Here is a 72,089-nt window from a genome sequence, read left to right as displayed (position 1 = left end):
GAAACATACAGAAACAGGTTAAGGAACTTATTGAAGAAATTCAACAAACCTAGAGATGGTTTCATTATTAAGGTTCCATTTAAAGTTCTGATTTCACTGCAGGGAACAAGGGAGAGATGGCACTTTAGATGTTCTGATTCACAGCAAAGGAATGTCTGTGTTTGCCGATTCCTTTTTCTGTGCCACAGTCAGTTTTAGAGGATTACATAACATTTGGGGGGGAAATAACTGATGCCTGTCATTTTAAGACAGTTTTTGCAAGTTCAGCCTTTCTGATTTTAGTTTTCTTAAACATGATTGGCAGCTGAAAGTGAAGTCCTACCAACTAATACATTCTAGAAATAATCTAACTCCAAATATTTCCCAAGATGGATGAGCTTATGCCTACTGTATGCAAAAGATGATTAAACAGAAGATGCTACTGCACATTTTCTGACCACTAGATTTCCAGTAATTGTGCCCTGAACAACAGGACACAGGAGCCGATGGGCAATGAAGACATAGTCTAATTAATATCAGTCTTTAAGAACAGTCCTCATAGAAAGGTAGAATATGTGCATCTTTGTGTTTGGCACTTGAAGGAGGGACCAGACTGGTAACATATATGTGATATCCCCAATTTAGAGGAAATAAATGTGATTCAACAAGATCCTCAAGTCCTTAATTCCAAGTAGGTAAAGTGGGAAGGTAAGATGGCCAAAGAATAATCTGAACATAAAAAGACAAAATCTAAAGTATTCAACCATAACAATTGTTAAGACATACCATATTATTAGATAAAAACAATTAATATTATAGAGATTATTCTTAAGTTAATAAATTCAATGGATTAGCAAAAATTTCATCATATTGTTTTCTGGAGCTTAGGAAAGTTAATTATAACATTTATTTGGGATAACAAGCAATTAAGAATAGCCATAAAAATCTTTAAAAAGAAGAGTAGGGGTTGAGGAAGATGTGACTAGTTATAGGTATTAAAATTAACTACAAAAATTTTATTTTTGCCACTATCTTCATTGCTTCCACCATAGATTGGACTCATGTCAAACAATAGGGAGGGAACACAGACCCACCCATCAACAGAAAACTGGATTAACAATTTACTCTGCATGCCCCTCACCCCATCAGAACAAACCCAGGGGAAACCCAGTTTCCCCCTCAGTCAGTCTCTCCCATCAGGAAGCTTCCATAAGCCTCTTATCCTTATCCATCAGAGGGCAGACAGACTGAAAACCAGAATCAGAGAAAACTAATCAAACTGATACATGGACCACAGCCTTGTCTAACTCAATGAAACTATGAGCCATGCCGTGTAGCGTGACTCAAGACCGACAGATCATGGTGGAGAGGTCTGACAAAACGTGGTCCACTGGAGAAGGGAAGGCAAACCACTTGAGTATTCTTCCCTTGAGAACCCCATGAACAGTATAAAAAGGCAAAAAGATAGGACACTGAAAGATGAACACCCTAGGTCGGTAGGTGCCCAACATGCTACTGGAGATGGGTGGACAAATAACTCCAGAAAGAATGAAGAGACAGAACCAAAGCAAAAACAACACCCAGCTGTGGATGTGACTGGTGATGGAAGTAAAGTCCGATGCTGTAAAGAGCAATACTGCATAGGAACCTGGAATGTTGGATCCATGAATCAAGGCAAATTGGAAGTGATCAAACACGAGATGGCAAGAGTGAACATTGATATTTTAGGGCTCAGTGAACTAGAATGGACTGGAATGGGTGAATTTAACTCAGGTGACCATTATATGTACTACTGTGGGCAGGAATCCCTTAGAAGATATGGAGTAGCCATCATAGTCAACAAGAGTTCGAAATATAGTACTTGGATGCAATCTCAAAAATGACAGAATGATCTCTGTTTGTTTCCAAGGCAAACCATTCACCATCACAGTAATCCAAGTCTATGCCCCGACCAGTAATGCTGAAGAAGCTGAAGTTGAACAGTTCTATGAAGACTTACCAGACCTGCTAGAACTAACACCCAAAAAAGATGTCCTTTTCACTATAGGGATTCAGTTCAGTTCAGTTCTCTCATTCAGTCATGTCCAAATCTTTGCAAACCCATGGACTGCAGCATGCCAGGTTTTCCTGCCCATCACCAACTCCCAGAGTTTACTCAAACTCAAGTGCAATGAGTCGGTGATTGCCATCCAACCATTTCATCCTCTGTTATCCCCTTCTCCTCCTGCCCTCAATCTTTCCCAGTATCGGGGTCTTTTCCAATGTGTAAGTTCTTCCCATTAGGTGGCCAAAGTATTGGAGTTTCAACTTCAGCATTAGTCCTTCCAATGAATATTCAGGACTGACTTTCTTTACAATGGACTGGTTGGATCTACTTGCCGTCCAAGGAACTTCAAGAGTCTTCTCCAACACCACAGTGCAAAAGCATCAATTCTTTGACTCTCAGCCTTCTTTATAGTCCAACTCTCACATCCATACAAGACAACTGGAAAAACCATAGCTTTGACTAGATGGACCTTTGTTGGCAAAGCCATGTCTCTGCTTTTTAATATGCTATCTAGGTTGGTCATAACTTTTCTTCCCAGGAGCAAGCGTATCTTAATTTCATGGCTGCACTCACCATCTGCAGTGATTTTGGAGCCCCAAAAAATAAAGTCTGTCACTATTCCCAGTGTTTCCCCATCTATTTGCCACGAAGTGGGCTATTTCAAATTCCAGTTGAGCTATTTCAAATCCTAAAAGATGATGTTGTTAAAGTGCTGCACTCAGTATGCCAGCAAATTTGAAAAACTCAGCTGTGGCCACTGGACTGGAAAAGGTCAGTTTTCATTCAAGTCATAAGAAAGGCAATGCCAAAGACTGCTCAAACTATTGCACAGTTGCACTCATTTCACACGCTAGCAAAGTAATGCTCAAAATTATCCAAGCCAGGGTTCAACAGTACATGAACCATGAACTTCCAGATGTTCAAGCTGGATTTAGAAAAGGCAGAGGAACCAGAGATCAAATTGCCAACATCCGTTGGATCCTCGAAAAAAAGAAAAAGTTCCAGATAATCATCTACTTCTGCTTTTTTTTTTACTATGCCATAGCCTTTGACTGCGTGGATCACAAACAACTGTGGAAAATTCTTGAAGAGATGGGAATACCAGACCACCTGACCTGCCTCCTGAGAAATCTGTATGCAGGTCAGGAAGCAACAGTTAGAACTGGACATGGAACAAGACTGGTTCCAAATCGGGACAGGAGTACCTCAAGGCTGTATATTGTCACCCTGCTTATTTAACAGAGTACATCATGCGAAATGCTGGGCTGGATGAAGCATAAGCTGGATTCAAGATTGCCAGGAGAAATATCAATAACCTCAGATATTCAGATGATACCACCCTATGGCAGAAAGCAAAGAAGAACTAAAGAGACTCTTGAGGAAAGTGAAAGAGCAGAGTGAAAAAGTTGGCCTAAAACTCAACATTCAGAAAACTAAGATCATGACATCCGGTCCCATCACTTTTTGGCAAATAGATGGGGAAACAATCAAAATAGTGAGAGACTTTATTTTGGGGGGCTCCAAAATCACTGCAGATGGTGACTGCAGCCATGAAATTAAAAGACACTTGCTTGCTCCTTGGAAGGAAAGCTATGTTCAACCTAGACAGCACATTAAAAAGCATAGACATAACTTTGCCAACAAAGGTCCTTCTAGTCAAAGCTATGGTTTTTCCAGTAGTCATGTATGGATGTGAGAGTTGGACTATAAAGAAATCTGAGTGCCAAAAAATTGATGCTTTTAAACTGTGGTGTTGGAGAAGACTCTAGGAGTCCCGTGGACTGCAAGGAGATCAAAGCATTCCATCTTAAAGGAAATCAGTACTGAATATTCATTGGAAGGACTGACACTAAAGCTGAAACTCCAATACCTTGACCATCTGATGCAAGGAACTGAGTCACTAGAGAAGGCCCTGATGTTGGGAAAGATTGAAGGCAGGAGGAGAAGGGGCTGACAGAGGATGAGATGTTTGGATTTCATCACTGACTCGATGGACATGAGTTTGAGTATGCTCCAGGAGTTGGTGTTGGATAGGGATGCCTGGTGTGCTGTGGTCCATGAAGTCGCAAAGAGTCATACACGACTGAGTGACCGAACTGAACAAAAATTTTATATATAATTTTAAAAGTATGGCTTTGATGTAGTAAATTAACACACAGAGAAGTGAAAAATAGAAAATCCAGAAATAACTCTAATTCTATATGGAAATTTAGTATAAAAGAAAGGCAGTATCTCAAATCAGTAGGGTAAAAATCAATAAATGCTACTAAGATAAGTGGATAACCACATAATTAAGATTGAATCTATTCTTCATATCATGCTCAAATATATATTCCAAGTGGATCAGGTATTTAAATGTGAAAAATTAAATTAAATCTATAGGTACTTCAAAATGGATGAATTCTTCCTTAATCTAGGGTTAGGGAAACCTTTTGTAACTATGACTTAAAACCCAAATGCAATAAGGAAAGGGATTTATATACTTAACATTAAAGTGAAAATAAACTCAAGAGCAAAAACAACCATAAGAAATTTCCAGATTGAATGCCAAAATGAAAAAATATCTTGAATTTTATCACAAATGGTTACTATTTCTAATATGTAAAGACATAAAAATATAGGGAAAAGACCAAGAAAAGATGTCAAAGAAAAATGACAGAGGACTCAAAGAGTAAGTTCAAAGAAAAAAAATGTTCCTTAAGCCTATGAGAGCTGCACGATAAAAAAGGCTGAGCACTGAAGAACCGATGCCTTTGAACTATGGTGTTGGAGAAGACTCTTGAGAGTCCCTTGGACAGCAAGGAGATCAAACCAGTCAATCCTAAAGGAAATCAACCCTAAATATTCATTGGAAGGACTGACGCTGAAGCTGAAGCTCCAATACTTTGGCCACCTGATGCAAAGAGCAGACTCATTGGAAAAGACTCTGATGCTGGGAAAGACTGAAGGCAGGAGGAGAAGGGGATGACAGAAGATGAGCTGACTGGATGGCATCACCAACTCAATGGACATGGGTTTGAGCAAACTCTGGGAGATGGTGAAGGACAGGGAAGCCTGGCACGCTTCAGTCCACACGGTCAAAAAGAGTCGGGCGCAACTGTGTGACTAAACAACAACAAAGCATATGAAAAGATGTTCAACCTTACCTATAATAAGAGACATGAAAATTAAAACTACACATATATTTTTCAATCAGACTGACAGAATTTCAAAAAAAATTGATAACATACTCTTGAAAAGTCTATGGGAAATATGCATCCTTATAAATTTTTCATAGAAATATCAAACCATAAGAGACCAATGTGGAGAGTACTCTGGCAATACCTAGCAAAATTTCATTCTCTTTTACCATTCCTGTTGGCAATGTGACTTCCAGGAGTCTATCTAGATAATATACTAGAAAAATAAAAAAAAAACTGCATAAGTTAGCTGCAGAAATATCTGATCAACAAAAAAGTAGAAATTACCCAAATGTCCATTAACAGGAAAGCGAATGAATCAACTATGGTGTATCCGCACAATGAAGAACCATGAAGCCCAATAAAGGAATTGAGGATATTTCCATATACTGATATGGACTGATCTCCAGGATATATTACTGTCTGAAAAAGGCACTGTGGAGAAAATTATTTATAGCATGCTACCATTTATCGAAAAGGGAGTGTGATACAGATGCATAACTATTTGCTTTTATTTTTAATGGAAAGATAAATAAACAAAAATTACTGGCTACCTATAGACTGAGTAAAGAAACAGAAAGGCAGGGGTGAGAGAAACTATATTTCTCGGATCTGTAGCTTCGATTTTGGAATTCTATAAAAATTTTATGTAATTATATAACAAAATTAAAGTTAAAATTTTCTAAAGATAAAAAGAATAAAACAAAGGAACACAAAAATATGGTGGCATGCCACTACAGTGGGATAACACAAAAAGAACATATGTTTGGTGACTTTAAAAGCAAATTAATTTGAACAGATTCAAAATAAACACAGTGTTATAAAAATCCTGTGGTCTTGAATTTGAATGGAAATATTACTATAAGCCCAGAATGATTTTGACTTTAAAATATTTCTCAACTTAAAAAAAAAAAGTCTTAGAAATAAAGATCAACCCAATGGCAATGAACACCTTTAGAGCCAGATTATTGTCTCTAAATCCTACTTCTACTAAAAGGAACCAGGAATCCTTGATTCTAGGTCTAGGGAAAGAAATGTAGAAGATGTGCTGAACATCTGTTCATATTTGAGACCAAAGAATATTTTAACAATTGAGGGCTTTCCTAAAAGATTGAGAAGTCATCTTGAAAAAATTCCCTCTGTCCAAAAATGGTACAATTTGAGCCTTAAAAGGATAGTAATAAAAGGCACTGAAACACTTCAGATATTCATAAGTATTTTAGTTAAAGTATACTGAAGAAAAATTATCTCACTGGCCAATTTTGGAGATTTCTAAGTACTAACTTATTATTTTGAAAACTGGTAAATAAAGGGAAATGCCCAAACATTTATTCTGTCTTTCCTTTACAAAATATATCTTTAGGTAAGAAAACAGTTGGTGAGGGAAGTTTCTTTCATAGAAATGTTCTAGCTAGTAAATTAAGAAGAATTACATAATTATAAAAACAAAATCCTAATGAAATGATAGATTTAGGTAAAGGCTGTTAATAGCTGTTAACATCATAAAAAGAGGGTCAATTTCATGTTATATGCCAATTGACAAAAATATACATTACCACTTTTTAATTAGTCTTGTCAAAAAATCAAAACTGAGTCTGATCAAACCTCTAGGTCTAAGTACAAATTTCCAAGAAACACAGGAGACAGAGGATCATCCAGATTTGTTCCACAGAACAAATTGTATAGTTCCATCAACAAATTAACTGCATAGATAAACAGGATAAAAGGAGCACCAACAGATTTAAATAAGGGTCAGCCAACTACTGTATATAGGCCCAATCTGGTCACCACACTGTCTTGCAAATAAAACTTTATTAAAACACTATCATGTCCACTTACTTACGAATTGTGATTTCATCCTACAGTACAAGAGTTGAGTAGTTGTCATATAGATCACAGGCCCCCAAAGACTAAAATATCTACTATCTGGCCTTTTACAGAAAAAGTTCATGAATCCCTGGATTTAAAAACATTTAAAAGACGTATCAAACCATTATAACATATGGACATTATTTTGATCATGACTCAAACAAAAAGTTTGAATAATAAAAGCAAGCAAAGAAAAAGTAATTAGAAAAGGATAGTTGAGAGAGTTTGACCAGTAGGAAAGGTAAAGGAGTACTGAGCACAGGGCAAGAGACTTTATTAACAGATGAGGGAGCATGTGTTCACAGCATGAACTGCTACTGAGAAGCCAAAAGGAAACAGACCTAAAAAAAGTCTGTAGACATCATGAGTCACCTCATGGGAGCAACGTCAGATAAACAATAGAAGTTGTTATTGTTGTTCAGTTGCTCAGTCATGCCCAACTCTTTGCAACCCCATGGACTGCAGCAGGCCAGGCCTCCCTATCCTTTACTATCTCCTGGAGCCTGTTCAAACTCATATCCATTGAGTCAGTGATGCCATCCAACCATCTCATCCTCTGTCGTCCTCTTCTCCTCCTGTCTTCAATCTTTCCCAGCATCAGGGCTTTTTCTAACAATAGAAACAGAGCCCAGTATATATCCAAAGGAAATTAAATCATCTTGAAGCAATATTTGCCACCCTCCCATGTTTATTTCTTTGCCAACAAAGGTCTGTCTAGTCAAAGCTATGGTTTCTCCAGTAGTCATGTATGGATGTTAGTGTTGGACTATAAAGAAAGCTGAGTGCAGAAGAATTGATGCTTTTGAACTGCGGTGTTAGAGAAGACTCTTGAGAGTCCCTAGGACTGCAAGGGAGAGTTTGAGCAAGCTCTGGGAGTTGGTGATGGACAGGGAAGCCTGGTGTGCTGCAGTTCATGGGGTCACAAAGTGTCAGACATGACTGAGTGACTGAGCAGCTGAACTGAACTGAACATGTTTATTTCAGTAGTATTTACAATAGCCAAGATATGGAACAACATAAAGTGTCCACTGATGGGAAGAATAAAGAAATTGTGGCATATATATATGTGTGTGTGTGTGTGTGTGTGTGTGCGCACGCGCGAGCATGTGTATATATATATTTATATCAAAAAGGAAGGAAACCCTGACATTTGTGATAACATAGATGAATTTTGAGGTCATTATGCTAAGTGAAGTATGTTGGACAGAAAAAGACAAATACTCTATGGTGTCATTCACACACAGAATCTACAAAATCCAAACTCAGAGATATAAAGAACAGATTGGTGGTTGCCAAAGGTGGGGGTGGTGTGGGGAAAACTGATGAAGGTGGTTAAAGGCACAGATTTTCCGCTTTAAAATAAATAAGTTCTAGGGATGCATTTAGTTGGCAATACTGCTATTGTACATTTGAAAGTTACTAAGATAGCAGATCTTAAAATTTCTCACCACAAGAAAAAATATAACTTTGAGTTAATGGGTGTTGACTTACTGTGGTGATCATTTTGCAATATATACATATATCAAATGATTATGTTTTATACCCTAAACAAGTACAATATTGTATGTTAATTATATTGCAAGAAAGTTGGGAGAAAAAAGTAGAATCCCAAGTGTATGAGTACTACCTGTAAAAGAACATACACTGGAAGGGAAGAAACAGACCTAACTCTTGTCACCAACTGAACAAAAAGAGGAGGCTCTGACAAATAGAGGAAGAAGCCAACCAAGAATGCTGAGATTAGAAAGAAATTGAGAGTGAGTATTATAGACCCTGAAGCAGGACATTGCTTATTTCATGTCATGCCAAAGTCGTCATCAATTAAAAAATATATACTTTAGGATTTAAATTTTTTGAATCACTTTGGGTATCAAACACAGACCCTATTGAAGTATCTGAGATGAACAAAGGCAGCCAAAACCTAGCACAGAAGCTTACATATAGCACATAGGTGAATTTGAATTAGAAAACCTAAGAAGCTAAGGACTTCTGCCCACCTCAGAGAATAAATGTTCTATGTGTCACCATTAGGACAAAAACCTCATACCACGAGACAGCCTTAATTAACTCTCTGTAGACTTCAAAATCACTGAGAGGGGTGACAGCTAGCTCCTTTTCTCCGAGCTGGGGTGGGGGGGCGGCGGGGGGGGAGTGGAGTCATGTTGCAGACCACCAAGATCCCAGAACACTCTCTGCCCTACAAAGCTGAAATAGAGAGCAATTTGCAACTGAATGGCTCTGCTTTGATGATCTGAGATTCCCCCCTTAACTATTGCCTTTGATGGGCTTCTTCCTGTCAGCAGTTTCAGCATCACTTTCTTTAATTAACTCTGATGTTGCCTTTGAGTTTTTTTTTTTTTTTTCTGAGAAGAAAAATCATGTTTAATTTAGAAGGGCTAGCATTACTTCAATGAATGGAAAACAACTCTAGCAACAGGCTTTGAGAGAAGCGATAAAATAAAAATGATTATATCCCGCTGGCTTGGCCCTGTGTTCAAGTCCTTCTCTAGGTATTCCTCTGAATCAGGGGTAGAAGAATTGGGGTAGGATGCATGAAGCAGGAAAGCAAAGATTAATGAAGCCAGCAGCTTCTAGACCAAGGTTTGGTCTGAGCTATAGGGCCAATGAAAGAGTATTGTTTTCCTCTGGAGAAAAGCGGTGATCCTGAGCCTCATTCAAAGCCAGACTCTAGCCAAATAACTGCACACAAGCTTTGAACCTTGCTGGCCCCTCCAACTCCCTCTCCACAGTCCCCACCAAAGGACTGTTTTAAGAAGATATTGATAAATGACCTAGTTTGTGCAAGACACTTGCCACCTAACAGGAGCACAATTAATACTATCTACTGTTCTCTGAATAAAGAAGTCTTCCCAAACAAGACCTGTTGAGCCATCCTTAGCATACACATACCGTGACAACTCATTCAAGCGTTACACTCAGTTCAAGTTGAGTGTAAATAAAATCCATGCCATATTTATGAATTTTCCCAATTTTAACCATCCATGGAGGGGTCAGGAGCATAGACAATCTCAAAATCAGATCACTAAAAAACATCTGCATTTTGCTTTAAAAACTGGATGCAAAGAACCTTTTTTTACTCCATAATTCCTGGGCCCATCTCTTAGGCAAGAACTGTAGTCTATTGGAATAGTCTGAATTTGCTGAGTGTCCAGTAGAGACAGGCCAGCTGCCACTGGAGGAGCCACAGATGACACAGGGAGTGTTTAACCAACATACTGTTATATTTGAAATTTCTTCACTTTGGTGTGTTCAAGGTCTGTGTAGTAAAATCAAATTTTGTTATTTTATTCACCAGGCCAAAAATACCATAGAAAAAGTTTTGATGGCATTGGGGGTGTAATTTGATTTTCCAAATCAGATTCCCGCCAGCATTTCCTTGGGCCTGGGTCAGGCCTGAATCCAAACCAGTGTGCAGGGTTTGGCATACACATCCAGAAGTGCAGAGTATGTCTAGTCCCTTAGGGAGATAGTACCTTTGCTCTTAGAATATGTTGTCATCAAAAATGTATGAAGGTATGGAAATTTAAAAATACAGTTGACATGCACAGGTTCACTTACAGGTGTGTTTTTTTTAATATGTAAATATGTATTTTTTTCATATGTAAATATGTACTGTGGTGCTAAACATGATCCATGATTGGTTGTGACTGAACCAAAGATATGAAGGGTGCAAAGTACTGTTAAACTGAACTGCTGGGCCCCTATGCTCCCAAGGGTCAACTTTAAATCTTCTCTTTTTAATATCTGTTCTTCCATGACCATTTTTACTGCTAACCCCATTGTAACCTTAGTACTGCCAGCTCCAAAATCCTGGGCTCAGATATGATTTTGCCAGTTCAGAATAAAGTGAGACTTTCCCCTCTCTATTCCTATATTCTTTATTTTTCTTCTTGGGATAAAATCAGTTCTTAAGTAGCCCCTTCAAATATTTAACCTGTAATGAGCTGCAATTGGCCTCAAGTTATTTCCCGTGAAGTTCAGACAAGCAGGTCCTCTCACATTATGTACTTGAAAGATTGCCTGCCAAGATTTAACACTATAAAAGTGCTTATTTAATTTTTCCATTGATTAACATTCAATCTCATTTGATATATTGTGTGAGAGGTTCTCAACAAGGCACTATTTTTCTCTATTTTTTTTCCTTGAAACACTTTGAGATAAGCAGTATCCTGTGATACAAATAAGAAAATCAAGACTCAATTCTAGCCATTCTTTCTGCCATATCATTCTCTGGTTTATTCTATAGTCATGTAAGTATGAACTCAAGTTTCTCAGTAAGAACTGTATAAAGCAGCCTATTACTATTTCACTATAGAATTCCAGAAGACTTCCACAGAGGACATAGCCCATTTCACTCAATTCATTTTTCCCCCATGGCTGTGTGGTGATTCTTGTTGGTAGCCAGTTGACTGTGGTCCAAGTCAGATATTCTTCCAGTACTTTTATTCTGTGACTTTTCCATTTTGAGTTAATTTTACTTCATCTTTAAATTGGCTGGAGTGAGCCCTCAAGAATTTTTTCATGAAATTACATGTTCATAGAAGGTGTGTTTGTTTTTTTTTAAATATTTTATGCCTGAAAATACGTTTCTGCTGTGTTCCCTACTGACAGAGAACTTAGTTTGGTTTGAAATTATTGGGTAAAAAACTTTCTTCCTTCAATACTTATACAAATTGCTCCATTGTTTATCATTTTATATTGAGGTTTAGGAGATTCATGGTAGCCTGAGCTTTGCGTCTTTGTGGGAACCTAAGTGATTTTTTGGCTAGATACTAACAGGACTTTTTTCCCTCTAGTAAAAGTGCCTAAATTTATTTTCTTCCACTGAGTATCCATTTTATAAAACTTTTTATTTTATATTGGAGTATAGCCAATACAGTAACCATTTATTGTTTTTCACTGTCTTCTTTCAAGAATTTAATGATTTTTTAACCATAATTTTGGGGTTTTTTTTTCCTTTTTCTTCTTTTGAGAAACTCCAGGACACTTTTTTCTATGACACCTTTGATTATCACTACTATTGCTTTGCTTCTCTTGGGAGTAAATTATCTGACTGATTACTCATTTTCTGATCACTTTATGTAGGGTTGTTGTATGCCAAAAGATAGCATATGTGGATAGCCTTTGGCATGTTTTCTGCTCACTTAAGCAATGATAAATCTATTCCCTTGAACTTCAATTTAGGGCCAGGTTAATGAATACAGCCTTATTTCAGTTCTTTAGTTCTCATGTGCCAAGAGCCACTCGTCTATTATAGATATATTTTATTATATAGATTTATTCTAGTTTTTCAGATAATTTAAATAACACAATGCCAGGCTCTTTGCCTTCCAGGATGTATAATGTTACTGTGGACATCCCCATCATTACTTTCTACACAACTGTACTCAAGCATTTACTTTCACTGAGTGACTAAGGAATAGAACTCACATAAGCCATGGATGAGTTTTGTTTTACCTTTCTGAGCCTTATAGAAATGGATAGTATGGTTGAGATGTGACTACTACCCAAGTGGTCTACAGATTCAACACAATTCCTTTCAAAAATCTCAAAGATTTTTTTTTTTTTTTCAGAAAAACAAATCCATCCTAAAATTCACATGGTATCCCAAAGGGCCTCAAATAGCCAAAATAATCTTGAAATAAAGTTGAAATTATCATACTTCCTGATTTAAAAACTTGCTACAAAGCTATGGTAATCAAAACAGTGTAGTATTGGCATACAAACAGCCATATAATAAAACGGGGTAGAGAGCACAGACATAAACCCTTGCATATATGGTCAAATAATTTTCAACAAGAGTGCCAAACCACTCAATGAGGAAAGGTTAGTTTTTTTCAACAAGTGGTGATGGGAAAACTGAGTATCTACATGCAAAAGAATGAAACTGGACCTTACCTTACACAATACACAAAAATTAACTCAAAATCAAAGACCTAAGAAAAAGGACTAAAATTATAAAACTTTTCAAAGAAAATATAGAAGGAAAGCTTCATGACATTGGATTTGGCAATGATTTCTTAGTATGACACCAAAAACACAAGCAACAAAAGAAAATGGAGATTAATTGGACTTTGTGAAAATTTAAAACTATTGTGCATCAGAGGACACTATCAACAGTTTGAAAAGGCAACCCTTTTCAAGGGGAGGATGGGAAAAAATATTTGTAAACTCTGTATCTCATAGAAGATTGGTATCTAGAATATATAAAGAAGTCCTACAACTCAACAACTAAAAACAAGCAAGTCAGTTTTAAAATGAGCAAAGGATTTAAGCCATTTCTCCAAAATATACAGATGGTAAATAATCATATAAAGAGATGTTCAACATCACTGATCATTAGGGAAGTTCAAATCAAACCACAATTATATAATACTTCACATTCATTTGGATGGCTATTAGGGCAGTGCAAATAAAACCACAATTATATAACATTTCAATTCACTTGGATGGCTATTATCAAGAAAGAAAACAGAAAATAAATGTTAGTGGGGATGTGGAGAGGCTGGAACCCTTGTGTTTAGTTTGTGGAAATGTTAAATGGAGTAGCCACTGTGGAAAACAATATGGTAGATCCTCAAAAAATTAAACATAGAATTACCACATCACATGATCCAGAAACTCCACTTCTGGGTATATACCCAAAAGAATTATAGTAGGGACATGAGAAAACATTTGTATACTAATGTTCATAGCAACATGATTTACAGCAGCCAAAAAGTGAAAACAATTCAAATATCCATCAACAGGTGAATGGATATACAAAATATAGTATATACATGCAGTGCGATATTATTCAGCCTTTAAAAAGAAATGAGATTCTGATACCTACTACAATATGGATGAGCTCTGAAGACATCATACTAAGTAAAATAAGTCAGTCACACAAAGACAAATACTGTATGAGTCCACTTATCTGAGAAATCCAGAACCATCTAACACACAGAAACAGAAAGTAGAATGGTGGTTGTCAGGGACTGAGGGTAAGGGGTAATAAGAAGTTGTTATTTAATAGGGATAGAGTTTCTGTTTTGCAAAATGAAAAAGGTCTGGAGATTGGTTGTACAACAATGTGAATATACTTTATACTATTGAACCATAAACTTACAAATTGTTAGGACAGTAAATTTTATATGTATTTTACAACAAAAAAATTTAAATAATTTTAAAAAGGAATTAAATTCTGACATATGCTACAGAATGGATAATTGAAGACATCGTGATAAGTGAAGTAAGTCAGATACAAAAGTATTCTATGACTACATTTATATGTGCTTTCTAGAGCAGTCAAATTCATAGAGACAAAAGGTAAAATAGTGGATGCCAAGGGCTAGAGGAAAGGGGAAAATGGAAATTATCATTCAATAGGTAGAGTTTTAGCTAGAGAGTGAAAAAATTTCCTGATGGATGGTGGGGATGGTTGAACCACAGTGTGAATGTACTCAGTATCACTGAACTGTACACTTGAAAATAGTTTAAATGGTAAATTTTATGTTATGTATATTTTGCCAAAAGAAGAAAAGAAAAAACAGAAAAGGAGATTGAATATATTGCTAACATTCCCAATCAAGATATTTAACATAAACTAAAAGAAGAGATTATCTAATAAGAGTGTGGTGGTGATGATGGTGGTGGTTTAATTGCTCAGTTGCATCCAACTCTTTGAAACCCCATGGACAGTAGTCCATCAGGCTCCTCTGTCCATGATGGGGCTTCCCAGGCAGGAACACTGGAGTGGGTAGTCACGGCCTTCTCCAGGGGATCTTCCCAATCCAGGGATTGAACCTGTGTTCTCCTACATTGCAGGTGGATTCTTTACCACTGAGCCACCAGGGAAGCCCTAATAAGAGTGTACCCATATTCAAAGATGGTGACAACTGGAAATGAGTGGTTGCCAGGCTTGGCAAGGATCATGAGGTTTTTTTAGCATCTTCAGCACCTGCAGTTCCGACATCCCCAACCCCTTAAACTTCAATCAACATATTGCTCACTTGGATCCTGGCCCCATCAGAGTTTATGACCCCCAGTATACAGAAATGTAAGAAAGATGTCATAATCTTTTACTCTTAGGCCACATGATTTCAACCATCTTATAAGAAATTGACAGTGACTGCTAAGATGTTTCCAACTTTTGTCAAACTCTGGATAAGAGTGAGGAGCAAACAGCGGAGGCAGTATAAAGAATCCTCTTATATTTCAACAAGCATTCACATCCTGAGGTCAAACTTCATTAGCTGTTTTTCAAAATATTAGGGTTTTTTAATGAATGAAAATGAACACACAACAACCCAAAACCGATGGGACACTGTAAAAGCAGTGCTAAGGGGAAGGTTCATAGCATTACAGGCTTACCTCAAGAAACAAGAAAAAAGTCAAATAAATAACCTAACTCTACACCTAAAGCAACTAGAGAAGGAAGAAATGAAGAACCCCAGGGTTAGTAGAAGGAAAGAAATCTTAAAAATTAGGGCAGAAATAGATGCAAAAAAAACAAAAGAGACCATAGCAAAAGTCAACAAAGCTAAAAGCTGGTTTTTTGAAAAGGTAAATAAAATTGACAAACCATTACCAGACTCAACAAGAAACAAAGGGAGAAGAACCAAATCAACAAAATTAGAAATGAAAATGGAGAGATCACAACAGACAACACTGAAATACAAAGGATCATAAGAGACTACTACCAGCAGCTATATGCCAATAAAATGGACAACTTGGAAGAAATGGACAAATTCCTAGAAAAGTATAACTTTCCAAAACTGAACCAGGAAGAAATAGAAGATCTTAACAGACCCATCACAAGCAAGGAAATCGAAACTGTAATCAGACATCTTCCAGCAAACAAAAGCCCAGGACCAGATGGTTTCACAGCTGAATTCTACCAAAAATTTAGAGAAGAGCTAACACCTATCCTACTCAAACTCTTCCAGAAAACTGCAGAAGAAGCCAAACTTCCAAACTCATTCTATGAGGCCACCATCACCCTAATTCCAAAACCAGACAAAGATGCCACAAAAAAAAAAGAAAACTACAGGCCAATATCACTGATGAACATAGATGCAAAAATCCTTAACAAAATTCTAGCAAACAGAATCCAACAACATATTAAAAAGATCATACATCATGACCAAGTGGGCTTTATTCCAGGGATACAAGAATTCTTTAATATCCACAAATCAATCAATGTAATACACCACATTAACAAATTGAAAGATAAAAACCATATGACTATCTCAATAGATGCAGAGAAAGCCTTTGACAAAATTCAACACTCATTTATGATTAAAACTCTCCAGAAAGCAGGACTAGAAGGAACATACCTCAACATAATAAAAGCTATATATGACAAACTCACAGCACACATTATCCTCAATGGTGAAAAATTGAAAGCATTTCCCCTGAAATCAGGAACAAGACAAGGGTGCCCACTCTCACCACTACTATTCAACATAGTTTGGAAGTGTTGGCCACAGCAATCAGAGCAGAAAAAGAAGTAAAAGGAATCCAGATAGGAAAAGAAGAAATGAAACTCTCACTGTTTGCAGATGACATGATCCTCTACATAGAAAACCCTAAAGACTCTACCAGAAAATTACTAGAGCTAATCAATGAATACAGTAATGTTGCAGGATATAAAATTAACACATAGAAATCCCTTGCAATCCTATACACTAACAATGAGAAAACAGAAAGAGAAATGAAAGAAACAATACCATTCATCATTGCAACGAAAAGAATAAAATACTTAGAAGTATATCTACTTAAAGAAACAAAAGACCTATACATAGAAAACTACAAAACACTGATGAAAGAAATCAAAGATGACACAAACAGATGGAGAAATAGACCGTGTTCATGGGTTGGAAGAATCAATACAGTGAAAATGAGTATACTACCCAAAGCAATCTACAGATTCAATGCAATCCCTATCAAGATACCAACAGTATTTTTCACAGAACTAGAACAATTAATTTCACAATTTGTATGGAAATACAAAAAACCTTGAATAGACAAAGCAATCTTGAGAAAGAAGAATGGAATTGGAGGAATCAACCTGCCTGACTTCAGGCTCTGCTACAAAGCCACAGTCATCAAGACAGTATGGTACTGGCACAAAGACAGAAATATAGATCAATGGAACAGAAGAGAAAGCCCAGAGATAAATCCACGAACTTATGGACACCTTATCTTTGACAAAGGAGGCAAGGATATACAATGGAAAAAAGACAACCTCTTTAACAAGTGGTGCTGGGAAAACTGGTCAAACACTTGTAAAAGGATGAAACTAGAACACTTTCTAATACCATACATAAAAATAAACTCAAAATGGATTAAAGATCTAAATGTAAGACCAGAAACTATAAAACTCCTAGAGGAGAACATAGGCAAAACACTCTTTGACATAAATCACAGCAGGATCCTCTATGACCCACCTCCCAGAATATTGGAAATAAAAGCAAAACTAAACAAATGGGACCTAATGAAACTTAAAAGCTTTTGCATAACAAAGGAAACTATAAGCAAGGTGAAAAGACAGCCTTCAGAATGGGAGAAAATTATAGCAAATGAAGAAACAGACAAAGGATTAATCTCAAAAGTATACAAGCAACTCCTGAAGCTCAATTCCAGAAAAATAAATGACCCAATCAAAAAATGGGCCAAAGAACTAAACAGACATTTCTCCAAAGAAGACATACAGATGGCTAACAAACACATGAAAAGATGCTCAACATCACTCATTATCAGAGAAATGCAAATCAAAACCACAATGAGGTACCATTACACGCCAGTCAGGATAGCTGCTATCCAAAAGTCTACAAGCAATAAATGCTGGAGAGGGTGTGGAGAAAAGGGAACCCTCTTACACTGTTGGTGGGAATGCAAACTAGTACAGCCACTATGGAAAACAGTGTGGAGATTTCTTAAAAAAGTGGAAATAGAACTGCCATCTCACCCAGCAATCTCACTGCTGGGCATACACACCGAGGAAACCAGATCTGAAAGAGACACGTGTACCCCAATGTTCATCACAGCACTGTTTATAATAGCCAGGACAAGGAAGCAACCTAGATGCCCATCAGCAGATGAATGGATAAGGAAGCTGTGGTACATATACACCATGGAATATTACTCAGCCATTAAAAAGAATTCATTTGAATCAGTTCTAATGAGATGGATGAAACTGGGGCCCATTATACAGAGTGAAGTAAGCCAGAAAGATAAAGACCAATACAGTATACTAACGCATATATATGGAATTTAGAAAGATGGTAACGATAACCCTATATGCAAAACAGAAAAAGAGACACAGATGTACAGAACAGACTTTTGGACTCTGTGGGAGAAGGCGAGGGTGGGATGTTCTGAGAGAACAGCATTGAAACAAGTATACTGTCAAGGGTGAAACAGATCACCAGCCCAGGTTGGATGCATGAGACAAGTGCTCAGGACTGGTCGACTGGGAAGACCCAGAGGGATGGGATGCAGAGGGAGGTGGGAGGGGGGATCGGGATGGGGAACACATGTAAATCCATGGCTGATTCATGTCAATGTATGGCAAAAACCACTACAATATTGTAAAGTAATTAGCCTCCAACTAATAAAAATAAATAAACTTAAAAAAAATTAGGGTTTTTTTTTGGCTTTGTAGTTAGTAGATATTTCCATCATATTCTGCCATCCTATTACAAGTTATGTCTCTATGTATATGTCTGTGAGTATGTACAATAGATGTTTTGAAATTATTTTTTCTTGCACATTTCAGTCCATTATTACTGTCAAACTTCCCTGTATATATAAATATGTGTGTGCATGCACATATCTATGTATACACACACACACACACAATTGAATGAATATTCTTTGATCACCAGGGATGACATAACTAAGCACAGTCTTGGCCCATTCTTATTTCTCCAAATTGGCTATAAAGACCATGTCAAATGGTCCCATTTGTCTACTGTATTTCTCTGATTTACCAGTGTAGCATTCCTATCAAAGACAAAATTGTTTAAAAAGTAATAATCCACAATACTCCTTCTATAACCACTCCATAGTGAGTAACTCTGAAAATAGGGGGGAAAAAATGCTTGAGCAATAGTTTATGAAGTTTATGAAGTTTAGGGGTTAAGTGTATAGAGTTTAAACTTGAGTAGGGAAAGAAAAAGGATTGAGCCAGGAAATAAAAATGTTATTCATTTACCTTGTTTTAAGGCTAAGAAATATGTCTTGTTAATAATAAAGTATTTTAAAAGTCTCCAACATTTTTCTCAAATGTTAAAAAATGAGCAATTTTGGATCTATAAGTAACTATGAATGATACTTTTAACTGAAGCACTAGAGTAGCTTCTGGGTAGGCGCAGGGTTTATCAACAACAGCATCCCACTACCACCAAATACTATTAGAGTTAAAGCTTTGGTTTTTCCAGTATTCATGTACAGATGTGAAAGTTGGACCATAGAGAAAGCTGAGTGCTGAAGAATTGATGCTTTCAAATTGTGGTGTTGGGGAAGACTCTTGAGAGTCCCTTGGACTGCAAGGAGATCAAACCAGCCAATCCTAAGGGAAATCAATCCTGAATATTCATTGGAAGGACTGACGCTGTAGATAAAGATCCAATACTTCTGCCACCTGATGCAAAGAGCTGCCTCATTGGAAAAGACTGATGCCAGGAAAGATCAGAGGCAAAAGGAGAAAGGGGCAAGAGAGTGAGATGGTTAGACAGCATCACCACGTTAATGGACATGAATTTGAGCAAACTCTGGAAGACAGTGAAGGACAGGGAACCATGGTGTGCTGCAGTCCATGGGGTCACAAAGGGTTGGACACGACTTAATGACTGAACAACAGCAACAACAACTGCCATCTATTCAAGGAAGCCATCTAGCCCACTATGCAGGCAGCTTTGCAATTCCCTCTCTGTTGCCGCCACAGACGTCCATGGCTCTGCAGAGCTAGCAGCTGTGAGCAAAGCCTTTGCTCCTTGAGCTGGCAGGGAAGCAGAGAGAAAGGAGGCGGGGCTGGCAGAAGTGTCGTAGCTGAAGAAGTAACTGACATCTCATTGCTCGAGCGTCTGTGACTCATAACGTCAGTGTTGTCCCCACACCAGGGAAACTGAAAAGACTAGGACCTTCTGTAAAACAGCAAATGGGAGATGTAACTGGAGAGCAGAGTCACAACCCTCCACAGGAGTGACAGTGGCCGGCAGTCTTCTGGAACACCACTGGGCTGGCTGGTGGCTACCAGGTGGCCTCAGTTGAGGTCTCAGTGGTTCCCACAAGGGGGATAAAAGTGACCATGTGACTCATGTGTGTGTGTGCGTACATGTTCTGACAGATTGAGTGTGGATTTTAGTCACCACAATATTGACCATTTAGGGAGACTGCATCGGCTCAACTCTGGCAGGAATAGATGGTATCAAAATAATTCACAGACTGTTTAATAAAGGGATTACTGACAAGGGGGTATGAAGGATGTAGGAAAATGACTAAGGGAAATCTGAAACTTTAGTAAGTGGAGTTATGTGCTTTAGGCCCAAAGGAGCAAGGGGATGGAGTAATGATAGCAACCCAGAGAGAGAAATTATGCCATGTAGACAGCCTGTGGTCAGAGTTGAGACCTGTGGACACCGACAAGGCCCATGTGGCAGCCCTGCAGGGAGGGAACGGAGAAGACATGCCCCCCTCACTCCTGCCAGTGTCCATATCAGCCCAGAGGTGTGATCCATATAGTATCCCTGCTCAAGAGCAAGGTGAACAACAGCAAAGGAAGGGTCAGGGGGGCAAAGAAAGCTATCACAGAGAGGGAGAACTTTTCCTTTCCCAGGAAAACAAAAAGAAACAAAGGAAGTGAGCTGGTGCCCCCAGGGTATGTCTAGATTCCAAACATTGTAATGTCAGTTTTACATAATCCCTAGCAATCCCATTTCTTTTTTTGTGCCAGATACTCCCTTAGATACTGTGCACATTTTGTTTCTCTTAATCTTCACAAACATGACATAAATATTACTACTGGCACACTACAAATGAGGAAACTAAAACTCAGAGATGCAAAGAAAGGAAGTAGGGAAAACTGAATTTAAACCCAAGTCTCTCAGATTCCAAGGTCTGTCTGCTGAGCCATGTGGTAGGCCACCAACAGAAAAGAACATAAGTAATGTCAAAAGTGGCCATCAAAAGTAAGGCACACCTGGCCTCTTTTAAGAAAATGGAGACCACGAGCTCTCTGTCCAGAGGCAGAAAGGCAACCTGGCTCCAGTGAGCTGGTTCTCATTGGCAATTCTGGTTGGAAGGGTGGCAGCAGGAGTTTGAAGATGTATTAATAAATGGTTTGGTAGCTGGGAGGCTGGAAGTGGTGTGTTTTTCGAGGCACTGATTACAGAACAAACTTTTCTAAGCTGTTTTCCATCCCTAAGAGATATTTTATGCCACCTTCATCCTTCATCTTTAGAAAATCGAGTGCATTGTCATATATCATAAGATTCCCTTGCATCTTGGCCTATTTTTTGCTAAATTCATCCTGAACAATCAGCATGTGGATGGCTGAAAGCTGGACAGCTCTCATAGCTTTAGTAAAAACATTTATTGAACACCTACTATGTGCAAGATACTATTACCAATGATTCTGAAGATATAGTGGTTTAAAGACAGAATCATCTCCCACAGAGAAGTCAGAGTTTGGCTATTAAGCTAGTCAAAATTTTGTCAAATTATTACTACGAAGGCAATAAACAGTATGAAACAACAGACAGCAACTGGAAAGCAAAGTGGCTACTTTACTCCAATAATAAGGAAAGACCTCTGTGTAGAGGTTCTGTGTAGAAGAATGTTTCAGCTAATATCTGAAAGATGGTCAGAAGTCAGAGGCAGACAAGCCTGGTCGCATTGGCAGAGCATCCTAGGCTGATGTACCCAGAGAGCAACAAACTGGAAAGAGAACAATATGAGATCAGATGGAGAGAGAAGTAGGGTCCAGGCCATGTAGGCTCTTCAAGGCCATTTTGGTTCTGTTAATAAAATCCAAAGGATTGTTTTTACATTGGGGATTGACATAATACAATTTCTTTTTTTAAAGATTGCTTATGGTCCTAAGATGGCAGGGTAATAGGATGGGGAAACCACTTTCTCCCCCAAAATTTCATCGAGGGTCATTTGAACACTGAGCAAATTCCACAAAACAACTTCTGAACACTGGCAGAGGACACAAGGCACCCAGAAAGGCAGCCCATTGTCTTCAAAGGAAGGTAATACAAAATATAAAAGATAAAAAGAGAGACAAAATAGTCAGGAATGGAGACCCATTCCAGGGAGGGAGTTGTAAAAGGGAAGTTTCCAAACACCAGGAAACCCTCTCACTGGTGGGTCTGTGGGGAGTTTTGGAATCTCAGAGGGCAACATAACTGGGAGGAAAAATAAATAAATAAATAAATAAAACCCACAGATTATGTGCCTAACGGCAACTCCCAGTGGAGAAGTTGCCCAGACACTCGCATCCACCACCAGTAAGCGGGGGCTGAACAGGGAGGTGCAGGCTGAACAGGGAGGTGCAGGCTGCAATGCTTAGGGTAGGGACCAGGCCTGAATGCCCTGAGGACAATCTGAGGGAGCTAACGTGAGACAGCAACACAAACTGTGGGATAGCCAGAGAGAGAGAGAACTTTCCCACGAGAAGGTCTAACCTAAGGCACTGCTAGACCACTCACAGAACAAGGACTGAGCAAATACCAGAAGAGAGCTAGCCGGCTGCAGACCAGCCAATCCCCTGCTGGAGGCAGGGAGGCAGGCGGGTGACAGCCAGAGCCAGAAAGGGGCAATCTCGGCTCCAGAGATGGCATCCTCTACCAAATTGCAAGCAGGCTCCCAGTTGCTAACCAAGTCTTCCTGGGATCCTGGATAGTTGACATCCACTGGGAGGGTCGCAACCAGAGATCAGCTCCCCAGAGGAGACACACAGCACACCTGAGACAGCGCTCCCACTGTGCACCCAGGAAACCAAGCGGCTAGGACAGGGGAGGAGATGCGATGCACCACACAACTGGGGAGAGTGCACTCGCCAAGTACCTGGTCGCCTGAGCTGCTTGGACCTGGGAAGGGCACAAAACGCAGACCCAACCGAGTCTGCATCTTTGTGGAGTACCCGAGAACCTGAACCTGAGTGGCATAGACCTGGGAAGTGCATGCAACCCAGGGCCCGCTTTAGACAATTCCCCTACAGAGCAACCTGGAGCCTGAGCAGTGTAGACTGGGAAAGCACACATGCCGTGAGCTGGGGCAAACCCAGTGTGGCTGAGACACTGCAAGTACTCCCCATACACGCCAGTGATATTTGTTTGCAGTGTCCCTCCCTCTCTGCAGCACAACTGAACAAGTGAGCCTAAATAAGTAACCACCTTCACCGCCTTGTGTCAGGGTGGAAATTAGACACTGAAGAGACTTGCACATAGAAGAAGCCAGAACAAACAGAGGAAACCACTTTGGAAGTGAGAGGTGCAACAGATTAAAACCCTGTAGTTAGCACCAACTATGTTGGAAGGGGCCTATAGACCTTGAGAAGTATAAGCTGGAACAAGGAACTATCTGAAACTGAACTGACCCCACACTGCCCACAACAGCTTCAGAGAAATTCCTAGATATATTTTTACTATTATCATTAAAAAAAATTTTTTTTAATTTCTAAGTCCTTCATTACCCCTTTAATTTTCATTTTTATAACCTACAACTACCTTGCCCAAAAAAACCCTATTTTAAAGCAACTTTCATATATATTTTTTACAATGTTTGTGATTTTGTTTTGTTTTTTAATATTGTATTTTTGACAGTCTAATCTCTACTCTAGATTTTTAATCTTTGCTTTTTGTTATTTATTATCAATTTTGTACCTTTAAGAATCCAATCTTCAGTACCCATTTTTACCTAGGAGTGTGATTACTGGCTTGATTGCTCTCTCCCCCTTTTGACTCTCCTTTTTCTCCCCAAGGTCACCTCTATCTCCTCCCTCCCCCTTCTCTTCTCTACCCAACTTGTGAATCTCCTTGTGTGTTCTGGACTGTGGAGAGCACTTACAGACTTGATTACTGGTTAGATCTGTCTCTCTCCTTTTGACCCCACCCCCCTTTCCCTCCTGATCACCTCTATCTCCTTCCTCCCTCTTCTCTTCTCTGTGTAACTCCATGAACCTCTCTGGGTGTTCCAGGCTGTGGAGAGCACATAGGGATTTGATTACTGGCTAAACTGCTCTCTCCCCTTTTGATTCCCCCTCTTTCTCCTCCTGGTCACCTCTATCTCCCTCCTCCCTCCTCTCTTCTCTATGTAAATCAGTGAACCTTTCTGGGTGTCCCTCACTATGGAGAATCTTTTCTCCATTAACCTAGATGTGTTATCACTGGTACTATATGGATGGAGAAGTCTTGAGGCTACCGTAAGAATAAGACTGAAATCCAGAGGCAGGAGGCTTAAATCCAAAACCTGAGAACACCAGAGAACTCCTGACTATAGGGAACATTAATCGATAAGAGCTCATCCAAAAGCCTCCATACCTACACTGAAACCAAGCTCCACCCAAAAGCCAATAAGTTCCAGAGCAAGACATTCCATGCAAATTCTCTAGCAACACAGGAACATAGCCCTGAGCATCAACATACAGGCTGCCCAAAGTCACACCAAACCCACAGACCCATCTCAAAACTCACTACTGGACACTCCATTGCACTCCAGAGAGAAGAAATCCAGCTCCACCCACCAGAACACTGATGCAAGCATCCCTAACCAGGAAACCTTGACAAGCCACTCGTCCAACCCCACCCACAGGGAGGAACCTCCACAATAAAGAGGAACCACAAGCTGCCAGAAAACAGAAAGGCCATCCCAAACACAGCAATCTAAACAAGATGAAAATGCAGAGAAATACTCAGCAGGTAAAGGAACATGATAAATGCCCACCAAACCAAGCAAAAGAGGAGGAGATAGGAAGACTATCTGAAAAAGAATTCAGAATAATGATAATAAAAATGATCCAAAATCTTGAAAACAAAATGGAATTACAGATAAATAGCCTGGAGACAAGATTGAGGAGATGCAAGAAATGTTTAACAAGGACCTAGAAGAAATAAAAAAGAGTCAATCAATAATGAATAATGCAATAAATGAGATAAAAAACACTCTGGAGGAAACCAACAATGGAATAACTGAGGCAGAAGATAGGATAAGTGAGGTGGAAGATAGAATGGTGGAAATAAATGAAGCAGAGAGGAAAAAAAGAAAAAAGAATTAAGAAATGAGGAGAACCTCAGAGACCTCTGGGACAATGTCAAATGCCCCAACATTCACATCATAGTAGTCCCAGAAGAAGAAGACAAAAAGAAAGGCCATGAGAAAATACTTGAGGAGATAATAGTTGAAAACTTCCCTAAAATGGGGAAGGAAATAGCCACCCAAGTCCAAGAAACCCAGAGAGTCCCAAACAGGATAAACCCAAAGTGAAACACCCCCAAGACACATACTAATCAAATTAACAAAGATCAAACACAAAGAACAAATATTAAAAGCAGCAAGGGAAAAACAACAAATAACACACAAGGGGATTCCCATAAGGATAACAACTGACCTTTCAATAGAAACTCTTCAGGCCAGAAGGGAATGGCAGGACATACTTAAAGTGATGAAAGAGAAAAACCTACAACCCAGATTACTGTACCCAGCAAGGATCTCATTCAAATATGAAAGAGAAATCAAAAGCTTTACAGACAAGCAAAAGCTGAGAGAATTGAGCACCACCAAACCAGCTCTTCAACAAATGCTAAAGGATCTTCTTTAGGCAGGAAACACAGAAAGGTTGTATAAACTCAAACCCAAAACAACAAAGTAAATGGCAGCGGGATCATACTTATCAATAATTACCTTAAATGTAAATGGTTTGAATGCCACAACCAGGACAAAGACTGGCTGAATAGATACAAACACAAGACCCCTATATATGCTGTCTACAAGAGACCCATCTCAAAACAAGGGACACATACAGACTGAAAGTGAAGGGCTGGAAAAAGATATTTCACACACATGGAGACCAAAAGAAAGCAGGAGTAGCAACACGTATATCAGATAAAATATACTTTGAAATAAAGGCTGTGAAAAGAGACAAAGAAGGACACTACATAATGATTAAATGATCAATCCAAGAAGAAGATATAACAATTACAAATATATATGCACCCAACATAGGAGCACCGCAATATGTAAGGCAAATGCTAACAAATATGAAAGGGGAAATTAACAGTAACACAATAATAGTGGGAGACTTTAATACCCCACTCACACCTATGGATAGATCAGCTAAACAGAAAATTAACAGGGAAACACAAACTTTAAATAATAAATGGACCAGTTAGACCTAATTGATATCTATAGGACATTTCACCCAAAAATAATGAATTTCACCATTTTCTCAAGTGCGCATGGAAACTTCTCCAGGATAGATCACATCCTGGACCATAAATCTAGCCTTGGCAAATTCAAAAAAATTGAAATCATGCCAATCATCTTTTCTGACCACAATGCAGTAAGATTAGATGTCAACTACAGGAAAAAAAACTATTAAAAATTACAACATATTGAGGCTAAACAACACGCTTCTGAATAACCAACAAATCACAGAAGAAATCAAAAAAGAAATAAAAATATGCATAGAAATGAATGAAAATGAAAACACAACAACCCAAAACCGATGGGAATCAGTAAAAGCAGTGCTAAGGGGAAGGTTCACAGCAATAAAACCTTACCTCAAGAAACAAGAAAAAAGTCAAATAAATAACCTAACTCTACACCTAAAGCAACTAGTGAAGGAAGAAATGAAGAACCCCAGGGTTAGTAGAAGGAAAGAAATCATAAAAATTAGGGCAGAAATAAATGCAAAAGAAACAAAAAAGACATAGCAAAAATCAACAAAGCTAAAAGCTGGTTCTTTGACATGATAAATAAAATAGACAAACCATTAGCCAGACTCATCAAGAAACAAAGGGATAAGAATCACATCAACAAAATTAGAAATGAAAATGCAGAAATCACAACAGACAACACAGAAATACAAAGGATCATAAAAGACTACTATCAGCAACTATATGCCAATAAAATGGACAACTTGGAAGAAATGGACAAATTCTTAGAAAGGTGTAATGTTCCAAAACTGAACTAGGAAGATATAGAAAATCTTAACAGACCCATCACAAGGACGGAAATTGAAACTATAATCAGAAATCTTCCAACAAACAAAAGCCCAGGACCAGATGGTTTCACAGCTGAATTCTACCAAAAATTTAGAGAAGAGCTAACACCTATCCTACTCAAACTCTTCCAGAAAATCACAGAGGAAGGTAAACTTCCAAACTCATTCTATGAGGCCACCATCACTCTAATACCAAAACCAGACAAAGATGTCATAAAAAAAGAAAACTACAGGCCAATATCACTGATGAACATAGATGCAAAAATCCTTAACAAAATTCTAGCAAACAGAATCCAACAACATATTAAAAAGATCACACATCATGACCAAGTGGGCTTTATTCCAGGGATGCAAGGATTCTTTAATATCCACAAATCAATCAATGTAATACACCACATTAACAAATTGAAAGATAAAAACCATATGACTATCTCAATAGATGCAGAGAAAGCCTTTGACAAAATTCAACACTCATTTATGATTAAAACTCTCCAGAAAGCAGGACTAGAAGGAACATACCTCAACATAATAAAAGCTATATATGACAAACCCTCAGCAAACATTATCCTCAATGGTGAAAAATTGAAAGCATTTCCCCTAAAGTCAGGAACAAGACAAGGGTCCCCATTCTCACCACTACTATTCAACATAGTTTTGGAAGTTTTAGCCAGAGCAATCAGAGAAGAAAAAGAAATAAAAGGAATCCAGATAGGAAAAGAAGAAGTGAAACTCTCACTGTTTGCAGATGACATGATCCTCTACATAGAAAACCCTAAAGACTCCACTAGAAAATTACTACAGCTAATCAATGTACATAGTAAAGTGGCAGGATATAAAATACACAGAAATCCCTTGCATTCCTATACACTAACAATGAGAAAACAGAAAGAGAAATTAAGGAAACTATTCCATTCACCATTGCAATGAAACGAATAAAATACTTAGGAATAAATCTACCTAAAGAAACAAAAGACCTATACATAGAAAACTATAAAACACTGATGAAAGAAATCAAAGATGATACAAATAGATGGAGAAATATACCGTGTTCATGGATTGGAAGAAACAATATAGTGAAAATGAGTATACTAGCCAAAGCAATCTATAGATTCAGTGCAATCCCTATCAAGGTACCAATGGTATTTTTCAGAGAACTGGAACAAATATCTTCACAATTTGTATGGAAATACAAAAAAAAAAAAAAACTCAAATAGCCAAAGCATCTTGAGAAAGAAGAATGGAACTGGAGGAATCAACCTGCCTGACTTCAGGCTATACTACCACATTACAGTCATCAAGACAGTATGGTACTGGCACAAAGACAGAAATACAGATTAATGAAACAAAATAGAAAGCCCAGAGATAAATCCACATACCTATGGACACCTTATCTTTGACAAAGGAGGCAGGAATATACAATGGAGAAAGGACAATCTCTTCAACAAGTGGTGCTGGGAAAACTGGTCAAACACTTGTAAAAGAATGAAACTAGGACACTCTAACACCATATGCAAAAATCAACTCAAAATAGATTAAAGATCTAAATGTAAGACCAGAAACTATAAAACTTCTAGAGGAGAACATAGGCAAAACACTCTTTGACATAAATCACAGCAGGATCCTCTATGACCCACCTCCCAGAGTAATGGAAATAAAAGCAAAAATAAACAAATGGGACATAATTAAACTTAAAAACTTTTGCGCAACAAAGGAAACTATAAGCAAGGTGAAAAGACAGCCTTCAGAATGGGAGAAAATAATAGCAAACAAAAGTGAAAATGAAAGTGAAGTCGCTCAGTTGTGTCCGACTCTTTGCAACCCCATGGACTGTAGTCTACAAGGCTCTTTCATCCATGGGATTTTCCAGGCAAGAATACTGGAGTGGGTTGCCATTTCCTTCTCCATGAGATCTTCCCCAACCCAGGGATTGAACCCGGGTCTCCCGCATTGTAGTCAGATGCTTTACTGTCTGAACCACCAGGGAAGACCAGGGAATAGCAAACAAAGCAACTGACAAAGTATTAATCTCAAAAATACACAAGCAGCTCCTGCAGCTTAATTCCAGAAAAATAAATGACCCAATCAAAAAGTGGGCCAAAGAACTAAACAGACATTTCTCCAAAGACATACAGATGGCTAATAAACACATGAAAAGATGCTCAACATCACTTATTACCAGAGAAATGCAAATCAAAACCACAATGAGGTACCATCTCACACTGGTCAGAATGGCTGCTATCCAAAAATCTGCAAACAATAAATGCTGGAGAGGGTGTGGAGAAAAGGGAACCCTCTTACACTGTTGGTGGGAATGCAAACTAGTACAGCCACTATGGTGAACAGTGTGGAGAATCCTTAAAAAATTGGAAATAGAATTGCCATAGAACCCAGCAATCCCACTGCTGGGCATATACACCAAGGAAAGCAGATCTGAAAGAGACACATGCACCGCAATGTTCATCGCAGCACTGTTTATAATAGCCAGGACATGGAAGCAACCTAGACGTCCATCAGCAGATGAATGGATAAGGAAGCTATGGTACATATACACCATGGAATATTACTCAGCCATTAAAAAGAATTCATTTGAATCAGTTCTAATGAGATGGATGAAACTGGAGCCCATTATACAGAGTGAAGTAAGCCAGAAAGATAAAGACCAATACAGTATACTAACGCATATATATGGAATTTAGAAAGATGTTAACGATAACCCTATATGCAAAACAGAAAAAAAGACACAGATGTACAGAATAGACTTTTGGACTCTGTGGGAGAAGGTGAGGGTGGGATGTTTCGAGACAACAGCATCAAAACACGTATATTATCAAGGGTGAAACAGATCACCAGCCCAGGTTGGATGCATGAGACAAGTGCTCAGGGCTGGTGCACTGGGAAGACCCAGAGGGATTGGGTGGAGAGGGAGGTGGGAGGGGGGATCGGGATGGGGAATACATGTAAATCCATGGCTGATTCATGTCAATGTATGGCAAAAACCACTACGATATTGTAAAGTAATTAGCCTCCAACTAATAAAAATAAATGGAAAAAAAAATTAGACTAAGGCAATAAAAAAAAAGAAAGCTGTGGTACATATATACCATGGAATATTACTCAGCCATTAAAAAGAATACATTTGAATCAGTTCTAATGAGGTGGATGAAACTGGAGCCTATTTTACAGAGTGAAGTAAGTCAGAAAGAAAAACACCAATACAGTATACTAATGTATATATATGGAATTTAGAAAGATGGTAATGATGACCCTATATGTGAGACAGCATAAGAGACACAAATGTATAGAACAGTCTTTTGGACTCTGTGGGAGAAGGCGAGGGTGCAATGATTTGAGAAAATAGCACTGAAATATTTATATTATCATATGTGAAACAGATCGCCAGGCCAGGTTCAATGCATGAGACAGGGTGCTCAGGGCTGGTGCACTGGGATGACCCTGAGGGATGGGATAAGGAGGGAGGTGGGAGGGGGGTTCAGGATGGGGAACACATGTACACCTGCGGCAGATTCTTGTCAATGTATGGCAAAAACCACTATAATACTGTAAAGTAATCAGTCTCCAATTAAAATAAATAAACTTTTAAAAAATAAATAAATAAAGATTGCTTAGGCTACTTCTGAGAGGTCAGTTAATAGGCATGAAAAATTAAAGGAGGATGAGCCACTGCAAAGCTACTGCTATGGTCCACGTAAAAGGCATCTTTTATGACAGTTGTCATGCACGTTGGGTGAAGGGTCTGAGTGTATTTTAGAGCTTAAAGCTCAAGAATTTTGATGGGTTGGGTGTGGGGAGATGGCAGATATAAAGGAAGAAAGCAAGAATGATGTCAGGTTTCTTGTTTGAACCACTGTGTGAATGATGATAATATTAATGGACAAGAGGAAAACTGAAGGAAAGCACATTTCATTTTGCAAGTATTGAGTCTGCAGTTGCTTTTGAGGGCATTCAATTACAGTTGTCAGATATGTAGGTGGATACAGAAGTCTGGAGCTCAAGTGAAAGCTGGAGAAATAAATTTTGGAGTCATCTTATTTTATCTGATATAGAAAGCATGAGACCAGGTAAGACTCCTTGAAGAAAGATTCTATAAAGAAAAGAAATGGGCCAAGGACTAAAGCTCTTATGTTCTCTAATACTTAAAGCCTAAAGATAGGTAAAGCATGATAGTCATTATACTATGTTCTCAAAGCTTGAAACCCAGCATCTCATATTTTGCTTTGTGATGCCAGAGCTAGAACCCTGAAAACAAAATTTATTCTTCACCAGCTGGCTTCCTTTTAGGTTCTGCCAATAGCAATAGAATGAAACCTGAAAGTCAAAGAAAAGAGACGGACATATTCCTTCTCATTTCCTGTTTGCTTGCTGACTTTGTCAGTGTTGTCTCAGCAGCATCCTTGCCCAGAGACAGAAGCTGCCAGTTTCAGTTCCTAGAAGTGGTCCTTTCTGCAGTAACAGAGCAATAAGCAGAACTCACTCCCCGGAGTCTGAGCTCAACTTTGTCAGGGCTCTCTTCTGAGTTTCTGGAGTGTGGTCATCAGCCGAACGGTATCCACTCCTCAGAAATTTCAGTCCCAATTCCACAGGGACCCTCGTCTGAGATTCTAGATCCAGTAATCCCAACATCTCCCATATTGTTTCCCATTCCTTGAGATGTTAACTGCTTCCTGAAGGTACTATATATATGTTTCTTTTTTTCAGTGCTCTAACAACCTGTGTAGGGCTTCCCTGGTAGCTCAGATGGTTAAGAATCTGTCTGCAATGCAGGAGACCCAAGTTCAATCCCTGGGTCGGGAAGATCCCCTAGAGAAGGGAATGACAAACCACTCCAGTACTCTTGACTGGAGAATTCCATGAACAGAAGTACCTGATGGGCTCAGTCCATGGGGTCCCAAAGAGTAGGACATGACTGAGCAACTAACACAAACACACACACACACACACACAACATCTGTGTAACCAGTTTTCTATATTAAATTCTCTCAGCTAAAATACCTAGTGTGGTTTCTGCTTTACAGGACTCTTTACAAGAGAGTCAGCAAAGTGTCCTGAAATGGCAAGGAAACAGAAAAAAAAAAAAAAAAGAAAAGTATGGCTTAAATGCCAAAATGAGAATGTACCTCAGAAAACTGACTAGGAAGGAGATTTTATGCTCAGAGATCAAATAAGATGAAAAACAGATAGCAGTAAATTGGATTTAACTAAATGTGGGCTGTTGAGGGCTTTGACTACAAATGTTTAATGGATATGATTTCTGGGTGAGGACAAGAGCATTACCTGACTCATTCTGGCTGCCTCAAGAATTGGGACAAGAAAGCTTTGACTCAGCTTTGGAGTAGCCATTTGTGTGATTTTTTTTTCTTTTTAATTTCTAAAAACATATTTGACTGAGTCAATCATTTCAAGTATTTTGTTATCAAATATTGAATATATTTATATAATTATTATATGTAAGATATAAATGATGATAATTAAATAGCCATAAACTCACCACCTGATTTGAGATATAGAACTTTCCTAATGTTATTGAAGCTTTTTCTCTGAAAATCTGCAATTATGTCCTTCTCTCTCCCACCTAAAGGTAAACCCAATCATGAATCTTTTATTTATCATTCTATTTCTTTCCTATATAGCTTTCACACATGTGCATTTGGCCTATTATTTTTTTGCTCTTTTTTTTTTGTAGTTTTAACACAGAAGTTTTATTATTTAAAACTAGTTTTTCTGAAAGTTTTTTTCTTTTTTTTTTTTGGTAGAGTCATCTAAGTAACACATTTATTTCTCACTGGTGTAATATTATAGTGTTATATTATTTCTTTGTATGATCATAGAACTGCTTATACCATTCTCTTCTCAATTGACATTTATTAACAGCTTTCTAATATTACAAATATCACAAGCTTTCTCTGTGTTATAGAGAATGGTCAGGGCATAAGGAAATGTTCAGTTTCAGCTTCACTCAGTAATGGCAAACTACTTCTCAAAGCAACTTTACCAAATTAACCTTCCTCCAACAGTTTGTAAAAATTTGCTTTGCTCTACATTCTTACTAATTCGTTTGTATCATTTGATATTAACTTTTGCTATTCAGGTAACTATACCTTTTATCTTGTATTTAATATCTTTCCTTAATACTAATGAACTTATCTTTTCGTATATTTATTGCTTTTTGCATTTCTTCTTCTGTAATGCAACTAGTTGTGTCTTTTGATCATTATTTTACTCTGTGGACTTCTTTGTCAAATTCTTACTAAGTCTGGGGAGTTCTGGAGTGTTTTTTCTATATTCTGCATAACAACAGTTTGTTACTTATATCTATAGAAAATAATTTCTCCCAGTTTATAACTTGCATTTTCTCCCTCTTTATGGTCTGATGAGCAGGTCTCTTAATTTCACTACAGTCAAGTTAATCATTTTGTACTTGTGGCATCTTGATTAAGAAATATTTCTCTACCTTCACAGAAATATTTTCTTGTATTTCTTATTAAAAAAAATGTTTAAAGTGTTTCCTTTCTGATTAAATATTCAGTTCACCCAGAATTGATTTTTGTGAACTATATAAGCTATGAATCTAACATTATTCTCCATGTGTATAGTCAACTATCCCAACACAATTGTTTTAAATAGTTTTATCTTTCATAGAAGTCTGCCAAACTGGCTCTATCACAGTTCAAGTTTAATCTATCTCTGGACTCTAAGTTTCGTTCTATTGTTTTAGATGTCTATTCCTTAACTGACAATACTAATAGCTTTGTAACAAGTTGTGATACCCAGAGCATTTTCCATCAACTTTTTCTTCCTTTTGAAGTGTGTTTCAACTCTACTTAACATTGTTCTCTTAGTAAATTTAAAAATCAGCTTGTTAGGTTCCAAGAAAAATTCTGTTGGGAGTATTATTCGAATCAAAGGGGTCCTTTGTGTGGGAGATGACATTTTAAAATTATTGAGACTCCCTTCCCTGAATTTGGTATATTTCTCCATCAATTTTAAGTTTCTTTAATATATTAAAATTTCATAATTTTCTCAATACAGGTTTTATGTGTTTTTTGTCAAATATATCCTTTGATCTATTACATTTTTCGTTGCTCTTATTAAATTCATCTTTTAAAATAAAAACATTTTCTATTCCTTGTGGAAGGTATATAGAATACAAGTTTTCAAATAATTCTTATTATTTATAAATATTTACTTACAGAATCTTTAGGGTTAGCTATATTTACATTTGGCTAAGTCCATGGGATTGCAAAGTGTTGGACACAACTTATATACTGTGTGAATAATGACAGTTTTCTTCCACTTTTATGAATTTTTTTTCTCTTACTGCCCTGGCTAGGATCTCCAGAACAAGACTCAAGCTACTTAACACTGTATTTTACTTTAAAGGGAATGTTCTAGACTTTACATCTGAATATATTATATGCAGTAAGTTGTTGATAGATACCCAATATCAGATTCAGGAAGTTTCTTTCTATTATAATTACTTCCCAGTTTTCGAGGAGTTTTTATTATTGAATGCTTGTGGACATTATGGATAGATTCTCTATATCTATTGATGTGGTTTTTTTCTCATTTAGTTCTTTAATAAGATAAAATACAATAATAATGTTTCAGTGTAAAATCATCCATGCATTCCTTGGATAATTCATATCAGACATGACACATTATCTTTTTTAAAATGCTATGAATTTGTTTAACAAAAATACTTAAAATTTTTTCATCTACATTCATGAGTGAGATTGGCCTACAATTTACTTTCTTATACGGTCTCCATATGGTTTTGTTGTTATTCTTAGAAAGTAGCATTATATTATCTAGTAAAATTTATATACTATTATCATTTTCTGTTACTGGATTGTATGTCAGAATTCAAATATAATGCAGTCTTGGTCTTTTTTTTTCTTGTTGTTTTTCTTGATGTTTGCATGGAGAGGTTTTTTATTTCTGTGGGGTTTTTTCAATAAAAATTATTTTTCTCCCTGAAACATAATATAATTGTGGATAGAAAATATAATCTGTATACTAATCACACTTGCATTTGTTGTTGTCATTGTTCAGGCGCTCAGTCATGTCTGATTCTTTGTGACCCCATGGACTGCAGAATACCAGGCTCCCTTGTGCATTTGTTAAGATTTGATTAATATCTTAGTATGTAGACAAAAAAATGTATCTTTCTAGTTACTGAATGCACAATTCTGTATTTCTCCATTAGACCAAGCTTGATAATTGGGTTGCTTGAATCTTCAATGTTATTCTTGCCCATTTTTTTTCTGTTTGAACTTGTACCACCAGGTTATATAACTCCAGGAGAATAATTTACACAGAACAGTGTTCTCAAACTGTCTTGGCATCAGAATCACCATGGAGTGATTTAAAAATTTGCATTTAATTTGCATTTTAAAATACAAATACCTGTTGCCTGTCCCCATTCTGATTTAACACTTCTGAAGTTAGGCTTAAGAAACTATGTTTGCTTTTTTTTTTTAATTGGAGGATAATTACTTCACAATATTATGATGGGTTTTTGCCATACATCAATATGAATTGGCCATAGGCATACACTGTAACTTCTATCCTGAATCTTCCTTCCACCTTCCTCCCCACTCCATTCCTCCAGGTTGTCACAGAGCACTGGTTTTGGGTGCCCTATATCCTACATCAAACTACCATAGGCTATCTATTTTACATATGGTAATGTATATGTTTCAAGGCTATTCTCTCAAATCATCACACCCTACTCTCCCACTGAGGGCAAAGTCTATTCTTTATGTCTGTGTCTCATTTGCTGCCCTAAAGGCCCCATGTGATTTGATAAGCAAGCAACATGAAGTAGCATTGTTTTCTATTTGTTGAATTTCACTATATTATATGCTTACCAATGTCTTACATAATAAACTCACCTATACATTAAGAGCCAACTCTTTCTTGAATCTATGTAATGGACAAGAGATCACTGAAAACTTCAAGGACAGGTATGGATAACCTAATATCCAACATATGTGACTGGAAAGGGAAATTTATTGTTGTCAGTTGCTAAGTCATGTCTGACTCTTTGAGACCCCCAAGGGCTGCAGCATGCCAGGGTCCCCTCTCCTTCACTGTCTCCCAGAGTTTGCTCAAACTCAGGTCCACTGAGTCGATGATGCCATCCAATCATCTCATCCTCTGTCGTCCCCTTCTTCTCCTGCCTTCAGTCTTTCCTAGCATCAGGGTCTTTTCCAATGAGTTGGCTCTTCACATCAGGTGGGCAAAGTATTTGTGCTTCAGCTTCAACAGCAGTCCTTCCAATGAAGATTCAGGGTTGATTTCCTTTAGGATTGACTGGTTTTATCTCCTTGCTATCCGAGGGACTCTCAAGAGTTTTCTTTAACACTACAATTCAAAAGCATCAATTCTTCGGTGCTTAGCCTTCTTTATGGTCTAAATGTCACATCCATACATAACTACTGGAAAAGCCATAGCTTCAGTGGACCTTTGTCAGCAAAGTGATATCTCTGCTATTTAATATGCTGTCTAGGTTTGTCATAGCTTTTCTTCCAAGGAGTAAGTGTCTTTTAATTTCAAGGCTGCAGTCACATGTGTGTGACTCCGTAGTGATTTTAGAGCCCAAAAAACTAAAATCTGTCACTGCTTCACTGTAGCTTAAACCTAGTTCTTGGTCCTCAAGAGATTAGCAGGAGAATCTCTCTACCTATGATGGCTTATTGTTCTTTTTAGATATTTATAGGGAAACACTGAATACTAGTTTGCCAGGGAATATCAGAAAGGAGTCATTCAACAAACTTTTTCTGGAAGGGATAAGTGATCTAGTGTGTTGCAAGGACCAGAGGCATTGAAATAACTTGAGAGCTTGCTAGAAATGCAGAATCTTGGTCACCCTCCCAGACTTCTGAACCAAGATCTACTTTTGATAAGGTCTTATTAAAATATGGAATTAATAAGAATAATAACAAATTATTATTATATTATCATATAATATAATTTTCATCTATATTCACACGTATGTATGTACATGTCTGACTCTTGGCAACACCATGGACTGTAGCCTGCCAGACAACTCCGTCCATGGGATTTTCCAGTCAAGAATACTAGAGTGGGTTGCCATTTCCTTCTCCAGGGAATCTTCCTGACACAGGGATCAAACCCAGGTCTCCCACATTGCAGGCAGACTACCATCTGAGCCACCAGGGATTTCATATTCATATGTAGGACACACTTTAGAAGTGCAGACCGATTCTGCATCCCTAACAAGCTCCTCAATGATGCCAGTACTGTTGGCGCTAGGCGTGCTGAGTAGCAAGGGTCATTTTCACAAGGAATGAAAATAGAGGGAGGAAACACTTAAAATGATTCAGGGATGCCCATATCCTCTTACTGGCACCAAGGATGCTATAGGGACTTAGGGTATTAGTGACACTCAGAGAAGAACACATCTCTTTCCCAATTCAACATAATATGAAAGGGCACCAAACACTGTCTTTGTCAGGCAACAAAGGCATTCAAATATCCATGAGATAAACACTGGGAACAATGAAAACCTCTCACTTTCTTTGTTGCTTCCTCTGTGCAAGACAGTCTGCTCCTGTCTGTGTGACTCAAATTCATAATTCTCCTCTGTAAATTTTCATGGGCAGCCTGCAGCTTCCTGCCCTTTCCTGCCTTTCCTTTCTATCATTCAGTTGTCTATTATCTTAAGCAGTCACAACTGTGAATGGAATCCACAGAGAACATATTATGCTATTGAAATGAGCAAGATATTTCCAGTTAGTTTTTAAAGATTCAGTGCTCACACACAGGTAACATTCACATACAAAGTATCTCTTCCTGGTTGGTCTCAATTCTGCCCATTTGGGCTTCATTTCTGAAAGTCAAGCTGGTATGGAGGGGAGGCAGAGCAGAACTTGGACCTTCCTTGGGACAAGGGCAGAGTGAAAATCACTCATTCAGTGACTTCAGTCAACACAGCTTGCCAAAACTCCCCAATCACTTTCAGCAGAGGAAAATTTCATCTTTCATAGATTCTTCAGGAAGGGCTCTGAATACAGTATTCCCTGGGTTTTTCAATATAATCATCCCTTGGTATCCACGGGCTCCTGGAACAAATCCCCCATGGATACCAAATTCCACAGATGCTCAAGCATCTTCTATAAGATGGTTGGGATCTGCAAATACTACATAGTCTACGCACATCTTCCCATATACTGTAAATTATCTCTAGATTACTTATCCATCTAATACAATTGAAATGCTATATAAATAGTTACCATTGTGCTACAAATTCAAGTTTTGCTTTTTGGAATTTTATGGATAGTTTTTTCCAAATATATGGTTTTTTGGCTATGCAAAGTGGCATGTGGGATCTTAGTTCCCTATCCAGGGATCGAACATGCATTGGAAGCTCAGAGTCTACAACCACTGGACCACTGTCAGGGAAGCCCCTCTTTCTAAATATTTTTGATCCTCTGTTAGCTGAATCCACAGATGCAGAACCAATACATTGGGAGGGCTGACTGTATTAAACCTGTTTTTTATAATTCTGATAAGTGAAGAACAGTTTGTCTGGACATAAAGTCCTTAGCTATCACTTTCTTTTCCTTGAGTTGTTTAAAAAAAAAAAATGATGCTCCTTTTTGTTCTTGCTTTGTAGGTTGCTGGAAAAAAGTTTGATGCCACACTGATTCTCTTTTCTTTGTCAGCTATATGATCTTTTTTGCCTGGAGGCCAGAGGATTTGTTTTTCTTTATTTTTAAAGTCTAAAATTTTCAGCAGGATATGTCCCAGAGCTGTTCATTACCAGTCAATTTTCCAAACTTATAGTATAACATTTTGATATATAGATGCAGATCATTCTTTTATTTACACAGATTTTTTGGATTTACCATTTTAAGTATTGATTTGATTCTATCTTCTATTTTTCTTCTTCAGAGATTCCAAAAATATGTAATCTGGACCTACTCATCTTTTATAACCTGTTTTTCAGATTCTTCTATCATCTTTCATAATTATATTTACTTCTTTTTTCTGTTTTAGTATCTCAGTTCAATATCCTTTGGGCACTCACAATTTAGTTTTCATTCCTCAGATTACTTGTCCTTTTACTTCAAATTCTTTCTTGATTTAATCACTTGTCATTTCATCTTGTTCTTTTAATTTTTTGGTTCATTTCTCTTGTGAGTGTTTGTTTTTGAACCAACATCATAAATTTTTGAACCAACGTTAATATTTGCAAGTGTTTAATAGTATTTCATTCATGTTAGAATGTCATATTACCATTTTCCTGTTTCAGTTTCATTTTAGGAAAATGTTTTCATTAACTAAATAAATTGATTCTCATTTTCAATTTCTGTATAGAGTTGTTTTGTGTCATCCTGCTTTTAATTTCCTTTAATTGGAAAGTATCTTCTATTTTCTAGACTATCAGTTAACCTCCTTCTAGGTAGGAAGGTTAAAACTTTTTGATTAGCCTACTAGGTTCCTTAGCTAAAGAGTATCCTTCTCTCTTGCTCCAGAGAGTATAATTTACTTGGGGACAGAATCGTACCTGGAGAAAGAGTGTCTTCCAATTCATTAAGTCATCTTTTGTTTGTGTAGGATTGTTTATTTCCTCTATGTGCTTCCTTCTTTATATTTGCCACCAAGTCCCCCGGAGATGCTTGTCTTTTTCAAGACACCTACAGAAACAGAGCCTTCCCCTGACTGTTGCTCTGGTTTTGCACATTTTTTAGTCTATTCCAATTCTTCAGTAACTGTATTCCAACTTAAGAGGACTCAGACATGCTCTGGTATTTTCTCGTTTATGGAAAAACTCTTTCTGGTAATAATTTTATTAGGGCCACTATTACTGGGACCCATTGCACTTTATTATTTCCTGTTTAGTCTCTCCCTAAGCATCCACCTGATCTGAACTTTAGAGCAAGCTAAGCTGTGAGTATTTATTTCCTCAGTTACATTTACATTTAATTCTAGCTCTGGATTGCACTTTTAATTTATGAGTCAAAGGAGAGTTCAAAATGAGAAATCAGTATTTTGAACTGAATGATTATGAAAATACAACATATTAAAAGTTATTGAATGCAACAAAGGCAGTATTAAGGGAATGTTAACCCCCACTAAATACTGATATTTAAAAAAGAAGCAAGCTTTCAGTTCAGTGACCACAGTTGCTCTCTTAACAAATTAGACAAAAAAAGAACAAATAAAGACAAAGTAAGTACAAGGAAGGAAATACTAAAAATTAGATTGAAATCAATGAAACTGATAAACAGAAGAATAGAGAACAATCAATGGAACCACATCCAGAATATGTAAAGAAGTCTAAAATAATAAAGAATAATTTTAAAGATTCAAAATGAGCCAAACATTTGAGTTGTTATTTCACCAAAAATAATATATGATAGCAATAAGTGTGTACACACCAGTCAATAGTCATTAGACATTAAAGAAATGTAAATTAAAACACAATAATATTCCACTATCCACTATTAGAAACGTGAAAGCTAAAAGACTGACCATAACAACTCTTTCAAGTATGTGGAACAGTTGGAACTCTCTTCTACTGGTGAAACGAATGTAAAATGATAAAAACACTTTGTAAAACAGTCCAGCAATTTCATAAAAAGTAAAAATATATCTACTATAAGATGCAGCCATTCTACTCCTAAGCATTTACCCACAAAAAATTAAAGCATATGCCTACACAAAGATTTGTACGGTAAAGTTAGTAAAAGCTTTGTTTGCAGTAGCCAATGACTGGTAACAACACAAACATTTATCAACAAAGATAAAGAAATTGTTGTATGTCCATATGATGGAACACCACTCAACAATAAAATTGGAGGGGGGGACTACTAATACAAACATGTTTGAATCTCAAAATAATGATAGTGACTGAAAGAATCCAGACAAGAAAGACTGCACTCTATATGATTCCATTTGTATTAAATTCCAGAAAATGCAAACTAACTTACAATAACAGAAAACAGATCAGTGTTTGCCTGGGGATGGACAAAGGGTTGGAGGGAGGAATTACGAGTAGGCAAAAAGTTACTTTTGAGGGTGATGGATATGTTCATTATCTTGACTGCAAAATGGTTTCTTGACAGTTTCATAGGTGTATATATCTATTCAACTCATCAAATGACATACTCTATATATGTGCAGTTTATTATAAATCAACTCACCTCAATAAAGCCACTGAAAAGTTTGAAAATGTAGTACCACTCACACTGATGTTGTAAATATAAATAAAAGAGGGAACTTAAGTGGGAACATAACTCTATGTGTTGGGACAAGTGAATTTGTACCTATAGTGATTTAGGATGAGCACCTAAAAAATAAAATATGACCAGAAAATAGAGTGATAAATATCTGAAAATGGGGATTGATGGAACCAACCACTTTATTAACTCCGAGTCCTTAGTGTGTTATTCTACCTCTGGAAATAGGTTTTGGATTTGTGGGTAGTAAACACACATACATACACCCATCAGTTCAGTTCAGTCACTCAGTCGTGTCTGACTCTTTGCGACCTCATGAATCACAGCATGCCAGGCCTCCCTGTCCATCACAAACTCCCGGAGTTTATTCAAACTCATGCCCATCGAGTCGGTGATGCCATCCAGCCATCTCATCCTCTATCGTCCCCTTCTCCTCCTGCCCCCAATCCCTCCCACCATCAGGGTCTTTTCCAATGAGTCAACTCTTCACATGAGGTGGCCAAAGTATTGGAGTTTCAGCTTCAGCATCAGTCCTTCCAATGAACACCCAGGACTGATCTCCTTCAAGATGGACTGGTTGGATCTCCTGGCAATCCAAGGGACTCTCAAGAGTCTTCTCCAACACCACAGTTCAAAAGCATCAGTTCTTCGGTGCTCAGCTTTCTTCACAGTCCAACTCTCACATCCATACATGACCACTGGAAAAACCATAGCCTTGACCAGACAGACCTTTGGTGGCAAAGTAATGTCTCTGCTTTTTAATATGTCATCTAGGTTGGTCATAACTTTCCTTCCAAGGAGTAAGTGTCTTTTAATTTCATGGCTGCAGTCACCATCTGCAGTGATTTTGGAGCCCAAAAAAATAAAGTCTGACACTGTTTCCACTGTCTCCCCATCTACTTCCCATGAGGTGATGGAACCAGATGCCATGATCTTAGTTTTCTGAATGTTGAGCTTTAAGCCAACTTTTTCACTCTCTTCTTTCATTTTCAGCAAGAGGCTTTTTAGTTCCTCTTCACTCTCTGCCATAAGGGTGGTGTCATCTGCATATCTGAGGTTATTGATATTTCTCCCGGCAATTTTGATTCCAGCTTGTGCTTCTTCCAGCCCAGTGTTTCTCATGATGTACTCTGCATACAAGTTAAATAAGCAGGGTGACAATATACAGCCTTGACGTACTCCTTTTCCTATTTGGAACCAGTCTGTTGTTCCATGTCCAGTTCTAACTGTTGCTTCCTGACCTGCATACAGGTTTCTTAAGAGGCAGGTCAGGTGGTCTAGTATTCCCATCTCTTTCAGAATTTTCCAGTTTATTGTGATCCACACAGTCGAAGGCTTTTGTGTAGTCAATAAAGCAGAAATAGATGTTTTTCTGAAACTCTCTTGCTTTTTTGATGATCCAGAGGATATTGGCAATTTGATCTCTGGTTCCTCGGCCTTTTCTAAAACCAGCTTGAACATCTGGAAGTTCTCAGTTCACGTATTGCTTAAGCCTGGCTTGGAGAATTTTGAGCATTACTTTACAAGCGTGTGAGATGAGTGCAATTGTGCGGTAGTTTGAGCATTCTTTGGGATTGCCTTTCTTTGGGATTGGAATGAAAACTGACCTTTTCCAGTCCTGTGGCCACTGCTGAGTTTTCCAAATTTGCTGGCATATTGAGTGCAGCACTAACTCACCAATTCATAGCATCATCTTTCAGGATTTGAAATAGCTCAACTGGAATTCCATCACCTCCACTAGCTTTGTTTGTAGTGATGCTTTCTAAGGCCAACTTGACTTCACATTCCAGGATGTCTGGCTCTAGGTGAGTCATACACCCACACACCTATATAAATTCCTAACATTTTTTGCCAAAGGATACAAACCTTACCAGAAGCATAAAGCATGGCAGTGGCCCCAGACAGAAACAGGCCCAGGCTGTCATTCTGGGCTCCTGTTCTTGGGGGCTAAGTCTCCAGTGAATCCTGCAAGTTGGGTAGGACTCAGGCAGAAGTACAAGAAAGACAATTTTTGTTTTTGCCTCTTCTCTTTTATTTGGGCATTACCAATCTCGAAAAATAAACATTAAGAACCTTTTCCCTTTTTTGAAGGGAATGTTTACAAATACAACACTCTCCTGGTTCATAGACCAAATTAAGCAAAGCTCGTGGTTGCAAGGGTACGTCTTCATCAACAGAAAGAGGAATCATGCCAGCTGTCCCCGGCACTGCCTTCCTCATCTCCCTGGGAGTCCAGGAAAATCACGCTGCTACTGTATGAAAACCTTAGCTAGTAGTGACGTGAAGTCATCAGAGCTGAGGTTCACTTTCAAGGGTACAATGTCTTCTCTAGAAAAAGTGATTTAAAAAAGTAATGCTAGTGTCCCCAAATTCAGTCACTTAAATAAGAGACCAAAAAAAAAAAATAAAAAGGCATTTTTCAAAGCTGTATTTCACATAAGGAAAAAAAAAATGTTACAAGCTACAATATCTATTGATAAGACTCTTGTGATTCACACAGAACTAAAGCCAAATATTATGCTCAGAACAGGCTTTTGGTGAATTTTTCTATAGCAAATAACACCACATATGATAGTAGACATGTTTCTTTACTATTGGATGAAACTGCTGACTTGCAAAGAATGAGTCGGTTCTTGGCATATGTGCGTAGTATTCAATATTTATAAAGGAGAAATGATAAATATTTGTGCTCTTTAGAAGAGATAGTTGTTTGAGTAAATAACTATTTTTGGAGGCACAATTATGTTTAGTGAAGTTGTCTTAGAATCAGTATTGTGGAATTTAAAAAAGCAAGTCTTCCTGTTCCTAAAAAAAGTTTAGAAAATAATGAACCCCCTTCTCTTTGATCAAGAAAAATATGACATTTGAAAATGTGAGTTTCCCTTTTAAGCAGAAAATCAGCTTCTCTAGCAGGGAAACTGGAAAAGAGTCTAAAGTGCTTTGTTTGTTCAGGCCTCATATTATAAATTGCTTTTCTTTGCTGATAAGAAAAGCTAAGACTTCAGAATATTCATGATCCAGGAAGCTAAACAAAAACCTGCCTGTGAACTAATCAGGTTGAGACAAATGTGTAAGACTCAAATGTGATTCTGTTCAATCATAAGTGACAAATTCCCTAAGTTGTATTTTCCTGTCATTCAACATAAAGAGATAAGTATTTTCTTGTCAGTGTTACTAATTAAGACTGTTACATCTACAACACAATCCTTATCCTCCAGTCTTGAGAGAACTGCAAGGAATCACAGAAATGTTTTCACAGGAAAAGAAGAATGTGAGTTCATGAGGGCCTGTTTCCTTTATCTCCCCTACAAGTCATACGGCAAAGCCATCACCAATGTATTTCTCTGTCTTTCTTTACTCCAAAGAGTATAAGAAAGAGCTAGAGCAGATTCTGGTTTAGAGAAGAGCTATCAGAATCAATTATCTTCTTTTTGCCAAAGAGTTAAAAAATAATTAAAGACACTCCTGACGGCATCAAACATAAATAAACTAGAAAGCAGAGTTTAGTGTTTGAAATCCCCACTGCAGTGCCAGCGAGGTATGCTGGCTCATGCAAACATTTTCACTTAAACCCCAACCCCCATTTTTCTATATTCCTAGCAATGAGTTGGAGTTTAATTATTTCCTGATCTTGAAACAAATCAATAATAAATTTATTGAAGAAAATATGGATTTGATGATTTCAACCCGACTGAATGTCTTTTGAGCATCCTATGTGAAGAAATGGGCAAGATACATGATTGTGTCTTCCAAGGAGAAAGACACACATACAGGTCTTCAAAATGAAGGATGCGATAAGAGCAGTTTCTCCATGGCACTGATAATGCCAGCAAGGACGACTGCTGTGACTTCAGGTGGCTGACTCAACTGGCATATCTCCAAATTAGAGTCAGTTATCTCCAACACCCTGAACCTCACACGTCAGGGCTGAAACGGCTTATACTTAATGAGGAGAATGATATGTCCAGGAATTCCTGAGAAGACCAAAGTGTGGTACAAGCCCCGTGATCACCAAGAGTCTGAGTCTCTCTAAAATTATTTTTTTTTTCCAGAAGGGGAAAACACCTAATAATGTCCTTTTTAAAAATTATATCTTAATTAGCCTCCAACTAATAAAAATAAATGGAAAAAAAATTATATCTAGATACTAAAATGACAAAAATTACATCTAAAGTAAATGACAAAATACATTCACAAGCTGAGTAAAACCAACAAATAGATTGAAAACTTATTATCCACTCCTTATCTGAACTACAACTCTGAATTCTCCAGTATTTGAAAGTGCTTATTGAGAAGGATTGCAGGATTCATCCATTCAACAAATTTATTGAGTCAACACTGTCTACCAGATCCTTTTCAAGGCACTGTGCTATAACAGTGCAAACAAATAAACAAAAAAGTCTACCTATATACAGATTTCATTCTGGTGTGTGGGTGGGAGGGGAGGATTAAGAGAAGACAAACAGCAAACATAGTAAATAAGTGAAAAAAACAGTACATTGGAAGGTGATAATTTTTGTGATTAAAAAAAAAAAAAAAAGTTGAGTAAGTTTACTACTTATTCAGGACCAGGAATGCCTGTCAAAGGAGAGTGGTAGGGAAGGTAGAGGCCATCACAATATGTTGATGACCAACAGATATATGAAAAGATACTCAACATCACTAATCATCAAGTAAATGCAAATCAAAGAAAGTCTCATTGAAACATATACCTTACCATATGTAAAATTAAATAGCCAGTGGAAATATAATGCAGCTTAAATCCATGAGACAACCTCTAAGGGTGGAATGGGGTGGGAAGTGGGAGGAAGGTTCAAGAGGGAGGGGACATATATATACCTATGGCTGATTCATGTTGGTATATGGCAGAAATCAACACAAAATTGGAAAACAATTATCCTCCAATTAAAAAAAATCTAAACAATTTTTTTAAAAACCACCTTACACCTGCCAGAATGGCTATCATCAAAAAGAACACAAATAACAAGTGTTGGTGAGGATGTGGAATAAAGGGAACCCTCATACACTGTTGATAGGAATGCAAACGGGTGCAGCCACTGTTAAAAAAAAAAAAAAAGCAGTACAGAGGTTTCTCAAAAAGCTAAAAATAGAACTACCATATGACCCAGCAATTCCACTCCTGGATATATATTTAAAAAAAAAAACAATAACACTAATTTGAAAATTGCATGCACTGCAATGTTCATAGCAGCATTATCTACAGTTGCCAAGAAACTGAAGCAACCTAAGTACCCATCAACAGATGAATAGATAAACAAGATGTGGCAAATACTGCATGCTATCGCTTACATGTTGCTGCTGCTGCTGCTGCTAAGTCGCTTCAGTCGTGTCTGACTCTGTGTGACCCCATAGACGGCAGCCCACCAGGCCCCTCTGTCCCTGGGATTCTCCAGGCAAGAATACTGGAGTGGGTTGCCATTTCCTTCTCCAATGTATGCATGCATGCTAAGTCACTTACATGTAGAATCTAAAAAATGCAACAAACTAGTTAATATAACAAAAAATAAACAGCCTCACAAATATAGAGAATAAATCAGTGGTTACCAAAGGAGGTACGGAAGACAGGAAGGGAGATATAGGAGTTGGAAAGTAAGAGATACAAGCTATAAGGTATCAAATAAGCTACAAGGATATATTGTAAAACATGGGGGATATCTTATAATGAAGTATAACATTTAAAAATTGTGATTCACTATATTGTGCACCTGTAACTTAAATAATATTGTGCAACTAGACTTCAATGAAAGAAAAAATGATAAAATAAAATAGGGTGATCTAAGCAGGCCATATTGCAATAGTGACAGTTGAGAAAAGACAAGGAGATAAGGAAAGTAAGTGTGCAGATAATTGGAGGAAGCAGCCAGTGTAGACTGGAAGGAGGCTGTCTGGGTACTGGAGAAGGCAGTGGACTGGAATGGAGCCACTGAGCATGAGGAACTCAGGGAATGAGTCTGAGAAGTCACTGAGGCTGGACCATGAAGACCCTCATAAGTACAGTGGTTTTCACTGTGAATGACACGAAGTACTTGTAGGGTTTTTGAAGACTGGCCCTATCTGGTTTAGATATTACATGAAGAATTTTCATGACTGTGTTGCAAATTGATTATGCAGGAGGAGCAGAGTGAGAAGCAGTTAGAAAATGACTGTCACGATCCAGGATGCTGATGAGATGCTGAAGGCTTGCCCCAGGGTGCAGCAGAGGAGATAGTGAGAAATGTTGAACTCTGGATGTGTTCTGAAGGTGGAACCAACAGCATTTCCTGACAACATAGATGCCATATGTGTGAGGGAGAAGGGGAAATTACGATGGCTCAAGTCTTTGCTCCCTGAGCACCTAGAAGACCAGATTTGCCATTGACTGACTCGCTATCCCTGACCAGAAGTAAGGGCCAAACCTGCACAGAGAAAGCATCACATAGCTCCGGGTACAGCAGCTCCCTCTTCTCTAAGGTTTCGCTGTCCGTGGTTTCAATCACATGCAATCAACAGCACTCCCAAAATGTTAAATGAAAAATTTCAGAAAAAAGAATTCAGAAATTTCAAATTGTGCCCTATTCTGAATAGCAGGATAAAATCTCATGCCAGCCGCCCCACTTCATCCTGCCTGAAATGGGAATCACCCCTTTGTCCAGCGTCTCCCATCTATTAGCCCCTTAGCAGCCATCGCAGTGATCAGAATGTCTACTGTGGTATCACAGTGCTTGTGTTCAAGTCACCCTGATTGCAGTTCACAATGGCTGCAAAGCACAAGAGCAGCAGTTATTGTTGTTAATCTCTTACTGTGCCTAATTTATAAATTAAACTGTATCAAGTATGTATAGGAAAAATATAGTATATCAAAGATTCAGCACTGTCTGTGATTTCAAACGCTCACTGCGGGTCTTGGATTGTGTCCCCTCAAAAAAAGTGGACTACTGTACCTCTTGAGCAACTTTAGGGATGAACCTGGCCTACAGTCACACTTATTCAGATACTAAATGCAAGGTATTAGAACTCCCTTTACACAGTACATTACAATGCTGGCCACCTATTAGAGAGGAAAATTCCAGAGCTGGTTTATTTTCATAATCCTCTTGCCCCACTGACCATGTCATTAAGTTCAACATGTCCCACATCCAGTCCACTTAAGTGGTACCTCATGAGCAAGGAAATCCTTATCTCGTCATTTTACTAGTCCCAGTGCATCAGATTCTCAACGAGTATTTTGTCAAACAGAACTGGGCAACTGATCCTTTATCCTATTTCCCTAGGATAAGCTGTTTTCCTAGGGGAAAACAGTTGTACAGGAGGAATGTGCATTCCTTAAATAACTTTGAATGGATAGAGTAAATGCTGCCTTCCTATCCTGGCCTATGATTAGTGAGGTTTCCAATAGAGAGACAACCAACTCAGGAAACAGGAGCAGAAATGCCCCCCTGAAGCAAGCCTGCATCTCTACTACAATGAGAACTCACTCAGGGCCACCAGCTCCTTGGCAATAGGGCGTGCTAATTTCACCTGGAAAGTTAATGGGAGACCGCCATACAGCCAAGAATGATGCCTTTCACACATCCGAGGATGTTTTTGTTTGAGTCTCCATACTGGAGTCACGATGGGGCTGTGTTCCCTAGGGCCTGGAAGTATGACTCACTCTCAATTCCAAACTTCCTTTCACTTTCATGGAATAGCACAAGGATACCACAGAAAGCAGTTGATTACAACAGTATCCGCCACAATAATCTAAGAGAGGCATTTCAAATCTCTGATTTAAAGATATTGTTGTGAATGTCATTTGCATGGGGCAGAAGGAAAAAATCAAGGAATAAAATCAGGGTTATGGAAATTGTTGCCTAGAGGATGGCTGAATTTTTACTTTAGCAAAAGCAAAGAGGAAACAGGACCACAGTAAAGAAAAATATAACTTGGGTTACTCCCAACTAAATAGGATCATATAAAAATGAAATGGAGAATAAACATACTGTGATGTTGATAGATTATGATGAGAATTGAGTTAAGGAAAAATAAGTGCTTTAAATCATCCAATTCTCTAAATAACAGTGGAAACCAGGAAACTGGATGTGTTCAAGCTTATCTGCACCAAATCTGAAAAATGTTGCCAGGATGACTAACTGCAATTTCACAATGACATGATGGGGCCCCAAAAGCAATTCTGAAGACAGCTTGTCTCTTTGCAGAGATAACAGACTCAGACATAATCTAGGTTCCTTCAAAGGGTCAATTCAGGGGTCACTGCCAAGATTAAGTTTGTAATTGTTGTAATTTCACCTTCCACTGGCAGCCAGCATCAAGTCAGAGGAGGCACTTCCCAGAAGGGAGCAATTTTCTCTATAAAATGATTGTCACTAATAGAGCTTATGAGGAAGGTGGCCAGCCCTTGATTCTTTCCCAGGCTCTCATTTTGTGCTGCCATAGTGAGTAGTAGGTCACAAAATTGAAGAGACTCTAAGCGATGATCATGAAGCCACAACTTTGAGATCCTAAAACTACCAACCAAAAGACCCATTCAGAGCAACATCTCATCTTCTCATGCAAGAGCAGTTAGACAAGCATGGTGGTGAGTACACTGCCTGGGCAACTCTGGCTGTTTGAGAGAGAGGCTTTGACTGTTGCCCATGCTTTTCAAAAGCAGAACAAAGGCTCTAGTCCTCATATGTCCTCATGGCTAGGCTGGGAAGATGTAGCACAACTCTTGGTTCTATGGGAATGGGACCTCCCTAGCCCATCCAAGAAGTAGATATTTGCTCAGCTCCCAAAGGCGACATGGCAGGCTTTGCACTTACAGAATCAAAACAGGAAACTTGTGCTCAATTAGATCAATCCTCTTACAGGTGGTAAAACTGAGAGCCAGATCAGGTGAGGGACTTTCCCAAGTTTATACAGTCCATTAGTGGTAGAGTTCACCTTAAGTCTTATATTCTAACCATTGGGCAACACTTTCTACTTGAGTATATTTGATGTGGGTAATTACTCTGCCAACCATCCAGCTGAGAATTTGATATTAGAGGAGAAAGCTATGGGGACAGATATGCGACTTGGACTTGCTATTTCCTGTTTTTATTGTACTAATTAGCATCATTACTGTAAGTATACCACGAAAGAGTTTCTTAAGCATAATTTTTATCTAGAGCCACATAATATATATATACTTTGGGGATATGTATAATTACTGCCCCCCCCAATTCAATTGTGAGGCCAAGCAGTGTCTATGTCTTTCCCATATCAATATTTTTAGCTTCTTTGCCACAAGCAGAGATGTGATAATTATCAGATACAATCAGATCCGGAGCATAAAATGCAATTTCCAAATATCACTGAAAACCAAATGTAGAAAAGTGTGCTACATTCTTACAAGCCAAACTTAACTGGAGAACTAATAACACTGGTTTCTGTTGACCTACTTATGATTCAACATGTAAAAGAAGAGTAGGATGCCCTGAACTCAGAAGTCAAAGAGTCACCAGTCTTTAGTTCTCCAACGTGGAGAACTGAATTTTGCATTGTCATTTGATTGCCGAATGGGTTAGGAAAAGGTAGGCTTGATTGAATGTGTGCTTTCAGCTCTGTGTTTGTGCCTGACATCGTTCATAACCACCAGGTCTTCAGTTCCCAGCTCAATTTGAAAAAAGTGTTCTTATCATATTATTAACCATCTCATGATAAGAAGTAGGAGTGTTTTTTCTGCAAATTGCAACTCAAAATTAACATGTTTAAGTAAAATTAAGCAAATACATACACACATACATTCGATTGAAAGCAAATAGTAATAGACCATCTTCAACCAGCTCTTCTGACTCCAATTTCTGTACTGACTATTGATTTATGTTCTCAGAGAGAGTCAGATCCCAGCAGTTGGCCTCAAATGGCAAGTCAGTCTAAGCAAAAACTATGACTCCTTATTCCTTAGCATCTGACATTTGAAGAGACTGATGTTTAATGAAGGTTTCTTTTCAGAGCTGCCCCATTAAAAGAAAAGTACCCATCAGTCAAACAGTGTGGGCTCACAATACCAAAAGCTCTGGGGACAAACCCAGATGAGAGAGGTAAATATGAAAGGGTGGGCCACCCATCCTAACTGTGATGTAAATAAGGGTTGTAGGACTGAGGCTCTCCTCCAACAGCCTGCAATGAACCACCAGAAGTGGTTCTCCTACTTGTATTTCTGCTCAACACTGAAGGGCTTCCTTTTTTTCCCTTTAATGTAGAGGGAGAGAAAAAAAATCTGCCTGGCCAAAGCCACACAAGGGAATTCTCTTAAAATAAACAGCTAAACTTAACTGTAGGCTTTTCTTCCCATGAACATATTTTAAATGTGTATTATGTTAGACGGCTGCTGGAAAAATGACAAGTGTCTGTTTTCATTAGACTCCCCAAGTGCATAGATCTAACTGACAGCCTTTCCGAGACATGGAAGAACTTCCAGCTTCAGGGTTTCCATAGAAACGTGTCCCCACTGCTAGGACTGCACTCTAGCTCCAGCTCAAGTCATCGTTCACAGAAACCCACATTCCAGACACTCTGTTAAGTTATCCAGGAATTTCAACATCCAAAAGGTTAACGAATCCAATTTTCCAAGTAGGTAAAAATTTCTGCTTTGCCGGCTAAGCTTCCACTTCAGAGCTCCAAGAATTCTTTGTTCAAATTACATGCCTTTTTGTTTATTCCAGTCTGGCTCTGTAGCATACTGATTATATATTTTAAAGCTAGGAGGTTTAAATTGTCCTGGTTCTCGCTCCATCTCTCTCCAAAGGAATAACATTGCATCCTTCCTCTCTTCTGGGAGGTATTGCTTACCACTCTTAATCATCTAAAATGAGCGTAGCCACATCAGTAAATTCCAGGTTCACAAGTTTGCAGGTAAAGTGGGACGAGGAGAGAGGAGGCAGGGTGGCCACAAGGACACTTGGCCCAGGACGTGGCTGGTGGGGGCTGTAGCCCAGTCCACTCTCCACTCACCGTGCCAGTCTGGGGGCCTGCTATCACTCCAGAGTGATGCCTTTCTCTAAGACAGGTATGCAGCCTGACCATATGTAACCTACTTAGCACACATTATTTCGCTTAATCCTCAGAGCCTGACGACAGAGTTCTTACTAATCCTAAATTATATTGAGCAAAATCAAGGTTAAGCACCATGCTCAGGGCCACACAGCCTGTAAATGGCAAAGCTGGGATTTCAAAGCAAGTCCTCCCACTCCCACGGCCGTATTCTCCACACAGCACTCGAGTGGAGAAAAAAATGCAGAGTGTGAACTCCCTGACGTCCTCAAAGGGGAAGGTCTGCTGGACACAGAAAGGGTGGGTTCTGCTCTTCAAATCGTCCAATTAGAGAAATTTCTCACAAACTGCTATCCACACCAGGGCCACTGGCACTTAAAAAAATCAATTATTCTCTAAATGTGTATGGCGCCACCTGCTGGGTTGCGCCACCCACAGGCTCCTCTGTTTAACCAAGAGGAAATGACAACCGCCCTGACAGCTCCTGGGACATGATGCTCTATGTTCAAACAAGATGGTTTGGATCCGTGCTAATAGATTCTTATCAATTAATTGAATCAGTCACTGCTCATTTACCTGGCCATCTCTGATGGGCTCCACAAACAGCATTTCACAATCAAGATCTTCTGAAAATGAGATGCATAAGTGAATGGCTTCCTTCAAACTGTAACCTGCTCACAATGAGAAAGGAAGGCTCAGGTCTCATATTCCTGTGCGGGGAGAAAAAGTGTTTGTTAAGCAGAGGACAAGCGTGGGTTTAAGGCTTAATCATTTTCATTTCTCTTAATTGAAATAGTGTGTCACAAGGGCTTTGTCTTCACCCATCTTTTAATAAAAGAGGAATTTAGACATAAGAGAAGTATATAAGTATGAAGTCAGTGACTGAGTGAATTGAGGGGACTCACCAGTAACTAACTAACTGATCCTCAGACATGACAATGTCTACCACTATGGTCAAGCCTAGGGCTGCTGATCACTATGACCTACAGCTCAGCGAATTACCTCCCCTCATAACTCACAGGTAACAGACAATGATGAGGTTAAAGGCAAAAGGGATGTAGACATATAGGTCAATGTCCAATGCTTTGAAATATGACAGCTCAAAAAGAGCAGAGGACAAGTTAAAAAAAAAAAGAAGAAGGAGGAGGAAAAGAAAAGCCCGAATAGTATCTCCCGCCCAAACTGGGGAAAAGTGGACTTTTTCCAGGCATCTTCCAAGAACCCTATCTTTACCCCACTGCTGCCAACTAAATCAGCTAGTGAAGAAAGAGCACACTTCAAAATGTGCTCTTTCTAGTTGGAAATTCCAGACATCCAACTGCAACCAAACAGGAGGAGACAGGGGAAGAGAAAGTACTTGCAGGCTTAGAGCAGGAAAGAAGATAGAATTCACTCATTTCTTCATTCTTTTAACAAATATCTATTTTTTACTATGTGCCAGACACGAGGGAAGGAGTAATAAAATATTCTCATGGAACATATACACTGGTAGGGGAAGACAGAGGAAGACAGTTGGTCATAAAAGAAAAATGAAAAATAAAGTAAGATAATGAGGAAAGGGTGTTATTTTATCATAGGGAGGTCACAGTGGCCTTTTCAATGAGGTGGCATCTGACCAGAGACTTGAAGTGAAGAAACAAGCCATTAGGACATGCAAAGGAAGAGCAATATGGCAGAAGAGCCCATGCAAAGGCCCTGGGGTACCCTCAGGGCAGACCGTGTTCACACCAAGCAAGAGGCTGAGGAGCTTGAGGGAAGCGACCAAGTCTTGCAAAATGGGACCTCTAGGAAGCTGACTCTGAGAATGAAATGATTTTGCAGGAAGTGTATTTAGGGAGTACACATGAGATCAACACATATAAAGGAAAAGGGGAGAAAACAAGTTTGAGCAAAAAGGAGAACCCTCAGCCCCTTAGGGGTCTCTGAGGCTGGACTGAGCCTTCAGAGCTATCCTGCATCACCTCCTAGAGACTGGACTCGGTGCCTCCAAATTGGTGAGAATCCTTGGTGACAGGAAGGAAGAGATAAGAACAGAATTATCAGTGCTTTGCACATGGATCTCTGTTGGCATAATCCAGGGACCCCAGGATCCTACTCAGGGAGGGGGACTGGGAAGCAGATGTTTCAAACCTGAGAACTACTGCCCGAAAACAGGATGAGGTGATGCAGGACAACTCTGAAGGGTCACTCCAGCTTAAGCCACAGACGACCTCCAATCATGAAACTATTATTAGAACAAGAAGTAAAAATGTATGTCTTCTTTGACAGAGAAACAAAACTCAAGCAAGCAGATCCTACAGGCTCTCATCCCATGTTACAATTATAATAAAAACCTGTACAGCATCAGAGAACCTGACAAGAAACCATAATGACAGCCCACTACTCACCTCCATTCCTATAGAAAGATAACACTCCTATTTGCTGATTCCACGGGTCTTGGGCTACATAAAGGAATTCTCACGAGGGATTTCCAATAACAGGGATGCAACATTTTTAATCAGCAAGGCAGTGGTGTGGGACACAAAAATTTATGACAGATCTTATTTCATTTTCAGAAAACATGAAGGGGAAAATGTGACCCAACATCGACACTGCCTCAGTCAAGCTGTCATTGGTAAGTAAAGCTTGCAGAGAAACAACCTTCCATATCAAACCACAGAACTATGTCAGCCAATTAACCATCTGACTGAAAGAAGAAGCATTATCCAGAAGACTAAGGGATGAATAAAAGCATTGTCGCTTTGGAGACCATTTGATAAGTAGGTAGAGAAACTATCCAACAGAGAATAAAATCAAAATGAAGCAACAGAGGGTGAGGCTTTTTGCTAAGAAGTATACTATACTATGGTTCTAGTGGCTCAGATGGTAAAGAATCTGCCTGCAATGCAGGAGACCCCGGTTCAATCCCTGTGTCCAGGAAGATCCCCTGGAGAAGGGAGTGGCAACCCACTCTAGTATTCTTGCCTGGCAAATCCCATGGACAGAGGAGCCTGGCGGCTACAGTCCATGGAATCGCAAAATAGTCAGACATGACTTAGCAACTAAACAAAACAATAATACCATCCTGTATTTTAGTAAATATACTATACTAACTTTAAAACAAAATTCTCATGCAAATATTGGACAATTTAAGTCATGGATTAAATTAATAAGGAATAGAAAAGGAGACGTGGGGGCAGGAAAACAAGCCAAAAAGCAAGAAGTTCTCATATTCCATAAAGAGCTTAAAATGGCTGCATTTCACCACACCTGGATGATTACACAAGAATGCTTCTTTTTGTCTTAAATAATCACTTTGATTGCTAAAAACCAGAACAATTATGCTCCAATTTTTACTAAGAATAAAGAAAATGTGGCCATTCAACAAAAAGGTTAAATAAAAGAAAAACAGTAAGATGTGTGCTGCCTTATGGGATGAATAATTTATATCCTATAAAGAAAGGAAGTTCTGTAAGTAGGGGAAGGCATCTGAACAAACAGGAAACCCAAAGAAAAGAACCAGGATAGCAGCAGTGAGTGCAAGATGGTAGACCAGAATCAAGTGTGTAAGGTCTACTCAATACCCCTGCTGAGACCCCTAAGCCATAAACAATATGCCCACCAGCCTACATGTTCAGACCCTTAAGTGCGCCCACAGGAACTTGGCTATGAACACTTACAGAATAGTTTAAGCAAAACCTTTTATATGTATTAGCTATATAGTCTTCGCTACATGTCTCTAAGGAAGGTCACATGTTGGTTAGCATAGGAATTGGAATTCTAAACTATCCAATCTTATGATTAAAATCACACTTCTAGCTTTCCTACTGAAGCACACAAAGAGGAAAGGAATCCAGAACACAATAACTGTAAAGTTAGAAGATAATTAAAATGATGTTAAAAATAGCAAAACTTATAGGAGCCTGGCACAGCTGACCTCATTTGTAAAATTAGCACATTAGATGATTCTGTTACACCATAAAAGCAAAAATAATGATGCTAAGCATTCCACTTAAAAATCTTAGGGAAAAAAGAGGAAAACAGCATGGGATAATAACATAAACAAAAGTAGACATAAGTAAATAGAAAAACAGTAAAATTAATAAATCTAAAATCTGGATTCTCTGGAAATACTAATAAAAGAGACAAACCCATGCTGAACTAATAAAGACAAAGAGAAAAGGCATAAATCAACGAAATGTGGAAGGAGGATGAAGATGTAGCCAGCTATACCCAAGAGGCTGTTTTAAATTACAAGTGAATATCTTGTACCCTTGGAAAATGATGCCACTGGGGGGAAAAATCCTCAAAAGGATAAAATATAAAAATTGACACAATAAGGAAAAATATGAACAGGCTAAAAAGTGATAGATAAATTGGAAAATATTTTAAGGAAACACTCAGAGAAAGGTTTGTTTTCTTCTATTTTGCAAACCGTTTCTTGTTTCTACATCTGGCACTCCTCTAAGCGGCAGGCAAGTGGGGCAGACATTTTCAGTGCAGGGATTGCGAGGCTGGCTACACAATTGAAAGGTTATGGAGGGAATGGGATCACAGATTTCCTCCATCAGTAAGTACACTATTAACAACCTAGATACAGAATAAGAGCTAGAGACACCGCCAGTGGTGCTGGAAAGCTTGGGATCCTGAAGGAGTCAATCAGTTTATAACTAAAGGCTCCCTTGGAAAATTTCTGCAAGGGGTGCTCCCTGGCTCAGAGCTATGGCTGGTCCCATAGTAGATGAGGAGGTTGGGACCAGAATAGTCAGTGCCTCACAAAAGCACCTATTCTCTTCCAATCTTCTAGAAAGGGGTAATCATAGTCAATGTGGCTCAGTGTTCCTGAAAGGAAAACAAGGGGTCACCATGGGGTACAACCCCCTATACTGTTCAACCCTGAAATCCTAAAGTCTTTGGGAAAGTGAGAGTGTTAGTCACTCAGTCATGTCCAACTCTTTGTAACCCTGTGGACTGTATACTGCCAGATTCCTCTGTCCATGGAATTCTCCAGGCAAGAATACTGGAGTGGGTTACCATTCCCTTCTCCAGGGGGTCTTCCAAACCCGGGGATTGAACCTGGGTCTCCTGCATTGCAGGCACATTCTTTACCCATCTGAGTCACCAGGGAAGCCCAGTCTTTGGGAGGGGTTATTAAATGTGTGTGTGTGTGCACGCTCAGTTGCTCAGTCATGTCTGACTCTTTACGACCCCATGGACTGTAGCCCACCAGGTTCCTCTGTCCATAGGATTCTCCAAGCAAGAATACTGGAGTGGGTTGCCATTTCCTTCTCCAGGGGATCTTCCTAATCCAGGGAATCAAACTCATGTTTCTAGAGTCCCCTTCATACTCATGTTTCCTGAGTCTCCTTCATTGGCAGGGAGATTCTTTACCACTGAGCCACCAGGGAAGTCCAGTTATTAAATACACAAACCTAATTGCCAGGAAAGAAAGAGCAGGAACTGGTGAGATGGCTCTGCCCAGGCTTTTCAGCACTGAGGCCCCACAGTTCCCAGGCTGGAGAGGTGGGTGTTGGCAAGACTGCTGGGCTCTGCCCACCCCACAGTCTGCACAGGAGGCCACGAGAGCAGCAGAAAAGAAGACATGGGCAGCAGGCAGGAACTTTACTCAGTTGTAATGAGTTTTAGACAAGTAAAGACCAGGGCCCAGTGTTCACTGCAGCACTATTTAAATAGCCAGGATGTGGAAGCAACTTAAATGTCCAATGAGATATATATCTGTATATACAGTGGAATATTACTCGGCCATAAAAAGAACTGAAATTGTCATTTATAGAGACATGGATGGACCTAGAGACTATCATACACAGTGAAGTAAGTCAAAAAGAGAAAAATAAATATCAGTATCAGTGCATATATGTGGAATCTAGAAAGAAGGTACAGATGAACCTGTTTGCAGGGCACGAACAGAGATGCATATGTAGAGAATGGACTTGTGGACATGGACAGGGGATGAGGGTGTGGAATGAAGTGAGAGATAGCTAGTGGAAAGCTGCTGCATAACACAGTGAATTCAGCTCAGTACTCTGCGATGCCCTAGATGAGTGGGATGCAGGGTGGTGGGAGGGAGATCCAAGAAAGAGGGGATATATATATACATATAACTAATATATATACATGTGTATTATACATATATACACTATACATATATATATATATACATGTAACTAATCCACTTTGTTATACAACAGAAATGAACACAACATTGTAAAGCAACTGCACCACCATTTAAAAAAAAAAAAAAAAGACCAAGACCCCAAACATTCTCAGTTGAGGTTATGAGTTGTAGAGAGTGGGGAATTTTTTCAGGAATTTAAAAAAATTGTGCATCCTTTGGAAAGTCAAGGGCAACAGGCCCTAGGCTGAGCTTTCAGAAATCTCTCCCAGAACCACAGCAGTTCTGGTTCGGAAGTTGCTGCTCCGTGAACCCACAACCATATCACCTCTGACTGTACTCCCACCGCCAAGAGGGCAGCCCGTATTCAGCTTGGTTCCCCGAGTGGTTTGTATCTGACTTATAGAATCTAAGTCACATGTCTGCACCCTGGCAGTGAGGGAGGTTGGAAAATACAGGGGTTTGGTGGTAACGGTGGCTTTACTTTTTTGATGGAAAGACAGGATTTACAAAATAGGTCACTGTCAAACTATGAAGAGAGCACATATGATTTAGAGCATCTGTGGACAACTAATGTCAAGTACTGTGGCTATGGGCAAGTCACATCTGTCTCCTCTCCCATAAAAAAAAAAAAAAAAAAAAAGAGTATGTACTAAGAACTTCTCTTAAGGGATGTGAGAATTAAATAAGAATATGTATGCTCGTCACAGAGGGTGACACATAATTCTCCATAAGTGTCAGCTCACAAAAGACACCTGCCCTAAATGTATATGTAAAACTGTTATTGCCTCTTCCTGAGTCTGTTCCCATCACAAAGACACTGAATTTGAAAATGTCATTTCGCATTCCATCTTGGTGGAGGACAAAGCATTACCCAAAATATTCACAAAGAGTCTGGCTATAAAGTCAAAACACGCAACCAGTGACCCATGAAAACACCCAGAATGGAGATAGAAGCCACATCACTTCTCCTTTAAAGCTCAAGAATACAGTATGCAGAGAAAGATGCTCCACTGTTAGCTAATGTCTTGTCTAGCAACCAAAAAGGCAATGTGACAGCAATGACAAAGCCCAAAGCAGTCCCCAGATGCTGAGCATGTCTATGTGCCAAGCACTGTGAAGTGCTCTTTTCTTCTCAAATTACACTGACTTGATCCACTGGTCTTATAAGATGGGCAGAACTGCTTCCTCCTCTTATAGATCAAAAAGACTAAAACTGAGACAGGCAAGGATCACGTCAGATGAGTAGGCGTTAGAGTTTAAGTCAAACTCTTGTCTGATTCCAAAGCTTTACTCTTTCTCCTACACTGAAAGCCTCTGGTCTTGGGCTCCTAGCCAACTCATGGCTTTCTGTGGTTTGGCTGTTACCATATTTCCTTTGTCTGCATTACCCCCATAACTTGACAGGGCTAGTGTGCCAGGGGATTCCTTTAGCTCCCAATTTTTCAAAAGTTGGCTGTCACTGTGCCCCCTGGCACTGACTCTTTGCTTTCTAAACTTAGCATCTGAACCTTTGGTCTCCATGATCTTTTTTTCTGATTTCTCTCAGGGCTCCACAGACCAATTTTGGCCTGAACCCTTAGAAGCCCAAAGCTAGTAACTGACAATTTTTAAAATGGATAGATTACCAGCAAAGGGGCAAAGTTCACGCTGGGTCTCTTAATTTCAGGGCATCCTTGTATAAAACAGTTGAGGACACCCAGAAGAACCTGTTGACAGTCTTCAGAATTCAATCACTCCCCCACCAGGCAAACGTTCAGTACTTATTTGCCCTGTGATTTCCAGTTTATTAGGGCTGCTGTGATAGCAGTCTGTGCTTCAGATCATTAGCTACTTGCTCCTTAAATGGAATCCATTGGCTAAATATAACCAGGAGCCTTCAGTAGTTTGCACTAATTGTGTTGAGTTGCTTTGTTAAGGTAAATAACAGAAGAAACCATCAGTGTATACATGCGAAAGCCATAATTTTCCTGTTTGCCCAGACAGTAAGCACTTTGGCCATTGTTTAACAGGCTTATTCAGCTGTCAGATAAATGGGATGATTGATAGTGAGGTCCTGCTCCAGTGAGAAGCCCACAGCTGGGCAACACTCAATCACACTTTTTCCTTCCTGCTGAATGAGGAGGAGCTGGGATTCCTCAGTATGTACATTTCAGGTTGGGAACTCAGCCACATGTTCCTCTCGGGATGAGGCCACGCAGTAGGAGACTTGGGTCTGATGGTCACTGATCTAACAGTGTTGCACAGCTCAGACCCATAGAGGGGGAGAGGGACATACATCCTTGTCCCTCAGCTGTCTTGTGAAGGGAAGTGACCACAGAACTGCCTAAGCTAGCTCCCTCTACAGAGATGTCCAGCAGTCACCCTCCAGACCAGTGTCTTTCTAACCTCTTTTGAGCCATGGAATCATAAACCATAACCATTTGTAACCATAATCATAAACCATTTGTAACATGGAGTTACAAATGCAAGAGCAAAATGTAAAAAGACAGATGACATGGTTTAGGTATGGGTGCCTGATGAGTTAACAACCATCCTCAACTTTGGCACTAATGCAGGGGTCCCCAGCGTCTGGGCTGTGACTGGTACTTTCCATCAGATCAGTGGCAGCATTAGATTAGAAATAAAGTGCACAAAAGAAAAAAAAGTGCACAATAAATGTAACTCACTTGAATCATCCAGAAACCACCCTCCCACCCCCAGTCCAGGGAAACATTGTCTTCCATGAAATCAGTCTCTGGTGCCCAAAAGGTTGAGGATCACTGAATGGATCCATAGGATGACCAGTTGAAAAACACTACATTTGTTCCAGTAGTTTGGGTAAAAACAGAAGAGATTTCCAGGTATCCCAAAGTTACACAAAGGTCAAAAATAAGTGATTCTATTCAGCCCACCAAATATTGTGTTGGCCATTTGATCTACCTCACACAACACAAACACAATGTCTTAGAAAGCAATGTAATTAGCTGGTTTATAGTCAATCACAACATGATCATCTTAATTATGTATTATTGAATTGCATTTAGGTCAATTAAATGTTTGGTCTCTTCCTAAAGAATAACGAAAGCCTGTGGGAATAAGAACAACCTATTTCTTCTTCTGAGCCTCTTGTCTATCCAGCGTATAAAACGTCCTTGCCTTGTGTGACCTCTATCTTTCTTGTGGCTCGATAAACCATCCCAAACCACTTCAGTTTGGCCACAACTATTACTATTACTGAACAATGCCTTCATCCCAAAGCTGTGATAGATGGAGAGGATGCTGAGGTACTGTCAGGCTTTAAAGTGTGATTTTCCATGGGCAGAAGATATGCAAGAAAGAACCAGCCATTTCCTGAGAGGAGGCCCACGCTGTACCCAATTTTAAAACTGGGGTTGCTGGGCCTTGCCAAACACATCTCTCTTTTTAGACAACACCAACAAATTACTGTTGTTTTTACTAGGTGGGATAATGGCCTATCATTATGTAAAAAAGGTTTGTGGTTTTTAGGGATGTATACCAAAGAAAATATAAGTGAAGTACTATGGTATCTCATATTCACTTTAAAATATTTCAGCAAAAAAAGAAAGCCATAAAGCAAACATGGCAAAATCTTAATCACTGTCGACTCTTTTTTTTTAAGCTTTCTTTTTTAAAATATATTTACTTTTAATTGCTTTACAATGTTGTGTTGGTTTCTGCCAGGTAGCACTGAAACATATACATTACCATATGCAAACAAGTCAGTGGGAATTTTCTGTATGACACAGGAGCTCAAACCTGTGCTCTGAGACAGCCTAGAGGGCTGGGATGGGTAGAAGGTGGGAGGCAGGTTCAAGAGAGGGTGATGTGTATACCTATGACTGATTCATTGTTGACTCTTGATGACAAAATGCACAGGCTCATTTTTTATTTGTTTTTTTAAATTGAAAAATCTTCCTTGAACTCAATCCTTGGAGAGATTAATCTCTCTTTCAGAAGTGAAATGATGTGGAATGCATGTGACCAAGATACCTCTGTGAAAAGCTTGTGAGAATCTGAACATACTAAAAACTCAGATGTTGAGGTGAATTTCATCCTGGGCATCCTACGTGTGGTGAAGAGACCAGCGTGCTAAAATCACATTCCCCAAAGCTCTGCTGCAAACTCCAGGCTTGTGACAAGCTTCAAGCAAGAAAGCATGCCACAGTCATGTACACTTGGAAAACAGCTATATACTTGGAGCACCTGCCAGTGAGTCACCACGTACATTAGCACTTGAGAAAGACTGCTGAATTTTACAAAAGGAAAAACAACATGGTGTTATCTTAACCTGTTTGTTTGAGAGATTGAGAGAGGAGAGAGGGGTCCAGCTTGGGCCAAGGCAGGGAGGGTACATCCTTCCGTCCCTCAGGGTCTCTGCATACACCAGACATTGTGCTGAGTGACTTTCCTGATGTCTCCGCTAGGTCCTCAGATTATGCATTCTCACAGCACTGTGTACTTCCCCAACTGGAACAGGCATTAATGCTTTACCGTGACTTCTAGTTCAGTAATTCATCTTCCCTGCCACATGATGAACTGCCCATAAGTAAAGTCTGTATGTTATGCTAATCACTGATAGCTACCACTGTTATCCTTTCCACTTAATGTTTTTCTTACCAAATTATAGATGCCCAAGAAAAATTTGCTAGGTAAATAGATGTGCTATCTCCTATAATCCCCAAGTCAACCATAGGAGATAACACTCTCCCAATGTACAGATGAGGGTCAGAGACATATGGAGATGAAATAATTTTATTCAGTGCTTTACAACTAGGTTGTGGCATATCTGTCTTGTCGGCTCCGAAAATTCTTACACACCACCACTAATGACAATTGTAAAACAAAATTGCAGCAATTCTAAAGAATAGAGTAAGAAAAGGGAAAATCGGTACAGTTGACCCTTGAACAATGTGTGTTTGAATGGTACAGGTCCACTTACACTCGTATATTATTTACAGCAAATACTGCCTATGGTTACTACACAGACGGTGTTTGGTTGAGTCCATGGGTGCAGAGTAACCACAGATACAGAAGGCTAACAATAAATTATACACAGAGACGGGGCATTATTCTTCCTCCACAGGTATACAGGCATCCTCTGCACTACCTTTGCAACTTTTCATCCTCTGGTTTTTTTTTTTCAGATCGTATATGTCTTTTGCCTTTTACTATCTTTGCAACTTTTCTGTAAGTCTAAAATTATTTCAAAATAAAATATTTTTTAAAAAATATAACAATAACTGTATGATAACCTATGACTGACACAGCTTGCATTAAAATCAGATTTATAGATTCTCAAGGTTGTATACGAACGTGAATATATTTTTCCTATTGATCAAACTTTGGAGGTCCTTAGGAATTACAATCTGTGGAGAAATAGAGTTGTCTGAAAATAACCCCTTGAGCTCTTTCTGGAAAATGTTTGGCATTGAGCTAGCGGGATCAAAAACTTCTCCAGAAACTCCAGTGGTTGGTAAACCATAGCGTTATCAAGGTAACTGATTAAAAACCTAGGTACTGCTCAGCTAAAAACTTAATTCTCTCCCACTCTCCCCATGCAAAAACAGCTCTTGAAAGCAGAGGCCTTTAACCTCATGCAAAACTAAAAATACATATTATATTATTGTATTTTATTATGGGCTTTCCTGTTGGCTTAGATGGTAAAGAATCTCCTCGCAATGCAGGAGATTTCAGGTTTGATCCCTGGGTTGAGAAGATCCCCTAGAGAAGGAAATGGCAACCCACTCCAGTATTCTTTCCCGGAAAATTCTATGGACAGAGGAGTCTGGCAGGCTTATAGTCCATTGGGTTGCAAAGAGTCAGACACTACTGAGCAAATAACACACATATTATATTATATTACATTATTGTATTATATTCTCTCTAAAGAAAGTAGTTGATGTGTTGAGGGATACTCTCTAAGATAAGTGTGGTAAGTTTAGAAAGGGAAGTTAAGTAGAGCAGAAGCAACTCCAGAGGTTCCCAACAGATACTGAGAAAACTGGGTAAAACAAGAAAACACACAGAGCAGCTACAATGAAAACAGATCAGCTCCCAAGTAAACACCTTCTTACTATTTTGGCCATCAAGAGGAGGGGGGGTCCCCAGCTGGCTGGTCTGTTCTACTCCTACAAAACCAATGTAAATGCCTCTCTCACTTCCTGTATGGGTAATACAGTCTATGGAGGTGAGGAAGATGAGGGGAGTATTAGTTTGGAGTTGGTGATAGAGACTTGGGGAAACAGATGGAAGAAATCCAGAATTCTGTTTTAGACACATCAGGGGTATGTACATGCTAGGTTGCTTCAGTCATGTCCAACTCTGTGTGACCTTAGGGACTGTAGCCCACCAGGCTCCTCTGTCCGTGGGATTCTCCAGGCAAGAATACTAGGGCGGGTCACCATGCCCTCCTCCAGGGGATCATCCAACCCAGGGATTGAACCTGCATCTCTTATGTTTCCTGTATTGGCAGGCAGGTTGTTACCACTAGCACTACCTGGGAAGCCAATATGGGTATGAGAAAATATCAAACATCAACTCTGGAAAAAAAAAATGCAACTGTTTTAAACTCTCCTCTCAAAAGAAAAATCTCCCAGATTGAATGAAAAGAAAATATAAATATATGCTGCCTTGGTAAGACACAATCAAAACCAAATGACACTAAAAACTTAAAATTAAAAGGTTACTCAAGGTTATAGTAGCTGCTAACAAATGAAAATAACCCAGAGGCAGGCATTTTAGTATCCAAGTAGAATTCAAGGCAAAATGCATTAAGTAGGGAAAAGGTTACTTTACATAGACAGACAGTGTAGCCTATAATGAAGACCCTAACAATCATGAACTCTGGAAATGAATTAATTACACAGTATCGAAGCGTAGGGCAAAGACCACTAGGAATGCATGAGAAAACTGACAGAAACTATTACAGTAGAATGCTTTCAGTGCTACCTAATGTCAAAGATAGATTAAGCCAAGAATAAACAACAGAATAAATAAAGACAGAGGTTTTGAACAACATAACGGATACATGTAAAGAATTTTTACAGCATGTGTTTGCAACAGTAATCTTAACCAAGCTCTTTTCTCCTTTCCTATCTACTCCCTCTTCCCTTCCCCTTCTACCTCCAGTTTCCTTACTTTTTTCAGAAAGTGTGGAAATTGGAACTTTTATATATACATATATATATATGTATATATAAAATTTCTAATCTCTTTAGAATGATGGGGAATGTAAATAAATAATCAAATCAATATGGAAAAGTGTTCCAAGGGTGTGAAGGAAATTGTTATAGCTACTGACCCCACAAGGCACCTTTGCCCTCATCAGAGGAGAACCCTGAGGCTTCTGGATGATGATTTTGGAATCTCTCTCTGTGACCCGCTATTTCCATTCAAGTCAAAGACTGTTCAGCCTTCTTGGCCACTGCTGGAGCATTATGGTGCAATAGCCTTTGACTTTGGCATGAAGAAGGGCCATTCTGTTATTACTTTAAACTTGTTTCACTTTTTCCCCTTCTGGTGTGAGTTTTGTATGTGTCTCTTAGGGATTCTGGACAGTTCCTCTCAATCTAACATCTTCCCAGATGAGAGCTGGGGAGGTTTGATTTTGGCGTTTTGCAATTACACAACTTTGACGTTTGAGGGAACAGTCCACAGGACCGCCCTTTCTTCTGATAGCAGGTACAAGTATGAGGGGTTCTCAAAACCACCTTCAGGTTTCATAATTTTCCAAAAGGACTCACAGAGCTGTTGTCGCCACGGTTTACTAAAGGGAGAGACACTGATTAAAAACAACTAAGGAATGAAGCACAGAGGACAGAGTTCAGGAGAAGAACCAAACACAGAGTTTCTAGTTGTCCCCTCCCCAAGGAAGCATGACACTGTCACTCCTGTGATGATGTGTGACAACATGCATGGAGTATTGTCAACCAGGCACACTGACCCAGGCCTCAGTGTTCAGAGTTCTTACTGGGACTCACTGTGCAGACATGATTAATTGATGGCCCACATCGTTCATTTCAGTCCCTCTGGAGGCTGATTTCATGACCCAAAGCCCCCACGCTCTATCACATTGTCAGTCTTATGTCTTGGCAGCCCCTGTCCTGCATCATATTGTTAGACTCCTTGGCGTGGTCCAGGGCCTCTAGGAGAACAAAGACACTCCTATCAGGCATGATGTTCCCAGAGGGCAATAACTGCCTCTTGGAGCTATTCCCTCCTCCCCAGATCTCTCTGGGGGCAAGGGTACATTCCCTACTACACAGGCATGCTGTGCCTTCAGCTCAAGTAAGGTATATGGTGAGCTGAAAGAGATAAGGCACAGATCATTTTTTTTAAAAGGAATATTAACAGCACTACCTGGGATTTGCTGAGCTTTTCTCCACATCAGTCACTGCGCTACACCTCCCTGAAGTGTCAACCCCTAGATGGGAATAGGTGGTGATATCCTGCCCCCAACACCATGCAGATGAGGATCATGAGGCCATGTGATCGGTCCTCAGTTGTGCTAAGACTCGGCTCCTTCCTCTGCTACCTCCAGTTCAAGGGGGCAGATGGAAGATGCCTTTCACAGCAAAGTGACTACAACCATGGACTAATCTCAAATTTCCACTGTGGTAAGTTTGGGCAGCTGCAACTGGAATGGAAATCCATTTAGGCAGAGTTTATCTGTTTTGTTTATTACTGTCTCTTCAGCACTAAGAAGACTGTATAGCAAAAAGCAAATATTCAAAGAATATTTGTTGAATGAATAAAATATCCTAATCTAAGCTTCATTCTCTAGTGTTAAGAAGAGTGGCAAAGTCCCTGGTTAAGTGTTAAGTGTTAAGTGTTCAATAACAACAGTAATTGCTGTCAATACTATTATTATTCTTATTAATTACTAACAAGCTCAGTAGGGAATCAGGCTTAGACACTGATAGAAGTTCCTTTCAGGAGTAGAATGTGTATCTGATTGAAGTGAGTCTCTCTGTGTCCCTAAGGGCTTGCATCTGAAAGTTATGGCATGGTCTGCATAGGGTCCTCTAGGATTGCAGAGGACAAAAATGTCCCAACATAAAACTGAGTTTCACCTTTACAACTGTGCTTCAAGAAACTCCTATTTATTTTTCTACTTCACTCATTTCCAATAATATCTTAACGCTTTCTCCCATTTTCTTTTGATTTATCTTATTCTCTGAAGTTTTTAAATGCGTAAGATTTTCACTTTTAGCTTTCAATTTTTAAAAATGATGGTGTTTGAGGCTGTAAAATTTCCTCTAAGTATGGCTTAGCTATCTACTCTAAGTCTTATCATGATACATCCTCATCATTGCTTCTGAGTTAGTTTACAACTGCATATTTTTTTCCCCCATCAACTCCTGTAACTGACTGTTAACTTTTTAAACTAAAATTCCATATTCCCTGATGATGAGGCATTTGAAAGTACTGGTTGAGCTGGATTCCTGGTAGAAAATCTAAGTCTTGTGAAATCAAAGACCTGAAATTAAGTTGTTTAAAATGGGACATGCAGCAACTTTCCTGGCAGTCCAGTGGTTAAGTCCCTCTGCTTTCACAGCAAGGGAAGTGGGTTCAATCCCCAGTTGGAGAAATAAGATCCCACATGCTTGGCCTGGCCAAGAAAAAAAGTTAAATTTTTTTTTTTTTTTAAAATGGGACATGCAATAATCAATAGCAAAGTTACTGGGCTTGCATCATAAAACACTCATGTAACAAGACTGGCAGACCATTTAGGTAGGGCCCTCTTCTGAGGTCCTTCCTTCAACAGGTATGGACGCCAGCCTCAGTATCTGCTTCTAGAATTTCCCTGCACTGAGTGTGGATCCTGTGCCAGTGCTCAGGAATGGCTCAGCTCACCATGCTTCTTCTTGATCATGTTTGCAGAGAACACAATTCGCCACTGGCTGGGACAGTGGGGGAGACAACTGAGGGCCACTCCCCCTATCCCTCAGAGGAGTCTTCGTCCTATGATTTTACCACTATAAATCCACTTTTAACACATAAGAAAATTACATCTATGTAGTTACTTATTTTTTAAAAAATTTAGGAGATGTTCCACTGATCTACCTCTTCCCTGGTGCTACTGTATTTCTGGTTCATTGTGAGCCAAGTCATTTCTTTTTTCTCCAAGTCTTGACTGTGAGCCATACCAGTCCTAGGTGTTGTTCAATCATTCAGTCATGTCCGACTCTTTGCAACCCCATGGACTACAGCATATCAGGCTTTCCGGTCCTTCACCAGCTCCTGGAGTTTGCTCAAACTCATGTCCATTGAGTCTATGTGGGCACTGGCTGAATCCATCAGATGAAAGGCTAGCACTGCAGGTACAAATTCTGGCGCCTCACTCAGGGATCAGGCCTGAGTTGTTTAAAATGGGACATGCAGCAGGAAAACAATAAGCATCATCTTGGCAAGACCCCTTAATTTCCAAAGCAAGAGGATTCAGGGATTGACCTATAAATTTATTTCATCTTTATCTCACACTAAGAATATCTGTCACCTCCAGGATGTGCTCATCTACTCACTGTGTAAACTTGGACAACTCATTTCCTGTCTCTAGATCTCAGTCTCCTCATCTATAAAATGGGTGCAATACCAATGCCACTGACTCGTCCTGATGATTAAATGGGAGAATGTATGTAAAATACCCAGCATAGTATTTGACACATAGCAAGTAATAAATATTAATTTTTATTATTATTGTTATTGTTGTGCTAAGAATTAAATTCAGAAGAGTTTCCTAAATACTCTTAAATACATTCTCAGCTATAAGTACTTGCAACAGTCCTGATGAGAAAACATAAAGAAACATAAAACATAAAGAAAAATTAAGCTTTAAGTTGTGTGCTTAGGGAAATAAGAAAAATAAATAAATATATATATATATGTAGTTATACTTCTGTAATAATAACACAATTAAATGTTTGTTAACATATAATTAACACAGATGTAAATATTTTTACTTATCATTTTTTGACAGAATTTCCTTATTGCTTCCCTAATGGCTCAGTGGGTAAAGAATCTGTCTGCAATGCAGCAGACACAGGAGATGCAGGTTCAATCTCTGAGTCAGGAAGATCTCCTAGAGGAGGAAATGGCAACTTACCCTGGTATTCTTGACTGAAAAATCCCACGAACAGAGTAACCTGGCAGGCTACAGTCCACGGGGTCACAAAGAGTTGAACACTACTAAGCAACTAAGCACCAGAACTTAAACTCCTCAAAGCTGCTACTTTGGCTTCTTATTTATAAGCTTTATATTGGTGTCTTTTATCTTACTATGGAACTGGGAGTAATTTCTGTGTTCTTTAAACTGGTATCACATGTAAGTTCTGTAAGACCAGGGATTAATACAGATGGTGTCTGAGTCTGATGTTAAAGCCACCATGCTCAGCTTCTAATAAGCAGATGCTTGACATCTAGGGGTGACAGGCCAGGGCTTCTAAGATATTAGGAGGAGTTTCTTGCTTCAGCACCAGTTCTCCAGCAGACAAGGCTGCTCTGGCAAGCTGCTGACTCACACACACATTCAGCAAACAGGTGTATTTTACTATCAGGATGTACTTGAAAAATATTTCACTTATTTGCCAATATAAAAATCAGATTTCATATAATTAGCAAAGCTTGCTGTGGTTATTAAATATAGCATACAAAATTTAGAAAATGGATTTGAGAGTATAGACATGACTCAGAAAACAATTTAGTTATACATATATGCATGCACACACATACACATATCCTATACCTTTTGCTATATCAAGAGTATTCAGTATATATATATACATTATTTATATATGCTAAGTCACTTCAGTCGTGTCCGACTCTGTGCGACCCCATCCCTGGGATTCTCCAGGCAAGAACACTGGAGTGGGTTGCCATTTCCTTCTCCAATGCATAACAGTGAAAAATGAAAGTGAAGTTGCTCAGTCATGTCCAACTCTTCGCGACCCCACAGACTGCAGCCTACCAGGCTCCTCCGTCCATGGGATTTTCTAGGCAAGAGTACTGGAGTGGGGTGCCATTGCCTTCTCCATTATTTATATATATATATTTATATATATATAAGTTAGTAATTACAATAATGCTAGTGCTAGTAATTACAATTCTAGCACTGCATCAAGAAATCTTTTTAGATACAGAAAAGTGTTCATTTACAGGGATGTCTATTATAGTCTTACTTATAAAAATGAATATTAAAAAATCTAAATATTCAACAATAGGGAGATTTCTAAGTAATTTATGTTATTTCTATCTGTTTGAATATTATGTGGCCATTAAAAGTGAAAAAGTGAGTGTAAGTGAAAGTCATTCAGCTGTGGTCAACTCTTTGGGACCCCATAGAGCATACAGTCCATGGAATTCTCCAGGCCAGAATACTGGAGTGGGTTGCCATTCCCTTCTCCAGAGGATCTTCCCAACCCAAGGACTGAACCCAGGTCTCCCACATTGCAGGTGGATTCTTTACCAGCTGAGCCACCAGGGAAGTCCAAGAATACTGGAGTGGGTAGCCTGTCCCTTCTTCAGTGGATCTTCCCAACCCAGGAATCGAACTGGGGTCTCCTGCATTGCAGGCAGATTCTTTACCAGCTTTAAAGTTGTTTATAAAGAGTTAGTAATACATAATATGAAATAAAATGCGTATTAAAATATCATAGTTACAAAAAAGTATCTATCTAGGCAGAGTAAAAAAACAGAAAATTGGCTCAAATGTCATTATGGATTGTCTTTGGATAGTAAAATTGCAGGTATATCATTTTTTCTCCTCTTTCCTTTTTATTTTCTAAATTTAACAAAATAAAGACATTTTATTTATTTTTTTTAATTTAGTTCTAATGAGATGGATGAAACTGGAGCCCATTATATAGAGTGAAGTAAGCCAGAAAGATAAAGACCAATACAGTATACTAACGCAAATTTTGTCTTATGAAATGTCATGGCTCCATTCATAATTTTGTCTTGTTCCAGTCAGTACATACACAACTTTCAGAGCTCTTGTATTTGAAAAATAAAGACATTTTAAATGAAACAACAGCATTTGTTAAGGAAGGAAAGAAAGAAAAGAAGGCATAAGGACTGAAGAAGTAAAGGAAAAAAAAGAAGAGAAGACATTTATTTTTTCTCCCTCCTCTTCCTGACCCTTGAAAGGTCCCATCCCAGGAACTTAGTCCAAGGAAGGGCTTATGAACTGGTGGTTTATTACCTGCCACCAAGGTAGAGTGTCCCTCCACATCTAGCTAACTAAACTCTTAGCATCTGGAAAGCTGTGGTAGGGGTTACTGTTTCCCAGCTCCACTGCTCAGAACAGGGTCTGAGGTAATGTAATAAACACTGAACTAAACAGAGTGAGACCAAATCATGCTGGCCTGATTCCAATCATTCTTTCCAAGGGGACTTTTAGTTTCAGTCTCCACTGCAAATCCTAGATGGA

This window comes from Cervus elaphus, chromosome 15, assembly GCF_910594005.1.
Source record: "Cervus elaphus chromosome 15, mCerEla1.1, whole genome shotgun sequence".
NCBI lineage: Eukaryota > Metazoa > Chordata > Mammalia > Artiodactyla > Cervidae > Cervus > Cervus elaphus.
The sequence above is the reverse complement of the archived record's forward strand: the minus strand, read 5'-3'. Positions refer to the sequence as shown.